General features: G+C 51.9%; 2 protein-coding genes, 1 long non-coding RNA gene and 1 pseudogene across 4 annotated transcripts; 2 read left to right on the forward strand and 2 right to left on the reverse strand.

Moving 5' to 3' along the window:
• Positions 1–290: 290 nt before the first annotated feature.
• On the reverse strand, positions 291–2323 carry LOC133094915 (26S proteasome regulatory subunit 4-like; annotated as a pseudogene).
• A 7198-nt stretch (positions 2324–9521) lies between these two features.
• LOC133095617 (uncharacterized) lies at positions 9522–11977 on the forward strand. 2 transcript variants are annotated; one of them, XR_009701642.1, is made up of 2 exons: positions 9522–9782; positions 11689–11977. XR_009701642.1 is itself a non-coding variant. In XM_061197350.1 (2 exons), the coding sequence occupies exons 1-2, from the start codon at positions 9682–9684 to the stop codon at positions 10499–10501; spliced, it is 642 nt and encodes a 213-aa protein (XP_061053333.1). In that variant the 5' UTR covers positions 9522–9681; the 3' UTR covers positions 10502–10743. The 2 variants fall into 2 exon arrangements, 1 of the variants encoding a protein (XP_061053333.1); XM_061197350.1 differs by lacking the exon at positions 11689–11977 and adding an exon at positions 9961–10743.
• A 907-nt stretch (positions 11978–12884) lies between these two features.
• On the forward strand, positions 12885–30352 carry RPN1 (ribophorin I). Its single transcript, XM_061197342.1, has 10 exons — positions 12885–13219; positions 16129–16193; positions 17626–17932; positions 21321–21530; positions 22548–22740; positions 23807–23906; positions 24694–24832; positions 25073–25192; positions 28400–28645; positions 29777–30352. Exons 1-10 carry the CDS (start codon positions 12956–12958, stop codon positions 29957–29959), a joined length of 1827 nt encoding a protein of 608 aa, XP_061053325.1. The 5' UTR covers positions 12885–12955; the 3' UTR covers positions 29960–30352.
• On the reverse strand, positions 23806–30158 carry LOC133095614 (uncharacterized). Its single transcript, XR_009701640.1, has 2 exons — positions 29288–30158; positions 23806–28904 (listed from the first exon to the last, which is right to left on the reverse strand). It is a non-coding gene; the product is annotated as an uncharacterized LOC133095614 (long non-coding RNA).
• Positions 30353–69643: the final 39291 nt, after the last annotated feature.

Here is a 69643-nt window from a genome sequence, read left to right on the forward strand (position 1 = left end):
TGGCCAGTGGATGAGAGCTTTCTAGATCAGATCCTTAAAATCAGGGTGCACCCCCTTTATCCCTCCCTCCTTCCACCGGCTGGAACCAAATGTGTGGAAACCAGTTTTAGACTATTTAGATGATGGAAACTCCTTAGAGATGACCAAGCAACAAGACAGGTGGAACTTGGGTGCCTGGTGATTTTTGTAAACGGTGCTGTTGAGAAAGCTTGGGCTTCTTTTTTCCTTTTGAGGAAGAGCACACTTTATTGGAAAGAGAGCACTGCATGTGACCAACAGATGAAGGCAGCTCAACAGGCATCCTGACCACCATGCTCGAGAAGACACACAGGGTGCTTTGCTGAAAAAGATCAACGGGAACATGGATTCCTCTGGGCAACCTCCCCAACCTTATCCCTCCCAGGAGGACTCCCAGCCATTTCCTCGAAGGCAACCATGATTCACTAGAGAGACAGCCCTCAGGGGTGCCTTCTTGTTTATGTTATTTTATTTTTTTAAAGTTTTTTTTTAATGTGGACCATTTTTTTAAAAGTGTTTATTGAATTTGTTACAATTTCTGTTTTATGTTTTGGTTTTTTGGCCATGAGGCAGGTGGGATCTTAGCTCCCCAACCAGGGATCGAATCTGTACCCCCTGCACTGGAAAGTGAAGTCTTAACCACTGGTCTGCCAGGGAAGTCCCTGCCTTATCTACCTATCTATGTATCTATGTATCTATCTATCTATTTATGTTCGGCTGCATTGGGTCTTCGTTGCTGTGCACGGGCTTTCACTAGTTGCAGTGAGCGGGGGCTACTCTTCGTTGCGGTGCACAGGCTTCTCATTGTCGTGGCTTCTCTTGTTGCGGAGCACGGGCTCTAGGAGCGCAGGCTTCAGTAGCTGTGGCACGTGGGCTCAGCAGTTGTGGCTCGTGGGCTCTAGAGCGCAGGCTCAGTAGTTGTGGCGCACGGGCTTAGTTGCTCTGCGTCATGTGGAATCTTCCTGGGCCAGGGCTCGAACCCGTGTCCCTTGCACTGGCAGGCAGATTCTTAACCACTGTACCACCAGGGAAGCCCCTGCCTTCTTTTTTGTAAAGAAAATTTTCTTCAGATTTTAAAAAAGTCTTCATTTGTTACTTTCATTCTATGTCCTCTCAAGGTCACCAGACTCGCTTTGGTATAGAGTGCCTTGATGTCGGCACCAGACAGGTCATCTTTCGCAACAGTCAGGTGGTCTGGGACTACATCATCGGCCAGCTTCATCCTGTTGTATGAATAGTGCTCCTCATTTCTTTACTCAGGCAGAGGAGTTCGATCCCCTTGTTCACCTGGCCTGGTCTCGTCAGGGCCGGATCCAAAGTTTCTATTCAGTTTGTGGCCGTGATAACTTTCACATCTCCCCTTGAATCAAATCCATGCAGCTGGTTCAACAGATCCAACTTCATTGTCTGAATTTCTCTCTCACCACCGGCATTTGAGTCACATCTTCTTGTCCCTATGGCATCACTTTCATCCATGAGGAGGATGGATGGTGCATATTCTTCAGCCACTTGAAACAATTCCTGGATGAGTTTGGCCCATCACTAGGTGCTTCTGAGTAAGTTCAGAGCCAACTGCCCTCCAGAAAGTGGCGAGGTTTGATGTACTCTTATTGCTTTGGCTGGTGAGGTCTCACCTGTGTTGGGTTGACCCACAGAACGAGTGACTTCACACTCATCTCCTCTTAATATTCAGGATGAGAGAGAGGAAGCGCTGCAGACTCCTTAACCTCCTGGATTCGGCTGTCCACCCCCCAGTATCAGTGTAGGTCTGCTGGGGGACCTTTCCCACCTTCACCACTGTGACCTGGGGCTGTGTGTCACCCATCAGCACACCTACCATGGCATGCACCTGTGGGTGAGCAGGACCAAGCAGCCCGGTTTCCGCAGCACCTTGTCTACAAGTGAAAGAAAGCGGCCGCGCTGCTCTGAGCTGACAGGTACAGATGCGACGGTGGGATGCCCAACAATCACGTTTCCGCGCTTCCTGCCGACACGGCCGTCCCCTCAGATCACCCACCTTTGATCTCTCCTCCTCTTGCTTTTCCTCTAAAGCCTTCACTTTTCTCTGAATTCTAATGAGTTCTTCCACCAGAGAACATAGTCTTTAATTCTCTCCAACCTGAATAATTTTAACTGGCACTGAGTGTGAGGGGGCACCGGGGACAGTTTGCTGGCAGCATCTGGTCCCTATTTCCTTTTCCTTTTTCCCACTCTATAGGTACAGGAGGGTCATATTTCTTTTTCTTGTCTTTGTAATCCTTTTGCCACCTACAAGACCATGACCACCACTCTGACTTTGACCCATCATGCTTTGGCCACTGGAGCCACCAAGATTGGACTTTCATGTGCAGACACACTTTCACCTTAACAAAGTCACGGTTATTTTGCATCTCCGTCACAGCAGCTGTATCTATTTCTTAACTCTGAGCTTTCTCACCAGTGCGCCTCGGCGAGGAGAAAGGAGTGTCTTGGGGGTAGTGAGGAGTGTCAACCAAAAGAGGCTACAACCGTGACCAAAGACCTCCCTCTCTTACTCATCTCAGTGTATTCCTCATCCTAGAACAGGGAATGGGAAACAAACACTGCTCTTACTGCTGCATATATGCATATAATTTCAACTATTGATAAAAATATATATACCCGGGACTTCCCTGGTGGTGCAGTGGTTAAGAATCTGCCTGCCAATGCAGGGACACAGGTTCGAGCCCTGGTCCCAGAAGATCCCACATGACGCGGAGCAGCTAAGCCCGTGCACCACAACTACTGAGCCTGCGCTCTAGAGCCCGTGAGCCACAACTACTGAGCCCGTGTGCCACAACTACTGAAGCCCGCATGCCTAGAGCCCGTGCTCCACAACAAGAGAAGCCACTGCAGTGAGAAGCCTGTGCACCACAATGAAGAGTAGTCCCTGCTCGCTGCAACTAGAAAAAGTCCGCGCGCAGCAACGAAGGCCCAACACAGCCCAAAAAAACAAAAAAACAAAAAAACCATATACCCATGCACAGAAAAAAGACTAGAAGGAAATACTTCAACACGTTAAGGGTGAGGATTCTGTTGCAAGATTCCAGGGAAGAAACCTAAGTACCATAAAGAGAAAGGAATGCTGAAAATGACCAGAAGCTTTCTAGATTAGGAAACTGAAATGATGCAGTTACCATCAAAGTCATTAAAACCGCCACTCTTACTACATGATAGTAAAAAAGATACATTTAACAAATCCATCCTGAATTCAGATATAACTTTTTTTTTTTTTTGGCCGCACCACACGGCTTGTGGGATTAGTTGCCCGACCAGGGATCAAACCCAGGCCCTTGGCAGTGAAAGCGCGGAGTCCCAACCACTGGACTGCCAGGGAAGTCCCCAACTTTTCTTTTAAAGATTTAAAGAGAGAGTATGGCTCGTTTTGTGTTTCCTGAAACACGTACCATGAAACAATTCCTGAGACATGACCACTGTAAAAAAGGTTCTGTGGACGCACAGTGCTCTCCCTGGAATTTGAGAGGCTCTGAGAAATCCTGCAGTTAGGCAACACGGTTACTGTTGCTTAAGAAAGCTTTTTTTTTAAGATTTTTTAAAAATAAATTTATTTATTTATTTATTTATTTTTGGCTGCGTTGGGTCTTCGTTGCCGCGTGCGGGCTTTCTCTACTTGCGGCGAGCGGGGGCTACTCTTCGTTGTGGTGCGCAGGCTTCTCATTGCGGTGGCTTCTCTTGTTGCGGAGCACAGGCTCTAGGCGTGCAGGCTTCAGTAGTTGTGGCTCGCGGGCTCTAGAGCGGAGGCTCAGTAGCTGTGGCGCACGGGCTTAGCTGCTCCGCGGCATGTGGGATCTTCCCGGACCAGACCTCGAACCCGTATCCCCTGCATTGGCAGGCGGGTTCTTAACCACTGCGCCACCAGGGAGTTCCCAAGGAAGCTTTATTGTGGCAAACACCACTGCTCACATGTCCGGTCTCCCCTTGGTTCCTAGAATGTAAGCCTGATTTGTTCAGGGCAACAATGGGCCCAGCTAAAGAACTCCGTTTCTCGGCAGGCCCTGCAGCTAGAGGTGGCCAGGTGACAGGACTCCAGGCAACGAGGGGGAAGCTGCTTGGAGGGGCTTCCCGAGCAGCTCATAACAAGAAAGCTGACTGAGCAGGCAAGTATACTTTGCCGCCTTCCCTTCCCCTTCATCCTGCCTGGAGTCATCTTGTGACCCTGAGGTGACAAGCATGAGGATGAAAACCACAGGGTAAGGATGAGTGAGCAAAAGGACAAAAGTAGCTTCGGCCTCTGATGGCTTCATGGATCGACTGTACTTCTCAGAACTTCTCGATCCATGAGAAAAGGGAAGTCTACGCTCAGCTAAGGCACTATGGGTTGGGTTTTCTATCAAAAGATAGGAGTCTGGGTCCTTGATGGTCCCATGGGGCAGCCACTCTAGCAGAAATCTAAACTTCTTTTACAAAAGAGAAAAATGAAGCCCTAATTTGTTCATCACCTGTAGCAGAGACAGGTAACATGCATTATTCTTGGGTCCTGGGTAAGAAAGGAGAGAACAGTCACGCTTTGGAGATGCTGAGTGTGAGGTGCCAGTGGGATAGACAAACACAGAGAAGCAGGAGAGAGCAGGGGGTGTGGGTCTGGAGCTTGGGGAAAAGAGCCGGGCTAGAAAAGGACAGGTCAGGGACTTCCCTGGTGGCGCAGTGGTTAAGAATCTGCCTGTCAATGCAGGGGACACGGGTTCGAGCCCTGGTCTGGGAAGATCCCACATGCCGCAGAGCAACTAAGTCCGTGCGTCACAACTACTGACCCCGCGCTCTAGAGCCCGTGCTCCGCAACAAGAGAAGCCACCGCAATGAGAAGCCTGCACACCTCCACGAAGAGTAGCCCCCGCTCGCCATAACTAGAGAAAGCCCGCGCACAGCGACGAAGAGCCAAAACACAGCCAAAAGTAAATAAATAAATAAAAAATAAATTAAAAAAAAAAAAAAGACAGGTCATAAGACTTCAGGGTGGACACTTCAGAGTCCCTCACTGCTGGTCTTAGGTGGGGCACAAACACATTCTGACCATCTGTGAGGAACAGAGCAGGGGTCAGATTTGGACTACAAATGAGGAAGACCTTGTCACAGGCAGAGCTGTCCAAGAAAGGAACAGGCCCCCTCGTCGGGGAGCACTGCACTCCTTGAGCAGTGCAAGCAGAGACTGGGTGCTGGAGAAGCGGGGAGAGGTCCAGAGCAGCGGGAAGTGGGTTCCATGACTGTTAAGGATCTTTCAAACCTTGAGCTGCTGATATTCTAAGCATCTGATTTGGTTCTGAAGTGTGATGTTATCAACCTTGGAAAAAGGACCCACCCAACAGTGAGACCAGGAGTCGCAGGGCCCCCATCCTTGCCCTGATGCTATGGTCTTTCATAGAAGCCAGGGGCCATTTGGATGGTACTCAATTTCATGCAAGGTCTCAGACGTTTCTATTGACAAGTATTAGATAACTACTAGACTCAAGATTTTTATTTAACTACGTACTAATGTTTTTTTCTCCACAGTTATTAAACTGATACATGCACAAAACAACAATAACAGTGACAACAACAAAAAAACTTGGTAAATTCAAGAAAACACCAAGGGAGGGGGAAATAACCACGATTAGCAATTTTAACATAAAAATATCATGTCTTTTTTGTGTGCATAAATTTTTCCTCAAAGCTGTGTTTTACTTTACATGCTATTTTGATGTCTTTGTTTTTTTCAACTTATTTTTATATAAACTTACAAAAAAGTTGCAAGGATAGTAAAAAGAACCCCTGTGAATCCCTGTGTACCCTTCACCCAGATATACTGCTTCCTTTTAATGGCCAGGTGAGCCCTTTATCCACATGACTCTACTGTCCCCAAAACATACCCTGAGATGAATACTCTCATTATCCACACCTCACACATGAATACATTAGGCGTTAGTTAGGGTCTTCCAATATTTCACTTCACAATCCTTTGTTAAAGGTCTTTGATTCCTATCTTTGTGCACCTATTCCTTAGGTTTTCGATGCCATCTCTAAATAAGATTATCCACAAAATGCCCCAAACCCACTGGCAGGGCAGAAGGGAATCCACGATCATCACAGTACCTTAAACCTGTGTCCCATCACCGGGCCACGTCATGGTCCATGATGCACAATGACTAACTACATCTTTTAAATCTTCTAATGACCTTGTAAACAGCTTAATAGTGCATTTTTTATGATTCAGAATTACTTTGTCAAATGCAACTATACGAAACACACTCTACTCTCTATAATCCTATCAGATATTACTTCATGTTAAAATGCGTACGCACCCATGTTCATAGCAGCATTATTCACAACAGCCAAAAGGTAGACACAACCCAGGTGTCCACTGACAGATGAAGAAGCAAGATGTGGTGTCAGGGTGGAAAAATTTTCTTTCCACCCTTCTAGGTTCTTTGGCTGGTCTAATGGTTCAACTGACATAAGACAGATTAACAGGAGAAAAACAGACTTAATTTCATATGTACGGGAGCCCCATAAAAATATGAGACCCAAAGGCAGTCAGGCAATTGAGGCTTATCTGCATCCCTGAACTAGGAAAGGGATAGAAGCTGGGGCTGCAGAGGCGAGGAGGGCCATTCACAGCACCTGAGAAGAGCGGATGTCTGGTGATTAGATGTCTGCCCTGCCACGCAGGTTAAGTCTTTAACATAAAAAAGTCATCTCTGGTAATTGCTTTCTTTAGGGGCTGGCCTCTTATTTAAATTCTTTTAGGCTGATAAAGAAGAGGTAAAAATTTTTCCTGAAACTTCTGGGTCTTGATAGCCTTTGGCTCAAAATAATTCACATGACAAGGTGGCACATTTGGGGTAGCATATTCTGCTCCCCTTCAGTGCTATACACACACAAGAGAATATTAATCTGCCTTTAAAGGGAAGGAAATTCTGACACATGCTACAGTGGGTGAACCTTGAGGACATTATGCTCAGTGAAGTAAGCCAGTCACAAAAATATACTCTGACTCCTCTTATATGAGGTCCCTGGAGCAGTCAACTTCACAGAGACAGAAAGCAGAATGGTGGCTGCCAGGGACTCAGGGGAGGGAAAAATGGAGAGGTATTGTTTAATGGGTACAGAGTTTCATCTTTTTGTAAAATGAAAAGACTTCTGGAGATTGCTTACACAACAGTGTGAATGTACTTAACGCCACTGAAATGTACACTTAAAAATATTAAGATGCTGAGTTCTACATTATGTGTACATACCACTATTAAACTAAGAGAAAAATTTTAAACATACGCAGTACGTGTTTCATATTAAATGAGCAATGAAATATGAGCAATGAGCCGCAGAAATGGAGGCTGATGCCTCTGAAAGGCACTGGAAGACGCTCCGAAGAGGTGCCTGTGAGCTGAACAGTGCAGGTGGCTGTGAGCAAGGAGGCGTCTCCGCAAACGGCCTGCAGACCATATCCGCACTCTCCCACTGGAGACGGGAAGCCGGGGGCCCTGAAGCCAGCAGACCTGCTGGCCCCCACTTCTCCTTGCAGGCTTCCTGTGTTAACTGTCACCCTGTGGCCGCCTGCTCCTTACCCTCCGGAGAAATTCTCCTGCTTCTGAGCGCAGTATTAGTTCCTCAACCCTGAGGTTGAAATACTGCAGAACCAGAGACCACTACTGAGTGCCTGCTGTATGCCCTGCACAAGGTGCTTTACATACATTGTCTCTAATCATTTTCACGGTGACCCTATGAAAGAGGTTTTGTGATTCTCGTCTTACTCATGCGGAGACTGAAGTCTGGAAAGGTTAGGTAACTTACTCAACGATACACAGTAAGGAGCTAAATTCTTTGCATTATATGGCCTCTAAGATGATAAAAATAAAAGTAAGATCCATAGGGCAACTAGCATATTTTTAAAGCCCCTATAAGGTCCCAGAGGCAAAAATGTATCAAGCAACTCAGGGTTGCCCCCAAATAGTAAATGCCCTTTCCTGAGCATTTAGCACAGCTTAGGAACTTGGCTAACTCTGGTTCCATCACCAGAGCTATGGCGTTATGTGTATACCATAGGCCCGAGTGGCACGTGCAAGGGTGTCCACTCGTCCAGCACCAGCGCACTGGGAAAGCCCAAAAATGGTCAGTTGCTTCAGGAAGGAGGACGTTGCTCTCACATTCAAATAGGTGATTCCCAAAGCCAATACCAGTTCTGAAACTGCTACTACTTTATTTTTTAAACATTAAGAAGACATTTCGGGATGATTTTAAGGCAGAACTTGCTTCAGTTTCTAAGTCAATGCTGCCATTGTGTTCCATGGTACTAACCCTAAAAACACAGGAAGATATACCAGCAACAGAACCTACTGAAAATATGTGTGCTTGTAGCAGAAAGGCATTTATTCATTCATTCATTCATTCAACAAATGGGTCTTGAGCGCCTTCTGTTTGCCCGGCTCCTCCTACCCCCCCTCAAAAACAAAAACAAGAACAAAAATCTCGCTTTCAAGACTCAGGTCGTCTCATCGGTTCGAAACCTTTGCAGCAAGTATTGATATTACAGTACTGACCTTTAAAATTTTATCCTCACAAATTCAATCTCATGAATCTATTAACCACCGTGGTTCCAGCTGAAAAAAACCTACTTTTTTTTAACGTTGCCTTCTCGCTTCATGATGTGATAACCTCATAAAAAGACTTTGTGTACTTAGATCACCCACTCAAATATCCCCAGACTTGTTTCCCCCGCCCCTGTCCGCGTCCTCCCATCTCTGCTGCCTTCCTCGCCGCCCGTTTCGGCCCTTCGGCTGGGACTCTGCCTGTGCGGGCTCGTGGGCATCTCTACCCTCGTGGGTCTTTCTAAAAAACACCCAAAACCCGCCAACAATGCACATCCTCACACGTTTTTCCGCTCTTTGCTTTTTTCACTTAGTGTCTCCTGGGGTTGGGTCCACGTTAGTGTGGGAACCGTCCTGCGGTTTCTAGCGACGGCAGGTCACTCCTCTGAAAGGAGAGACTAACTCATGTCACCTGGTTATTCCTGGTGTCGTGGTCAAGACAAGAAGGTCAGCCTTCGTGTCCACGCGAGGCAGCTGAGGGCACCGGCACCCCTCCCTAAACGGCCGAGAGGGAACCCCTAACGTGGCCGCGGGGCACTGTGGGCCCAAAGCCGAGCCCAGGAAGGCCCGAGAGCCCCAAAGACCGCCCCACCGCGGCAGAGCACGAGCGCCCTGCGCCGGCGGCCGGGCCACGGGCCACGCCGCACGCTCGCCTCCACTTCCGGCCACGCAGTGGGGGCCGCCATCTTGTGCTTTCGGCCACCTACCCGACGGCAAAGACGCCGGGAAACTCCGCGGGAGCCGTCTTTCGCGAGGAGCCTGCTACAATCCCCGCGTGTCCCAGAAACAGGCCAGCCTCTCAGCGTGCCGTACCGCCACACAGGAAGCCGCCATCTTGCACATCTTGTACGGCAAAGCCCTCCATTTCCGGGACTGGCCGCTGACTTGACCCCTGAGGCGCGAGCCAACAAAGGTGGCGTGAGCGCCCTCTGGCGGCGGCGCCGGAGTAGCGCCTCCAGCTTTGACCTGCGGGGAATTCTGCTTCCGGGTCTCCTGGGGGTGGGGCGTGGACGTGAGCGCCGAGCAGGGTCGCGGCTGGGGTGGCACCCGAGCGTGCGCAACGGCGATGACGTGGGGCTGCGGGCGGGGATCGCGTGGGTTGAGGATCTGCGTGGTCTGTTACCTCGCCCCCTCCCGGGAGGCCCGTGCTGTTGTTACCATTTACGGGTGAGAACACGCGCCCTCCTTGCCCACTCTGCTAAACCCCGGTGAAGATGGCCTGGAGATCCGTCCCCCCTTTTTGTAAAATGGGTAACATTACTTAATCGGGGGGTTATTGCGAGGATTGAATTTTCGGATGACAGTACCTGGTTCTTAACGTCCGTTTCTTCTCTATCGGTGATAGTGATAACAACAACCCCGTGCAGGATGGCCCCTGGGCTGCCCGGGGTCTGCACAGGTCCCCTGGAGGATCCTCCTGGGCAGGGAGCGCTGAAGTGGTAAAGGACAGTGGGGGCAGCGTGGTGCACGGGGTGGGGACATTAATGACGGGAGCTGAGGAAGCTTCTGCAGAGGGCCAGCCGCGGAGCAGACGAGGCATGAACATACCTGCTCATTTGAACGAGGCCAGCGACACGTTGGAGGGTGTTCAGGGGGTTCGTGAAGCAGACGGCAGTGATTATGGCGACGGCCCAGGGAAGCACCATCCCCAGGCCCACCCAGAAGTTGCCCCTTATCTGTGGCTGGTGATGGGTCGCCACGGGCTGGTGTTCTGGTATGACCTGGCTATCAGCTCTCTCAGCCCTCAGGGACCTGACTGGTTGGGCAGTGCCCCGGAGGCAGCCCTGGCTCTGTTGCAGGAGTCTGGCAGCCTGGCCTCCCTTGTAGGGCTCCTGCTTGTCCTCCTTCATAGATGTCTTTGGGATTCACACGTCCAAGATGCGTAGCACTTAAATTCTACGTCATAAGTGCAAATACAGTGATTTGAGGACTCTTTAGATATCATTATCTGCTCTACCTGCTTCAATCCACCAATCAGACCACCTCCCATTCCATCAGGGTAGCTTCCTGTTTGGATGCATTCCAGGGCTTCAGGAGACCTCTCTTTAAAGTGCAAAAATAACCTTTATATCTGGTATCAGTTCCCACATAGGTGAGGAGTTAGCACCTTAATGGTAGTACGTGTAGTTAAGGGCAAGTCTGAGAGTTTTCATCCTCATCTTCATCACAGTCCTGGGCGAGAGTCCAGGACCCAGGGAAGATGCCGTTTCTGTCCTTGGGAAATAGACGAGATTTGTTAAGCCAGGTATTATTGCCTTGTCGTGGAAGAAATGAAGGAAGGAAACCTCATCCTATTTTTCTGTTGAACACTGAAATTGTCTAATATCGTCCTTAATGTTATGAGTGACATTCATGCTGGACAACACAAACCAAAGCAAACAGGAACATCAGGCCTTTGCACTTGTATCCACATAATGTGTATAATTAATGATTTATGAAGTTTTTTTTTTTTTTTTGGCTGTGCCCCTCGGCTTGTGGGATCCTAGTTCCCTAACCAGGGATCAAACCTGGGCCCCGCAGTGAAAGCGCTGAGTCCTAACCACTGGACCGCCAGGGAATTCTCTATGCAGTTGTCTTTTAAATCAGAATAAAAAAGAAAGAAAGAAAGAAAGAAAGAAAAGAAAGGAAAAAACCTACAAACAGAAAGTTTGTCTTTTATATTTACCCATGTAGTTACCTTGATTGGTACTCTTCCCCCCCGCCCCCGCTGTTTGGAATTGAGTTACTGTCTAGTGTCATATCATTTTAGCCTGAAAGAGTCCCTTTATTATTTCTTGGAATGCAGGTCTGCTAGCAACAAATTCTCTCAATTTTTGTTTACCTGGGAATCTTCATTTCTCTTTCATGTTTATTTTATTATTTTAGTGTATTACATTAATTGACTTTTGGATGTTAAACCAAGCTCCTATTCTTGGGAAAGCCCACTTGATCATGGTATATAATTCTTTTTATATGTTGCTGGATTTGGTTTGCTAATATGTTGTTGAGAAAATTTGCATATATATTCATAAAACACATTGGTCTGGGGACTTCCCTGGTGGCGCAGTGGCTAAGAATCCGCCTGCCAATGCAGGGGACACAGGTTCGAGCCCTGGTCCGGGAAGATCCCACGTGCCGTGGAGCAACTAAGCCCGTGCACCCCAACTACTGAGCCCACATGCCACAACTACTGAGCCCACGTGCCACAACTACTGAAGCCCACGTGCCTACAGCCCCTGCTCAGCAACAAGAGAAGCCACAACAATGAGAAGCCCGCGCACCATAACAAACAGTAGCCCCCGCTCGCCGCAACTAGAGAAAGCCCACGTGCAGCAACGAAGACCCAACGCAGCCAAAAATAAATAAATCAATTTATCAAAATAACAAACAAAAAAACCCACATTGGTCTGTAGTTTCTTTTCACTTGTGATGTCTTTGGTTATTTTTTTGTTTTTTGTTTTTGTTTTTTTTGTAATGTCTTTGGTTTTGAAATCAGGGTAATGATGGCCTCGTGGAATGAGTTCCTTCCTCCTCTATTTTTGAGAAGAGCCTGTGCTCCCAGAGTGGGAGGCATTAAAGAAGCAGACACGGAGAAGCTGGGGATCGGAGCGGAACCCTGGCCAGCTCTGCAGGCCTCCCAGTGCACATGAATCAGTTCTGCAGTTTTCAGGTGTAGTTGCTGCCTTCAGATTCCAGCTTCCGGGAGAGCGAGTCTGGCCTAGATTGGGTCTCGTTCCCCCTCGTGCACCTGCGGTGTTTGGTTCACTTTGACTGTTCCCCCAAACGGAACTAACTAATGCAAGTTCCTCAAAAGGATTGTGGAGTTCTGTGGCCCGGACTGCTCACCGTCTACAAGACATCTTCTCTCTCATTCTTCCACATCAAAAATATGTTCTCTGTTAAAAGGATGTTTTACTGCCTCTCTTTCGGATGGGTATGCAACTTAAGGCTCAATAAATGTTTCTTGAGGGAGTGAAAGGATGAATTAATAAAGAGAATGAAAATGGCTTCATGTTTAACGGAGAATTTGGGGGCAGTGTTTTCTAAGCTAAATAACATACCGTTCACTCATCATCAGCACTTCTTGTGGACAGACGCAGCCTGTGCTCCTCCTCCTTTATCTTGGCCAGTGTTACCTCTGTGGGAGAGCGGTGGGGCGGCCAGGGAGCCTTCCTGGGACCTGAGTCCGGCCAGGGCGTGCAAGCAGGCGCTTGGCGGGCCGCCCGTTGCCACGGAGACGGGGTCCTCGCCCCTGGGCGCCGCCATCTTGGGGCGCCGGCGGGCCCAATGGGCGGCTGCGCCGTGGCGGACGCGGGGTGCGCGCGCGGGCGGGCGAACTGCGGTCCAGCTCAGTCACGGCCATGGAGGCTCCCGCAGCCCGCCTGCTGCCGCTGCTGCTGCTGATCGGGGCCTGGGCCCCGGCGCCGGGCCGCGCTTCCGCGGAGGCGCCGCCGCTGGTCAACGAGGACGTGAAGCGCACCGTGGACCTGAGCAGCCACTTGGCCAAGGTGACGGCCGAGGTGGTCCTGGCGCACGCGGGCGGCAGCTCCTCGCCCCGCGTCGCCTCCTTCCTGCTGGCTCTGGAGCCCGAGCTGGAGGCCCGGCTGGCGTACCTCGGCGTGCAGGTGAGCGGGCCCCGGGGACACGGGCCGGCCGGGAGGACCGGCGCCCGTCCCCGCCCCGGACACGTCAGCCCCGGCTGGCGGCGCGGGCGGCTGGGCCCGGGGCCTGCGGGAGCGCCGCAAGGTGGTGCGGCCGGAGCGCGGATTCGCCAGGGAGCTGGGCTCCGTCCAGTGCGATCGCAAATGGAACAGGTCCCCTGCTTCCAAGTTTGGAATCGTTTGAAACTGCTGTTAATATAACGCATTTCTTACGGTTGCGAACCGACGCTTCAAAAAATTTCCTTTTCCTTAAAGTTAGTTTAAAAACTCGTGCAAGTAATACAGTACAGAAAGGGAAAGTCCAGTTCTCTCCCTCCCCCCGACCGGTTCTCATTCTTACAGTAAAGCAATAAATGCCTCCCAAGTTTGCTTCTGTTCTTCCAGGCATTTCAGTGGTCATTTTTACGCCTCTCAAGGAAACAGTGTTGGCTTTGGGAATAGAGGGAATATACGTATACAGAGGTTTGCCTTCTATTGCTGTTTTCCTTAAACAACATCCGTTAAGTGATTACCCAGTTATTGGTTTGGAGAATAGTCATTCCAGTGTCGTATTTCTTCTTAGCATACCTGACTGCTGAATTTGGAGCTATAAAGTTGCCTTTATAGAGATCATGCTTCTGAAATGACTCCTGTTCCCTTCTCATGCTTTGTCCATAATGAAGCACGCAGTTTTACTTAAAGGTTTGTGGAAGGATGGATTAAAACTTCATTTGAATGTTCTGAATGTTAAATCCCATTCTTTTATAAAAGCTAGTTGTCATTTAGTGAGGTTGCCACAGTATAACAAGATGACAGCAGAAGCTATCTGGCCATCATGCCGGAGAGCGCTTACAAGCTGGGTTACGGTACTGGTGTCTTATTGAGAATTTACCTTGTGTCAGGCATTGTGGTAGGTATTTTAAGTACATTCTCATTTAACTCTCCTAAGAGCCCTTCGAGGTGTACTGTTACTGCTGGTGAGGACTGTAGTTTGGGAGGTTAAGTTGTTTAACCTCCTACATGATGTCTTAGAATAAAGAGTCCGGTTAGTTTGTTTCACGCTTTGTGTGTGTGTGTTCTTCACTGTACGACGTTGCCTCTTCTGGCCTAGATGGTGTGCGGTAGGGTTCTGTTGGGGGTATAAGACCTGTAGTCCCATCACCAGGTTTATTCAGAACCATTTTTTGATTTGTGGTCCAAGAGTGAGATGAGTTAAACGGGTGTATGTGCTCCCTTGTACCCCTATCCCAATGGGAAACGTAACTGGATGATAAACCTAACCAAGAAGATGTGTATTTTCCAACAACTGACTGGGAGGCTTTGGTGAGGTTGCTAGAAATTGTTTCAGTGAATCATCTTCAACACTACATGTAGAAGTTTAGGAACTGGTAGAGGAGGCCGTGATGATTATTGACTAGGAGCCAGTGGTTCTTTGTCTTTTTACTACAAAAGACTCATCTTACTAGTTTTGCTTTCATTTGGATCCTATATTTGAAATATTTTGTTTCTCTAACCTTTTATTAGATTACACAGTGAATCTAGTAAATATTTAGAAGTGATAATAAATATTTGTTAAGACGAATCAACATATAACTGAACAATGCGAGTTCTTGATAAGCACAAGTATACTAGAATGTTCCCACTGTGATAGGATTCTAGTAAAAGTAGTGAAATTTGTTGTTTTTATTAGGCTGTACAGCTTTGTGGAGGATGATTGTTTGATAACTTTGAGGCTTTTTGAAATATTACAAATAGCTTTCTCATTATAGCTTTGTATACTCTATTGGGAATCACTGCTCCAGTCTTAAAAGGTGGTCTTAAATTTTTTTTCTTTTGGTGGAGGTTGGTTTGGCAAAGAGATCAGTGCTGTGTGTGTAAGTTTTTTCCTTAGAATCTGTTCCACAATCTCATTCAAGATGCCTACTCTTTCTCAGAAAGACCCTGCAACCTGCCGGAGTTGGCATCCTTTTCCTGGTTGCACAGCCAGTTGCAATGAAGGATAAGAATAAAAGAGTGTGCCACACAGTGGCCATTGCTTTTGCCACTGTTAACTTCTTTTGCGCAAGTAAAATCAGTTTTGGTTATGCATGAGACTTTTCTTCAGCAATAAATAAACAATAAATAGGGACTTCCCTGGTGGCGCAGTGGTTAAGAATCCACCTGCCAGTGCAGGGGACACGGGTTCAAGCCCTGGTCCAGGAAGATCCCACACGTTGCGGAGCAACTAAGCTCGTGTGCCACAACTACTGAGCCTGCGCTCTACAGCCCTTGAGCCACAACTAGTGAGCCCATGCGCCACAACTACTGAAGCCCGCACCATACACTCTAGGGCCTGCGTGCCACAGCAAGAGAAGCCACTGCAATGAGAAGCCCGCGCACTGCAATGAGAAGCCCGCGCACCGCAACGAAGAGTAGCCCCTGCTCGCCACAACTAGAGAAAGCCCTTGCGCAGCAACGAAGACCCAACGCAGCCAAAATTAAAAATTAAAAGTTAAAAATAATAAATAATAAATAATACTGAGACTTTTTCTATGCATAGGCATATTGCAATGTAAATGAAGAAGAAAACGTCCAGAAAGAAACCTTTCTGGCCTTTCTATTTGTAAGTGTAAACTGTATTTGGAAGCGTAATTTTAATTTGTATCTGTGTATTTGATCATTCAGGAAAATATTATGATTTTCTAGAGCATATTATACAGCTTATTCAGTGCAAAAGTAGGTCTTTTGACAGTGTTCTTGTATTTCACTTGAAAAATTGTTACTGAAACCAGAATTCAATCTTTGCAAAGTTCTGGTGGTTTGAATGTTTTAATGTGGACTTCTGCGGCAGTTAGTTAACTGTTAACTCAAAATTTAGAGACTAAAAGACAAGAATAACTTCCTTTGTCCTACAGGTGAAGGGAGAGGATGAGGAAGAGAACAATCTGGAAGTACGAGAAACCAAAATTAAGGGTAAAAGGTAAGGTAACAGTCAGAATATCTATGTCTGTCTTGCCTTGTCTGGTTGTAGGTTATCATATCAGGGCTGGAATCATAACTAGGAGACTCGCTTAGAATGGGCCCAGCGTGTTAGAGGCTGTCTCAGTTAATAGAGTGTGTGGTAGCAGGCGACAGGCTTCCTGCATTCTGGACCCATTTATGATGTCTTTTCTGACTCCTAGTGCTGAAATTGGACTCCCCTGAGAGTGGCAGTGTGTTTCACAACAGGAAAGTAGTTACTTCCATGCCAGATCAGGTCTCTAATCTATGGGGGTAGGGATCCCCAGCCAATAGATGGGAAACTGGTGGGTGGGACCTGCAGGCTGTTTGCCTCAGCAGACACCCTCCCATCGCCGCTTGGCTACCGTCCTGTTTACAAGGGGTAGACAGCCTTACCACACCTCCTTGCCAGCCTTCAGGGCACTGAAAGTGATGCTTTTTATTTTATTTTATTATTTTTAAAAATTTTTTAAAATTTTTGGCGGCGTTGGGTCTTTGTTGCTGCGCGAGCTTTCTCTAGTTGCGGTGAGCGGGGGCCGCTCTTCGTTGTGGTGCACGGGCTTGTCATTGTGGTGGCTTCTCTTGTTGTGGAGCACAGGCTCTAGGGTGCGCGGGCTTCAGAAGTTGTGGCACGCGGGCTCTAGAGCGCAGGCTCAGTAGTTGTGGCACACAGGCTTAGTTGCTCCGTGGCATGTGGGATCTTCCCGGACCAGGGCTCGAACCCGTGTCTCTTGTATTGGCAGGCGGACTCTTAACCACTGTGCCACCAGGGAAGCCCAAAAGTGATGCTTTTTCGCGGGAGGTAGACTGAGCTCTTTGAACATGAAGCCTGGGTTTGAACTTGCCTTCTTCTCTGCTTTAACCTCAGTACCTAGCAGGGGGCCTGGCACTTGTTATTTATTTTAAAACACTTTACTAAGGATAGTTTTCAAACACACGTTAAAAAGCAGGAAGGGACTTCCCTGGTGGCGCAGTGGTTAAGAATCCGCCTGCCAATGCAGGGGACACGGGTTCAAGCCCTGGTCCGGGAAGATCCCACATGCCGCGGAGCAACTAAGCCCGTGCGCCACAACTACTGAGCCTGTGAGCCACAACTACTGAAGCTCGCGCGCCTAGAGCCCGTGCTCCGCAACAAGAGAAGCCACCGCAATGAGAAGCCCGCGCACCGCAACGAAGAGTAGCCCCCGCTCACTGCAGCTAGAGAAAGCCCGGGCGCAGCAACAAAGACCCAACCGAGCCAAACATAAAATAAATGAATTAAAAAAAAAAAAGGCTTAAATTAATAGGTTGAAGGTAATCTCTTAGAAGTAACTGCTTTTATCTTGGTACAAAATTTTGCTGTGATTTTAAGCTGCTGTTCTCTTTTCAGTTTCTTGATCTCTCTTAATTATTTCTCCTCATTCTTGCTCCAGCGGGAGATTCTTCACCGTCAAGCTCCCAGTCGCTCTTGATCCCGGGGCCAAGATTTCAGTCATTGTGGAAGCCGTTTATACCCATGTGCTTCAGCCATATCCAACCCAGATCACCCAGTCGGAGAAACAGTTTGTGGTGTTTGAGGGGAACCATTATTTCTACTCTCCCTACCCGACCAAGACACAAACCATGCGGGTGAAACTCGCCTCCCGAAACGTGGAGAGCTACACCAAGTTGGGGAACCCCATGCGCTCCGAGGACCTCCTGGATTACGGACCTTTCCGCGATGTCCCTGCCTATAGTCAGGTGGGCCCTTGTGGAGTCCAGGCCACCCCTGTCCGCTGCAGAGCATATCTCCCGCGGGGGTGACTGCACGTTGAGGGGCTTGGGTGGGAATCCAAAGCACTATGTCGGATCATCCCCAGAGTTTTAACCTGCCGAGAAGTGACTCCATGGGGCTCACTGTCCTCATTCTGGGAGTTCAGATAGAGGCTGGGCTTGAGGAGGACTTTGTAAAGGAGGCGGAGTTGGGGGAGCAGGAAACAAGGCATTCTGGGCAGAGGCGATGGGGGGACAAAGGCGCGGGGATGGGAACACGTGAGCTGTGCTGGCCCTGGTGGCTGGGGTTAGCTGCTGGTGGTGTTGCTGAGCCTAGGGCGTGGGCCTTAAAGGCAGAGGGAGTGATGAAGGTTTAAAAAAGGTGTTGTTATTATGGGACGTTTCAAACATACAGAAGTATAGAGTATCGTAAATGGACAGCCATCTGTCGCTGAGATTCAGTGGTTGTCAGGCTATTGCTACAATGCTTCAGCCGTCCTTTCTCTTTTCTTTGCTCTGTACTTTCAGGATAGATTTTCTGAAGTACAAGTTTTCAAATCAAAGCATATGAACATTTAAAAATCTCTTGCTGTATTGCCAAATGTTTTTTCCGAAAATTTAGCCAATTTATTATGGCACCAGCACTATGAAACTACCAGTTTCCCCATACCCGTGCCGGTATTGGCATTAAATGCTATTAAATACAATTATAATAAAATAACAAAATAAAATAACCTTATCTTGTCCACTTCTTGGACTTTTGGGAAAGAAAGGTGTTTTTCTGGTCCTTTTGTCCTCTAACTTTTTTTTTCTTCCACTTTTAATGAGATTAAATTGACATACAGCACTGAATAAGTTCAAGGTGTACAGCATAATGATTTGACTTATATCATGAAATGATTATCACAAGGAGCTTAGGGCACATTCATCATCTCATACAGATACAAAATTAAAGAAACAGATACCTGTTCAGACCTTGGCTCCAGTTTTGGTGCTTCATAAAAAAAAAAAAGTTAAGGAAATAGAAAAAAATTTTTTCCTTGTGATAAGAATTCTTAGGATTTACTCTCTTAGCTTTCATATGTAATGTACAGCAGTGCTAATTATATTTATCACGTTGTACATCACATCCCTAGTACTTATTTATGTTACAGCTGGAAGTTTGGACCTTTTGACCACCTTCCTCCAATTCTCCCTCCGTCCCGCCCCCGCCTCTGGGGGCCACAAATCTGATCTCTTTCTCTATGAGTTTGTTTGTTTGGTTTTTGGTTTTTGAAGTGTAATTGACCTACAACACTGTTAATTCCTGTTATACAATATATTGATTCAGTATTTCTGTACATTTCAAAACGATCACCACAATAAGTGCAGTTACGATATGTCACCATACAAAGATATTACATAGTTATTGACTTCTCCACGCTGTACATTTCATACTTGTCTCATTTATTTTGCAACTGGAAGGTTGTACCTCTTAATGTGCCTCACCTATTTCTCTCCTTCCCTGACCCCCCTCCCCTCTGGCAACCACCTGTTTGTTCTCTATAACTCTGTTTCTGTTTTGTTCATTTGTTTTCTAGATTCCACGTATAAGTGAAATTATACAGTATTTGTCTTTTTCTGATTTATTTCATTTAGCATAGTACCCTCTAGATCCATCCATGTTGTCACAAACGGCAAGATTCCATTCTTTTTTATGACTGAGTAGTGTTCCACTGTGTGTGTGTGTGTGTGTGTGTGTGTGTGTGTGTGTGTGTGTGTGTGTGTGTATCTCACATCTTCTTTATCCATTCATCTGTTGATGGGCACTTAGGTTGCTTCTGTATCTTGGCTGTTGTAAATGATGCTGCTATGAACTTTGAGGTGCATATAACTTTTCTAATGAGTGTTTTTCATTTTGTTTGGATAAATACCCAGGAGTAGAATTGCTGGGTCATATGGTAGTTGTATTTTTAATTTTTTAAGGAATCTCCATACTGTTTTCTGTTGTGGCTGCCCCAGTTTACATTCCCACCAACAGTGCATGAGGTTTCCTTTTTCTCTACATCCTCACTAACACTTGTTATTTATTATCTTTTGATAATAGCCATTCTGACAGGTGTGAAGTGATAGTAGCTCATTGTGGTTTTGATTTGCATTTGCCTGATGATTAGTGATGTTGAGCATCTTCTCATTTGCCTGTTGGCTCTCTGAATATCTTCCTTGGAAAAATGTCTATTCAGATCCTCTGCCCATTTGTAAATTGGGTCCTTTGTTTTTTGATGTCAGGTTGTAGGAGTTCTTTGTACAGTTTGGATGTTAATCCCCTGTTGGCTGTATCATTTGCAAATATCTTCTTCCATTCAGTAGGCAACCTTTTCATTTTGTTGGTAGTTTCCTTAGCTGTACAAAAGCTTTTTAATTTGATGTTTTTCTGGTCTTTCTGTCATTTTACTTTTAAAAAAATTTGTTATTCAGTTTATTTAAATTAAAAAGAAACAAAACAGTTCACCCATTTCTCCCACCCATGCCTCTGGCAACCACCAATCTGTTCTTTGTATCTGTGACCAGAAAGATTTCTTAATACTAACTGCTGGGCCTCTGGGTTTTTTATTTGTAAAATTGGGGATAAGTAGTAATTACTTCATTGTGATGTTTTGAGGATTAAATGAAATTATGTGCTTATTCAGAGCTTATAAAGAGTGCCTGATACATACATACATGTTAACTCCATAAATGTTATCTTAAAAAGTCTCTTCTGTGAACTTTTCCAGATGAATTTTCTTCAGGTTAGAAAAATCCAGTAATGCTATGTGTCTCCCTCAGTTATGAGTTATTTGTTAGCTCACTGGTGAGAGGTTATGTCTTCATTAGATCTTATATTTATTTCCTAGTTACAGTTTTTCTTTATTTACAGCTTAAGATTTTATTTTATTTTAAAACTGTAAAAATTGGTTAAAAAAATCAATTTAAAAAGCTCATTTGCAGAAATTTGGAAAATAAAAACTACAAGGAGAAAGTAGAAATAATCTGTAATTCTGTTTCCTATCTGTGTTGAGATTCTCATGTGTCTCAGTTCAGGTTCTGTTTTCTTTTTCTCACATAGTCGCTATAAAATAATAAGTATAGCAATTTTGTTTGTAAAACAAATGATGTTTATGTTGGAACCTAAAACAGCTTTGTGTATTCTATCTTTCCAATTAATAATATATCGTGAATATTTCCATGTTGTTACATTAGAGACAGCACAATTTAACCGTTCTGTTGCGTACATTAGACGTGTCATGGTTTAACCGTCCTCGTACTGATGCATAGGTTGTTTCCAATCAATTTGCTTTAAGCTAGTGTTGACTCCTCTGTCACCAAACTTTGAGCTGCTTGTTTCCTTCCTCTCCAGGACACTTTTAAAGTACATTCGGAGAACAACAGCCCTTTCCTGACCATCACCAGCATGACCCGAGTCATCGAGGTCTCCCACTGGGGTAACATTGCTGTGGAGGAAAACGTGGACTTGAAGCACACGGGGGCTGTGCTGAAGGGGCCTTTTTCGCGCTATGATTACCAGAGACAGCCAGATAGTGGAGTCTCCTCCATCCGTTCTTTTAAGGTATGGACTGTTGGCCTTGGACATCGGGGAAACTATGACTATCACATCTGTCCTTTCTTTTGCTTTTTGAAAGTAGCTAATTATGGACAGTCATTGGGATTGACTGGTGTTCAGGTAGTTGAGTGACGGTGTTAGAACCAACAGAAAGTTAAAAAAAAAATTGCCCCCAGGAATTCCCTGTCGGTCCAGTGGTTAGGACTTGGCATTTTCACTGCTGTGGCCCAGGTTCAATCCCTGGTTGGGGAACTAGCATCAAGGCCGAAAAAAAAAAAAGCCCCCATTTATATAAGTAAGTCATGTTTTTTAAAGAAAATTTGAATAATGGAAAAAGGAAAAACAAACCCAGGCACTAGTTTTGCTGACACTCTTTTATGTATTTCCTTTTTCTTTTATAATACTGTTTTTAAAAAACATTTGATCATATTGCATATACAGTTTTGTACCTTTTTCTGTCTTATCAGTGAAATCCTAGAAGCATTTTCACGTACTTAAGTATTACAGAAGTGCTCACTGTGCGAACAAAGGCATTACATTTTCCCCTCGATTATCAAAATATGCTTACAGATTTGGAAATAAATAATTAAAAATAAGTGAAGATTTAAAAAAATAAGTTAAAAATATTAGGTGGAGAAACCCCTTTCATAAGTAAACCATAAACCACCTAGTGATTTCATGTGATTTCCTCCATCTTTAGTTTGCTTTCCTGCAAAATAACTTACAGATTATTTTTACCTTTGTATTAAGTTTTTAGCATTTGCAAAGGTATTTATGAGTCTGTTATTTACTGTTTAGAAAAATTCGGCTATTTACCAACCTTGATTGAGAAGCAGATGAGGTATCTAGATATTTTGAAGCCTTTGGGGGAAAGTTAGACTTTCCTCAGGTTGTTCACAGTTTGGAGACTATTAAGTAGTAGTGTGTTGAAGAGCTTGGTGCAGGAAGTCTTTTCGGGACTTAGGATCACTTCCTCTGCGTCAGTTTCTGGAGTCTTCAGAAGGTATACTCACTCTCTTGCAGACCATCCTTCCTGCTGCTGCACAGGATGTTTATTATCGGGATGAGATTGGCAATGTTTCCACCAGCCACCTTCTTATTTTGGATGACTCCGTAGAGATGGAAATCCGGCCTCGCTTTCCTCTTTTTGGCGGGTGGAAGACCCATTACATTGTCGGCTACAACCTCCCAAGCTATGAGTACCTCTATAATTTGGGTCAGTTTTCAATTGTTAGAGAGTTGAAAAGAGAAAGACTGTCTTTTTCTTTAATTTCCTGTGGGTTTGTTTTGTGTTGTGTCGTGTGTGTGTGTGTGTGTGTGTGTGATAATTGCCAGTCCTTTTAGATGGGGAGAGGGTATTGTCATTCTTAGGAAGGCTGGGATATCAGCAACAACTTTTCATGGGTTGGTATAAATTACTGTTGTAAAAGTGATACCTGCATACGGTAATCAATTCACATAGGACAGTAAAAAGCTTCTTCTTACCCCCAGTTCTAGTATAAGAAAGAACTGCTTAAATTCTTTAAATTTGAAATATTTAAAAAATAAAAAATTCAGAGAATAATAAACACTTTTACACAAGCACCCAGAACTACTGATTATAAACATTTTGTCATATTTCCAAGTCTTTCTTTTTAAAACCTTTTTAATGAAAAATAAAATATAGTAAATCACACAAAACAAATGTATAGCTCAGTAAATTATAAGAGGAACACCTTGTAACCATCACTCAGGTCAAGAAATTCAAATTTGCCAGCCACTCAGAAGGCCCTTGTGTACCTCCTCTTTCCCCACAACAGTGATCACCGTCCTGACTTTTGGGAGCCACTCTCTTGAATTTCTTCATTGTTCTATCACCCACTTGTATGTCTCTAGATACTCTAGTTCTGCGTTTTTCAAAAAAGTTGATTTGTCTTGTCAGCCTCTAGTAATCCATAGTTTCCTCCTCCATCTGTTTTCCTCATGGTTTATCTGTTGAAGAACTTGACCCTGTTTGTAGCGTAGCCCATGGTCTGGATTTTGCTGATTGCGGGTCAGAGCGCAGGGCAGCACATTCCTCTGTCTTCCGTATTTCTAGCCCATTGACAGCTGTCTCTGGAGCCTGATCAGACTCAGGTCGATCCTTTCAGCAGGACTCAGCTGATGTGTTCTTTCATTGAAGGCACACAGTCGGTGGTGGCTGGTGTCTCCTTTTGTGACGTTCAGGGCCTAGATTCTAGTACTTTACTTACGGGAAAGACACGCACAAAACCAGTCACAGCTGTGTCTGCTTGACCCTCCAGGAGACCAGTATGCATTGAAGATGAGGCTTGTGGACCACGTGTTTGATGAACAAGTGATAGACTCTCTGACTGTGAAAATCATCCTGCCAGAAGGGGCCAAGTGAGTCTGACCTCCCTTCCTGTCTCCTTTCCTGGTGGTGCCCACTTGGCACCTCAGGGGGACGTTGGGTTCTAGGGCGCAGAGGAGGGGCTTCCGGCGGAGTTTAAACTGAGACATTTGACTCAGTGAGGGCACAAGATTCACTTATGAGCTATCCCAACACAGCCCTTTCTGTGACAGGGGCAGGATTCACAGCAGGCCAGAGTGATGGCCTGAGTCCGATGAGGTGACTGGCAAAAGGAGAGAACGGAGAGTTGAGGCAGCTGGGTGGCCTTGGGCTGTGCTCCTAGGAAGGGGAGGGATAGTGGAGACGGCTTTGTCTTGTCCTGGGCGTGTCACACCAGGTTCAGAAGGTGCGGGGGGAGGGTGGTCTCAGATGGTATATCAGGTTCCATGGTTATAAACAGGGAGCTGTCTTTGGCCAGTTTAAGCAGAAAGGAAGGAATCTTGAAGGGTAAGGGATCTCATCAAATGTTGGCCTAAGTTGAAGAACCAGGCTTGGGAAAGGACAGAGCCACGGCGTCTCTAGGAGTCCAGTTGGCAGAAACCAGTGGACACTCACAGGGCCACCTGCCCTTGGCATGGGCGACAAAACATTCTCATACTCAGGGCTTTCTGACAGTGGGTCCGCGGTCTCAGGGGCTCGGGTGTTCCCTGTGATGGGAGGGGAGCAGAGTGGAGTAGAACTCATGACCCGGGAAGACCCCTTGGGCCTTGGATCCTCACTGTGAACCTAGCTGGTCAGTGCAGTTTGTCTGAGGCTCAGTTTCCCCCCATCGGCATCCAGGAACATCCAAGTGGACAGTCCCTATGAGATCCGCCGAGCCCCTGGCGAGCTGCACTACACCTACCTGGACACGTTTGGCCGCCCCGTGATCGTGGCCCGCAAGGAAAACCTGGTGGAACAGCACATTCAGGACATGGTGGTATGCGCTCCACAGCCCTGCCTCCCAGGCCTCCTCCCTGCAGAGTGGCTGCAGGGTCGGGGACTTGCCATCCTCTCCTCCTTGCCTGGCGTGGTTTGGGCACAGCCGCCTCTGGGGGCGGGGGTGGGGCAGATGGCGGGGGCAGCCCGGACAGCTGTAGGCCTGGTGAGGCCCCTTGGCCCCCAGGCTTCCGCGTCCGGGCGGACCTGTGTGTCAGCGGGTGTTCCTGGCTCCCCCCAGGTGCACTACACCTTCAACAAGGTGCTCATGCTGCAGGAGCCCCTGCTGGTGGTGGCTGCCTTCTACATCCTGTTCTTCACCGTCATCGTCTACGTCAGGCTGGACTTCTCCATCACAAAGGTACCCAACTCGGCCGCCTGCAGAGCGCGCGTGACTCGCTTTCCCAGCGCCTGGCCGCGCGACATACGCCTCTGCCCTGCCTGTGGCCTCAGCTGACCGTTACCCTAGAGACCCCTCCTTTTGTTGCTATGGTCACAGACATGCGCTGTTGAAGGAGACAGGTTGCTGCTGGTGGCCAGTTCTGTGGGGAGAGGCGGTGGGCAGAGCGTGTGCCCAGAAAGGCTCCCGGGGAAGTGACCGGCAGAAGAGGTGGGGCGGGGCCTTTGGCTGGAGGGAGCAGCTTGTGGGACAGCATGGCAGGCTTTCGCTGGGGCCTGTGGGTGGCAGTTGGTACGACCGAGCAAGGACGTTGGTCTGGCTGGTTCCGTAGACCAGTGAGGCTGCCCCGGGGTAGGGGTGCCACCGGGGCAGCTGCTAGCCTTGTCACGCAGAAGGGCTGAGTCTAGGTTTTATTGTGACATATCCCCATTTTCTAAGCTATAAAAATTGCTTTTGTTTTATTAATTTAAAAAATCCCGAGTTTCAAAATGATTCTGCATTTAGACATTTTGCAAGAATAGTAAAACGAACTCTTGTGCACGCTTCACCTGGACAGAGTGGTTGACATTTGGCCTCTCTGTCGTGTGTACTCTTCCTGAGCCGTTTGAGAGTAAGTTGCCCACCTCCCTTGAACACTTAGGCGTGTGCACAGCCTGACCCCGAGGGCCCCGTCTCTCACAGCCAGAGCACGACGATCGAAGTCGGGAACGTGACGTTGCTCTAGTAACAACCAGCACCCGGTCCAGGCTCAAATTTTCCTGATCGCCCCAAGGGTAACTTCTGTAGCCGTTATTTTTCATACTTCAGAATTCAGTTGAGGATGATGCGTTGCATTTAGTTGTCATATTTCCTTAGTCTGCTTTACTCTGGGACATTCCTCAGCCTTTGTATGTAGTTTAGGTTTCTCATGTTTCTCCTTGAAAATTCAGATGATGCATTTTTGGCAAGAACATTATAAAGTGGTGCTGTGTCTGCAGTGCATCACGTCGGGAGGTACCTGATGTCATTTGGTCCGGGGTTGGTGATATTGACTCTCCTTGGTTGAGTTGGTGCCTTTCTTGTTTTATTCACTGTAAAGTTACTATTTTTCTCTTTGCAATTAATATATAATCTGTTTGAATCTATATAAATATCATATATATTCACCCATTAGTTACAGTATTTATTGCTAATTCTTATCTGAATCTGATAGTTGTGGTGGCTGAAAAACTATGGTGCCTTTTACCTTACTAGGTGGTTTTCTACTGTAAGGAAAAGCTTTTCTTGTTGGTTGGTTGGTTCATTATTCGTTTGGATTCATGTGTTATTTTACTGGATTACTGTCCACTGTGCTGTTCCTTTTGATGCTCAAGTGTCCCAGGTTTGACTGTCTTTCTGTCTACATCGTATTTTTGAGCACTTCCTTATTGTAGGGTGCAGCAATACGTTTCCGGCATGTCTTGTACTTTCTCCAAGGAGCTCCGGTTCCTTTCAGTGCAGAATGGTACCTGGAGACCATGATCTGGGAGCTGGTTGTGATCACTGCTTTTGGAGCATCTCTGCTCCTCAGCCCTTTCAGCAGACAGAGCCGGGAGATAAATACATGTGGTATTTGAAATATGAGTTATTCCAGTCTAACACCGCAGGGTTCTTTGCCTGGATCCCAACATCAGTGTGTTTATTTGCTGAAGTCTATAAACAAAACAAAACAGTTCCACAGTTGCTGCACTCATACCACTACAAACACCAAACCCACCAGTAGAGCGCCAGGTTTCTTGGCAGTTCTTTTTGTCTTTATTTTTTTTAATAAATTTATTTATTTTATTTATTTATTTTTGGCTGCATTGGGTCTTTGTTGCTGCGCCCGGGCTTTCTCTAGTTGCGGCGAGCAGGGGCTACTCTTTGTTGCGGTGCGCGGGCTTCTCATTGTGGTGGCTTCTCTTGTTGTGGAGCACGGGCTCTAGGCTCCCGGGCTTCAGTAGTTGTGGCATGCGGGCTCAGTAGTTGTGGTGCACGGGCTTAGTTGCTCCATGGCATGTGGTATCTTCCGGTATCGGGGATCGAACCCATGTCCCCTGCATTGGCAGCAGGCGGATTCTCAACCACTGTGCCACTAGGGAAGCCCTCTTTTTGTCTTTAGATTGAGACTATAGTGTCAAAGTACTGTGATCCCAAGGTAGTTGCTCTGTTCTTCTTTCCCATGTTACTCATTTGAAAGGTAGTTAGGTTCATTTATGCTTGAATTTTATTCTGGTTTCTTCCTCCATCATTGGTAATATTTAATGTTGGTTGTGATACTGTAAAACACTAACAAAGTTCTAAATTGAGAACCTGAAAATGGTGCGGTTTCCTCCACGCTGTCCCACCCTGCCTTGTAGGGAACAATTTCATCAGTCCCCTAGGTAGCCTCTCTGATTTGTTTATTTTGCAAAAATAGGCAGATATTTAATTCTTATTTTCTTCTTTTGTACACAAAAGGTAGCAACAGCATATCTATTTTTCACTTTGTTTTTTTCACTTAATGTATCCTGAAAATCAATCATATCGGTTCAAAGAGAGCTTTCTTCCTTGTTATTTTTTTATAGCTGCAGAGGACTCTCTTGTATGGATAGGTCATAGTTTATCCAACCGATTTCCTGTGTATACATCTCTATTTTAAAGCTTTGATAATTTATTGAGGAAAAAAAAACGAATTATGGGCCAAACCAACCTTCTGCAGGCCAGAGTCAGCCTTTGAGCAGGCCCAGTTAGGGCTTCTGCAGTAGCCCACTGGTGAGGGATTCTGGGGAGTACATGGGGCCACGTCTAAAGTGCCGTGGCTGGCTAAGGAGCTTGGGCTTCATCCTTTAGGCCCTGGAAACACGTCCTGGAAGCCCTCCCCAGCCCGAGATGGGATTTCTCCTCCCTCAGTACCTCATACCCCTCTCACGGTGCACCCTGGCATTAGTATCCCTTTTATACGAGTCTGTCTGTCCTGCTGGACTTGGACGTGAACGTCTGCTTCATCTTCTCGTCCCCTGTCCTGCCCATGGCTGAACCGTTCCAGGGTCAGTGTCGGTGAAAGTGTGATTCTCTGACTTTCCAAGAAGATGGCTTTTCTCGTTTGTGTGCTAGTGGTGGGTGCTCCTTGGGAGGAGGTCGGAGTGGGCTCAGGGCTGGATGTCATCCCACATGGTGTCTCTCCCCCAGGATCCGGCTGCAGAAGCCAGGATGAAGGTGGCCTGCATCACAGAGCAGGTCTTGACCCTGGTCAACAAGAGACTAGGTCTCTACCGTCACTTTGACGAGACAGTCAATAGGTACAAACAGTCGCGGGACGTGTCCACCCTCAACAGTGGCAGGAAGAGCCTGGAGACGGAGCACAAGGCCTTGGCCAGCGAGGTGGCGCTGCTGCAGTCCAGGCTGAAGACGGAGGGCTCTGACTTGTGCGACAGAGTAAGTGCCTGCCGTCGCCGACTCACCCGGCTCGTTCCTGCCTCGCCCGACGTGGCCTTGCTCGCCGCTGGCCTGCGGGGTGAGCGCGCCCAGTTACGGCCGCGTCGCGTGGTGCCGACCCTTGGGGTGGAACGAGGTCTGGGCTCTTGGTTGTGAGCTGGATTTGGAGGAAGCGCTGCTGGCCTCCACAGCGCTGGTGTTGAGAGCAGCTGCTTCCTCTCCTGGAGGCCAGACTGGACGAGGCTCCAGGTTGCTCGGGCTGCAGGGAGAAGCACCCAGACTTAGAATTGTGGGTTTGAATCCAGGCTGTGATTCAGACTTTCTGAACCTGAGCAGGTTGCCTAACTTGTGTGCCTCAGTTTCCTCATCTCTAACATGGGGGCGCTGTTAATCCTTACTGAGCTCACAGCGGTCATGTGAAATGAGTTAGTGCATGTGAAGCGCTGGGAACCCTGCCTAGGACGTGCTGCATGAGTTCTTGGCGCCTGCAAATGAGGCTGAAAGCCCCCGGAGTGCCCCTCTGAGCCCCCGACCACCCCCTCCACGCGCCCCCACCCACTCCTGCTCCCTCTCCGCACCCTGTGCTGTTTTCTTCCGCGCACCCGCCCCTTTGTGAAACCATGTATTCGTGTGCTTAAGTACTTATTGTGCGTCAGCTTCCCGTGTCATCACTGCTGTTTTCCAGAGCGTAGAGTCGTGCCTGGCTTCATGGCTCACAAGTATTTGTTGAGTGTTGAATGAATGTGGCTATAAAAGGCCTCAGCCTGACACCCAGTTGGTGATAACAGGAGTCGCCCACCCGCTGCCGTTGGCCCTCTGCCTGATCAAGTCCCTGGCCAAGTTTGGCCTTGGGAGGGAAGAGAACAAACGTTCACCGAGTGCCTGCATGCGTCTGGCACCGTGCTGGGGGGTGTCGGTATTTCCACACTCGGTCCTTACAGTCTCTCCACATCTGGGGCCGGGGTGGTGAAGGGCCTGGCTCACAGGGGCCAGAGCTTGCAGGAACAGGCCTTTCAGGGGGTGAAGCAGGCCTCTCCCTCCACAGCAGCCCCTCTGCCCCGGGAGGTGGTGGGTCTGTGGGGTGGGGCCACGGAGGACACTCGAGCCCCGCCCTGCTCTTGCCTCGGCCAGGTGAGCGAAATGCAGAAACTGGACGCGCAGGTCAAGGAGCTGGTACTGAAGTCGGCAGTGGAGGCCGAGCGGCTGGTGGCTGGCAAGCTCAAGAAAGACACGTACGTCGAGAACGAGAAGCTCATCTCGGGAAAGCGACAGGAGCTGGTCACCAAGATCGACCACATCCTGGATGCCCTGTAGCCCTGCACTTCCAGAGGGCAGGGTGGGAGTGGTGAACATCAAGGCCAGCAAATGCTGGCTTCTGTATTTTGCAGAAGGCCTTCAAGGAAGAAAGAAGCCAGGCTCTGCCTCAGGCAATACAAGAAGCTTAGTTTTTGTCCTAAAATGTTCCTTTAAAAAAAAACAAAAACAAAAAAACTTAAATGTCATTAAAAACAAAATATTTTTGTGTTTTGAACAAAGAAATTTTTGAGTTGGTTTTATTTGTTCTGAAGCCTAGGATATTCTTTCCACCTGTAAGCCCCTTGTTTTATGCCCTTCTAATTCCTGATGTTTGGGTATTTTACAGGCGTGTGTGTATGTTTTTTAAAGCATGTGTGACCGAATGAAAATAAAGCTGGAACTGTGAACATCTGTTCTGTTCTGTTGAAAGTCTCTCATAACTTATTTCTTAACTTTGGGGATAGTACTTTTATCAAGTGTTTTTTATGCGTTAAATAATGGATTCGCTCCTGACAGCAAGTCTGCATGGCGAGTATTGGTTACATTTTACATATGAGAACACTGACGCCACAAAGGTAAAGTGGCCTAGGTCAGGTCCCAGAACAGAGTGGTGGGGTGTCAGAGTGCTTGTGTCATGGGCTCTTCTGGGCACTAAGGAAACAATGAGCAGAGCAGAGATGGCTCTTGTGGAGAACAGTCACATGATCAACACAGACTCATGGTCACAAACTGACAGAACCCTGTAAGGAAGAGGGACAGGGTCCTCTGATGGTAAATACAGGAGAGCACTGGATGGGGATGGGAGTTGGGGAAAGTTTCCCTGAGAAAGTGGCACAGCATGTGCCAAGGCCCTGGGGCTTGAGGACCTGAAGGGAATCCAGAGAGTGGGGTATAAAGTGTATGACATAGGACTGCAGAGCTGGAAGAGCCCAGACAAGACAGGGCTTTATAGGTCTGCCCAGGCTTTTGGCTTGACCCTAAAGTCAAGGGAAGACCGACCTGTGTATGAGAGACATGCTTAGCTTTGATTTTGGCTGAGAACGAACTGAAGACTATAAGTAGATGTGGGAGAAGGCCTGCGAGCCTGTTGTAACCCAGGCAGAAGATGAAGGCGTGGGCCAGGGTGGTGATGTAGGGACACGGATGGAGTGGAGAGACTTATGTGGGGGAATCGGTTGCCGAGTGATCAACTCCCTCCACTCCACTCTCCGCCTGGGGTGGACGCCTTATCCTCACCTAGTGAAGTCCTGCTCGTCCTTCAGGGAACAGCTTAAGTACTGCCCCCGGGAAGCCTTCCACGACCTCTGGGACCCATCCTGTTGTGCCCTCTTGTGCTACCCTGTACCCGTCCTCCACATCGTCCAGCGCGGTCGGAACGGGAACGTGTGCGATCACTGGACCAGCCCTGACAAGGCAGAGGCCTCGTCTGATACGCTCACCCTTGTGTTACCAGCTACATGTTCAGATCAGCGTGTGACACCCAGTTGGTGGCTTACATCTTGGTGCGGAGGGTGGCGGGATGGCTGTGCCATTCACCTAATGTGGGGCAGTCTGCACGAGGCCAGTGTCGAGGAAGACGGTGATGAGTTCTGTTTCAGACCTGGTGAGGGGGTGTGTGCCTGAGCCGCCCGGTGGGACCGTCCGTGGGAGCTGGTATTTGGCGTGGAGACGGCTGCGGAAACGGCGAGCTGGAGGCTGCGGGTCCGCTGGCGGGGAAGGGTGTGGGGTGGTGGAGACCCAGGACTGAGCATTAGGGCCCCAGGGTGCCGCGGCCGCCTGGAGCGCCACGCTGCGGCGGGTGCGGCAAGAGAGCGCAGGACCGCGTGGACTCGGGCAGTGCGTGTCTCCGGTCGACCAAGAGGAGGCTGTGGGGTTTCGGAGCGGGTCGTTGAGGTGGTGACTGCAGAGCTGCGTGGCTGGGCGGTGGGGACGGGCGCGGGAGAGGCTTCCCGGTGCAACTGACAGGTTGAGGATGGGCGGGTTCAGGTGTGTTAACTGCCGTCGCGGAGTGTCCGGTGGGAGGGGGAGGCTGAAGAGAGGAACTGGTGGAGGACAGTGTGAGGGCTTGAGGCGGGGGGCGGGGAGGGTACGGAAGACGCTCGCTCCAGAGTGGGGCTGCACGACCCCCGGTCCCACCGGCACTGTGGTCTCGGGGAGCCTGGGAGACCGACGGGCGGTGCTCGGTTAGCCCTCGGGAGGGAACAGGTGACGGTACCTCGCGGCCGCTCCCTCGGCCTTAATACTGGCTCCTCCGAAGAGCTTCTGGCCGCGCCGGGTCCTCGGGTCCCGCTCTCGAGGCCGCAGGCGGGGCTGCGCTCGGCCGGGGCCCCGGGGTGCAGGGCGAGCTCCCCTCGGGCGGTGGCCGCCTCGGCCGGCCGTTAGGCAGCTTCTCCTCCAGCCTCCCCGCCCGCTTAGTTCAGGTAAATCCCTCACTTCGGAGCAGGGAAGGGAAGAACCGGGGGCAGACACCGAGGGTCGTGCCGGCGGGCGCCCTCTGCTGGGCCGGCGGGCCGCGCGCAGGCCGGGGAGCAAGCTGCGCGGCGCCCGCGCGACTCCCGGAAACCCGCCGACACAACACGGGCTGCGCCGGGTGCGCAGGCGCAGAAGGCCCGCCGGGGAGACGCGGCTAGGGGAGCCGCGCATGCGCAAGGCCGCGCCCACGGTGAAGCCGAGGGCTCTAGCGGTGGTGCCACCTAGGGGTGGGGGCCGGGAGCCGCCTCCCGGCCTGGACCAGACTTGCGCTGGGCCGAGCCCGGGCCTCGTCCATCACCCCAGCGGGGCCCGGGCTAGGCCTGCGCGCCCGCTGCCCCAGCTCCGCGCATCCCCAGCTCTGGGGCGCGGGCCCCCCTGTTCCTACCTGGTCCTGGATTCCCCAGTGGCCAGCGGGGCCTGGTTCCCCCTCCTAAGCCCAGGGCGAGGGTGGACTGGCCTGGCCCGTGGTGCACGGAGAGGTGCCCCAGACACGGACACCTTCACTGGTCGCGGACCAGCCTCCTCCCTGGGCCCACAGTGGGGAGTGGGCGCTCCTGGGCCATGTGCGGTCTAGACACCCAGGCCAGCCTGACGTCCAGCCCATCACCCGACCCCACCGTCCAGCCCATCATCTGACCCCGCTGTCCAGCCTGTTTTCCAGCCCCGCTGTCCAGCCCCATCGTCCAGCCTGCCTCCTCCACGGACAAGCCTCGAGCTGCCCACGGCCGCGGGTGGTCAGAGGGAGGAAAAGGTGGCTGAAGAAGAGGGCCGGGTGTCAGTCTCCCCCTCCATTTGTCTTGGAGGCTGACACGGAGAAACCCCAGAGGGCCAAGTGCGCCCTCACAGTTTCACCACAAGTATCCTGGCCGGGCATCTGGCGCCGAGCTGATAGTGCAGCCCGGCCGCAGCCCCGCCGGAAGCGCTGCCAGCGGTTGGGGCCGCGGCCCAGACAGGAAAGGCCCCCGCGCCCGGCCCGCGGCCTCACTACGCCGGCTGCTGCCCCGACGGCGGGGCCAGGCTGGAGCCCAGTGGCCGGGGACCGGGACCCGGACCTGGGGACCCACCTGTCACCTGCCTGGAGGTGACACGGAGGGAAGATGGAGCCTGCGGCCTGGGCCTGACCTGAGCCAGAGGAAGGGCAGCCTCTCCCTCCCATGGCCAAGCCCTCGTGGTGCCCCCGACCCAGACGTTTACATTCCCAGCGTCCCTGCCGTCGCTGGTTCCATGGTCACTGTGACAGGCCCAGAACCAACTGCAGGGAAACAGAAGTGAACAGAAGGCCATGGTATTGGCCGTGGGGAAGAGCAGGCCGAATGGGACATAGTTAAGAGGAGTGGTCAAACGGTCTGGAGGATTTGCTGGTGGGGATGATGGGGAGGGAGGAGCCCAGACTCCAGCCCCCTTTTTGCCTTTCCTTCAGGAGGTGGAATCCAGAAAGGTATGTTTTAAGATGAGAAAGACAGGAGCCCCTTTCAATGCTGGAGGGAAGGAAGGAGGTCATGGGGAGGGAAAGGTCACAGATCCAGGAGAGAAGGCGCCGGTCGAGAGAAGGAGTCCCGAACAGCAGGACTGGATGGGATTGTGGGCTGAACGGGGATTTCGAGGGAGATCTCTGAGCAGTTGGCCGTGCCTCCCCCCAGCTCCGTGGAGGAAAGCAGCGGAGACCCCGTCCAGCTTTGCCTCCCAGGTGACCTTCCCGATTCCCCAGGTGGCTGGGAGGCCCCTACCTTACACCAATCGGCACTGATCTCTGAGGTGCAGCAACTGCTTGCCGCCCTAGCCCGGGAGCTCTCTCTCTGCGGGGCTGAAGAGGCAGCATGTCGAGGCTGCGATTGATGCATTTCACAGATATCTTTACTCTGTCTCAGGCACAGTTCTAGACACTGGGGATACAGCAAGTAGGCAAAGTCCTGTGTGACTTTCAGGAGGACAAGAAACTAGAAAATAAATCACTGCGGGCAGTGCTATTGAGGAAATAAAATAGGGTGATGTGATCAGTGGGTTTAGCCTGCAGGCTTGGGGAGGCTCACTGGGAGGAGGAAGCAGGCATGGAGAAGGCGGCGGCAGGGTTGGCGCTAGGGCTCAGCGAGCCCCCCAAGCCCTGCTGCGTCCTTTGGGCGTCTGCTCCGCTCCACCCAGCCAGGCCCTGGTGGCGGCAGAACCTCCTGCCTCCAAGTCTTCCCTCGGGGTGCCCCCCGCTGCCTCTCCTTGGGCAAGTGCCTTCCCCTCCCCAGCCTGACGTCTTCCTGCACAAGCCCATGTCTGAGGGTCCTTCTGCCCTGACTCTGGGATGGATGCTGGCCCAGCCTCTGTTGAGGAGGGAGGAGACATGGGGCTTTGTTTGTTTTGCCAAATTGTGGGCAGCAGCTGGGCCAGTTGGAAGGGGGAGCCTCAGACCTGCCTGGGGTTGAGTCTTGGTTCTGCAAGTCACTTGGGTCCTTTGCACACATTTCCTGACTCAGGCTACAGACCACATAATACCTGTGTTACAAGGGTGAAAAGCGTGCAAGCAGGCGTCTTGACAGGGCAGTTGTGACTTATTTGTGTGTGTGTGTCAGGGGATGGTGTTGGGGGCCTTTCCAGGCTTGTGAATTGCAGGTCCTGGCAGAGCTGGTCTCGAAGGCCCGTCCCAGCGTGGCCGTCCTTTGGTTCTAGGTGCGTAGCCCACCTGTTACTCAGGTCCCAGAGCCACCACCTGTGGACCTGGCACAGACAGCAGCCCTGCCGCAGGGCTCTGATCTGACAGACATGGACACAGGTACCCGGAGACATGGCCTTACCCAGGGCCCACGGTGCAGGTGTGCGTGCACCCTGGTGAAGTATGTGGCGCGTCTCCACGCGTGTGTGTCCACTTGGCTCTAGAGCTCACTCTGTTTCTTGCTGGTCTCACTTGTGTCAGGTTTTTGGGTCAATTCACGTTGCTGTGTGTACATCTGGGACGTCCTATCCCGGAGTGTCTTGCTGTGTGTCCTCTGCCTCTTGACCACCCGGCCTGCAGTGATGTGACCCCACTCTGCAGGCTGGGTCCATCTTCCCTGTGCCCCACAGGAGGCTGCAGGGGGACTGGGAGCTCACAGGCTCTGCCAGCATGGCCACGGTGTGGCCCCTCCTCAGCCGTGTCCCCCCTGCTTTGTGCAGTTCGTATCTGTTGGGTCCCTACAGCAGACCTGGGGAGAGGTAACTCATTTCCATTTCCAGTGAGAACAGGACCCCAGGGAGGAGAGGTGGCTCTTCTGGGGCCACACGACCATCAGGCAGGTCAGGCGCCAGGCTGGCAGCAGGGACTTGCAAAATGACTGGCACGTGCTGCCGCCCGCCCAGCGCTGGGAGCTGCGCCTTGCCTGACCCAAGATAGGGGTGCCGCTGCGAAGTTCCTGGCTGCTCTGAAGTATCGGGGTCCCCAGAGAGCAGCCATGCCCGCTGTTGGGAAAGAGAGTCTGGGGGTGCAGCACCCGAGTGACATGAGAGAAACCCTGGGACGGTGTGAGTCTCACACCTGGCAACACAGTATCTCTTTACAGTTACTTTTTTATTTTTTTAATAGTGATCTTTTATTTATTTATTTATTTATTTTTAATTTTTGGCCGTGTTGGGTCCTCGCATCCGGGCGAGGGCTTCCCCTAGCTGCGGCAAGCGCGAGCCACTCCTCATCGCGGCGCGCGGGCCTCTCACCATCGCGGCCCCTCCTGTTGCGGATACAGTTACTTTTTTTTTTTAATAAGTATGGGTTTTTTGGTTTTTTTTAATAAATTTATTTATTTATTTTTGGCTGTGTTAGGTCTTCGTTGCTGTGCGAGGGCTTTCTCCAGTTGTGGCAAGTGGGGGCCACTCCTCATCGCGGTGCGCGGGCCTCTCACCATCGCGGTCTCTCCCGTTGCGGAGCACAGGCTCCAGACGCGCAGGCTCAGCAATTGTGGCTCACGGGCCCAGCCGCCCCGCGGCATGTGGGATCCTCCCAGACCAGGGCTCAAACCCGTGTCCCCTGCACCGGCAGGCAGATTCTCAACCACTGCGCCACCAGGGAAGCCCCTACTTTTTATTTAGGCAGGTGAAACTGGCTTTCCACTGCGGTAGGGATACAAACTTTCATTTGAAACTAAATTAGGCTAGAGACCCACCGGAGTAGGGAGGGTGCGAGATGGCAGAGAGCTCCAGGCAGGCTGCTGGGGTGGATTGCTGGCTTTGCCACCACTTAGCTGTGTGACCAAGGACAAGGTACTCAACTGCCCTGTGCCTTGATTTCCCCATCCGTAAAATGGGGCAATATTCATTCCTAACTCTGAGAGTCATTGTTGCTATGAGGCTCACAGGAGCTGACAGGCTGGGCGGTGGCCAATAGTAAGTGCTGGGTGGAGTCTGTTGTTTATGGGAACATTTAGACTGGGGGGTGGGAGCATCTGGCACTGCTGTGAAGGGGGAGTCGACTGCTGACCAAACACCCTCTAACTTAGCTGCCATTGCGGAGGGGAACTGAGTCCCTTTTGTCGTGTGCCACACTCCCCTGCACCCCGGGGACACAGGGGCAGCTGAGAGGCGGTTCTCTGGGAGCCTGGCCTCAGAGCCTTGGGTCTCAAACATAGGATGGGATACTCCCAGGATTGCTGTGGGTGCGACAGGGACCCTCTCCTTGACCAGATTCCAGTTGGGGTCCTCTGAACCCTCTTCTCACCTAGGCCCTGACTTTCGGGCTTCTGTGTCCCTCTCTGCACTGTCCCATTTTAGCAAGAATCCTGCTAGGTCAGTTTAGCTGGAATTCCCCCACCCTGGATATCTGATCGGTTCCTCACCCCTCACCTCCCGCAACTGGTGTCTGATCACCTGGCCCGCCTTCAGCGAGAATCCTGTGAGGTTGGTTTAGCCAGAAACCCGGTCCCCCGGTGTTTCCTCTTGGTCATTTTCTATCCACTGCCCCCACCTGCTCCTTGGCAGTAAATTTCCTTTTCCTTGGTGTGTTCAGGGTTAGGCCCCATCACTCCCACTGCAAGACCCCATTGTAGGGGCCTGTTGATAACAGTCTTCCTTACTGTCTTTAACAAGGGCCTTGAATAATTTTTTCCCTGGTAGGGGTCATGGGAGACCATAGTTGTAGAGCATACAGTGGGCGCTCAATAAATGCTGGAGTCTCACTTCACCCCCCAGGCCGGTCGCTGGACACCCATCTGGCTTCCTGTCGTCCTTCCAGGGACGTGTTCTGTGGCTCTGGACAGAGTTACTGCTCGGTGTTCAGGGCCTGGGTTTCCCCTTTGCAAAGTGGGGCGGCTGGACCCCGACCCCTGAGTGGTGAGCGAGGTTCAGGTAAGGGCTGGACTCGCCTCTCTTTGCTCCAAAGACCCTCCGAGGCCGGCGGGGATTGTGACCTCATTGCCTCTAGAGGGCGCCCCCGCCCAGGAAATCCATGCTTGTGCCCACAGGCGGGCCGAGCAGCCCAGAGCACCGGGGCCACACGTTCTGTGCCGCCTGCGGGGGCTGTGCCCCGAGGAACTCTGTTGGGGGGGCCGGATTCTACTTTGGAGGGTGAAGCAGCGTGGTGCCTGCCCGACGGGTGAGGTGGCGACCGCCGGGTCCTCTCCCACGCTCACCAGCTGTGTGCAGCCCTGTCTGCCTTGGTTCCTCACCTGTCACCTAGGATTGTCACGGGAGCTGCCTCACAGGCCTCTGTGCAGACGGAACGAGCTGATGGTGATGGAGCTCTTAGAGGGGTGGGCGCTGGGTACGTGTCAGCAGTTATTGCTGGGCGCCTGTTCCAGGCGAGGTCCTGCGGTGGGAACTCGGATCCTCACACCCCTGGGTCCTCACAGCTGCCCTGGAAACTGGAGGTCAGGGAAAGTCAGCTCAGGGTCCCGCCTGGTGAGTATGGGTCCCATTGGGATTCGGTCCCAGTGACCGGCTCCCAGTTGGGGGCTGGTCATGCCACATTGCTCAGGACTTTGCAACAACCAATGCTGCCGACCCAGGCTCCCCTGAGAGCCCGGGACACACCTGTGGGCAGAGTGCCCGAGGCGGCCTCCTGGACTTTGGGTGGCAGCTCTGGGCCAGGTCCTGTGGGGACCTGGGGACGTCCTCAGGCTGTGGTCCCTGCTCTGGAACTGCCCTGTGGTAGCTTGGAGGCTACGGCTCGGTGCTGGAATAGGTGGCCTGGGAGACGGCCTTCCTGGAGCCCAGCTAGAGCCCACAGCCCCTGACATGTGCCAGGCTCATTCCTCCCTCTGTGTCCATGCTTGGTCTGTGCCCACCACGTTGACTGCTCTCATTCAAATCCTCTGTATCCGCCAAGATCCAGCTGAAGCCCGCCCCTCCATAAACTCCATGAAACCTTATCTGGTGGCTGATAGCCACTGATTTCCTTGGCCTGCAAGGAAGCTTCCCTCCTTGCCTGGAAAAACTCCTATTCATTCTCTAAAACCCAACTGCCAGCATTGCCCCTGGGAAGGCTTAATGCCACTCTCCTCCTCTCTCCTATATTGAGACAGTTACTGCCTCGCAGGGCTTTCTGTACATTTGAGTTACAGTGTCATAACAGTATCGCTGCACCGGTTTGCATTCAGATTCATTAAAAAATGTATACTGTATTTTAAAAATTGTAAAAGTAATACCTGCTCGTGGTAAACATTTAAGCAGATCAGAAATGTTGAAAGGAAAAGTGGAAGCTCCCACCTTCTTACCAGCCCCCAGGGGCCAACCTCCCTTCCAGGGGAAAACTTTGTTAGCAATTCCTTGTAAATTCCCCAGGAAACTCTCCACGTGTGCACAAGAATGTTCATGCTGTTTCACTGCTTTTTAATGATTTGTCTCTGTCCACCATTCCATGCCTACCTCCCGAGGCCTGGGATGGGGGCTGCCTTACGTGGGTGCCCAGGGCTGCTCAGAAGATGCTCAGAAGATGTTGCTAGGGCTGGTTTTGCATCCTCGTGACAGCGATTGGCTGTGTGTAGCCTGGGATCTGGTGAATCACCTTGTTGCTGGACGCAGATGTGCTTTCTTTTCTTGCAGAATGTTATTATCACTATGGAAAGTTGAGTTCATTATCCACATTTAAAAGTCAGGAGATATTCCCTAGAAGTTTGAGGTGGGGCCTGGGGCTCAGAGCTTCCAAAACAAAGCTGGAAATACAACTTAAGAGTGGACTCAGAGATTTAAAGACGGAAACCCAGTTACCCACATAGCAAACTAAATATACCAGTGGGCCTTCGGTTTGCCATGTCTGATGGCTAGCACCATCTTTTCTTCTGAGAAAAGGTTTTATTCTTTTTTTTCCCTAAAGAGAGGGATACTCCTAATCTCAGAGGACAGGGAGGCCCGTTGCATGAATGCGGTTTGCTTTACGGAAAACCCACTGGGTTGCCCTCAGGCTTCTGGTTTCCCAGCGAGGAGAGGAGGTGTCATCGGCCTGAGCCTGTCGACCGCTGTGAGGGGGGCCCCGAACGTGGTGACCCCAGAGCCACCCCGGGCCTGCCCTCCTCCTGTCAAGTCCGGGCCTGGGGTCGCTGCCCAGCTGCTGAGGTAGAGGGGTGTCCTTCAGCACTGGGAGGGGGACCCAGCCAAGCAGAAGCCCCCATCCCCTTCCAGCACATTGGCCAAGGAGCTGGCAGGGCCTGGTGGAGCCCCGGTCGGCCTGAGGCCCCAGTGCTGGGCACGGAGGCTCAGGCGTCAACCCAGCCGTGGGAAGCTTCCAGGCTGAGGGGGTCTCTGCCGGCTCCCACCCCTCCCCACGCGCAGCGAGGGCCAGCTGGGCAGCGAACCGGGGCTGCCGTGATGCTCACCTGGCCTCGCACCTTGGCCTCGTCCCACTCGGGGTGCCAGGGCTGGTGCTGCAGGCCGGGTAGCCAGGCCGAGGCTGAGGCGTGGGGCAGGCTGGGCCGCCCTCCTGCCTGCTCTGGCCGAGGCCCCGTCTGGCTTTCCTCTCCCGGCGTGCCCCCCACCTGCCCCTGCTCCCCTGTGGGGGGCAGCGGGAGGCTGTTGGCAATTTGTGCATTAATCTCTCTGCCTGGGGCCTCCTGGTCAGGTGGTGCTTATCAGGGTTCCGCTCCTGTCAGATGGGCCTTCCGGAGCCCGTGGGCGAAGGGGGGCGGCGGGAGCCCCTACTGCAGGGCCTGGAGGCTGCCTCAGCGTCCTTGGCCTTCACACCCCCTCACCCCCGCCGCGGGCTGCCTTCTTTACCACATCAGGATACAGAACATTGCATGAATTCCGGTCTCAATGGAATTATTTCAGAATTCTGGTCAACCGCAAACTCGGGGTATTTCACAAACTATCTATCACTGCTGTGTGGTGGGCAGAGCCTGGGCCGGGGGCCGTAACGGATGCAGGGTGGCCGGGTCCACTGCCTGCAGGGGCGGCGAGTCCCCGCCCATCTTGCTGCCCGCCCCCCCGCCCAGTGGCACCCGAGGTCCTGCAGGCAGATGTCCCCCGTGTCTGCAGGGGGCTCAGGCCCAGGGTAGGGGCTCAGGAGAGGCAGCCGGGGGCCAGGCCCTGGGATGGGAAGGGTGGACGGGGGAGAGGCGGGGGGGAGGAAGCAGCCAGGTTTGGGGTCCACTCTGGGATCCACCCTCTGCTGCAGTGGGACCCCGGCAAGTGCTCTGTGAGCCTCCGTTGCCGCAGCTGGAAATGGGGTTATGATGCTCACCCCTCAGTTCGATAGATACTCAGAGACAGTAAGACTCCAGCCCTCGTTAACTCTTTAACACTTTTAGGACTGTCACGGGGACGCACCTGTAAAGTGCCTGCCTCGGAGTACTGCTCAACGAGCTCTGGCGAGAGCTCTAGGGAGAGTGATGATAGTAGTAGTAACAATACTCACAATAGTAACAGGAGTCACCGTAGCAATAATTCTGCTAAAGACCTCCCCCCCCCCCGACTTGAGGTCATGCTTACAACTTGGGGAAAAGGAGAGACCCCGCTTTGGGGATGGAAATGCATGGTCTGTACGTTCTCAGGTTCCCATTCCATGCCGTGCAGACGTGGCCCGTAGATCAGCCCTGCGCTCTTTCCTTCAAGCCCGGACAGGGCCTCAGAACCCTCCTCTTCACAGCGCCCCGCCAGCACTGCCAACCCACCAGGCTGTGCCCTTGAGAAGAAGCGTCTTTGTTACTCTGGCCCCAACTGATGGGAGTGAAAAGTGGCGGGGCAAGGGGTCCCCGTTCCACTTCCTGCTCCCCCGAATCCTCTCATAGGTCTTGGCCCCTCTTCCAGCAGGGGGGCCTGAGCAGGGCAGGGATTGGAGGGCCAGTCACATCTCCTCTGCAGGCTTCCCGCCAGCCACGAGTGAAGAGGCCTGGTCTGGGTGGGATGCGATAGAGAGGCCCAGGCTTGGCTGGCACAGGACGTGCTCCCCACAGCGTCCAGGATTCTGGGCCATTTGCTCAGCAAGACGCTCCCAGGCAGCACTGCCCAGGCTGGGCTGGAGCACCGGGGGTTGATGCAAAGGTCCAGAGCCAGGCCCAGGGCCAGCCCTGCCCTCCTGCGTGGGCCCGAGGGGAGGACAGGGCCTGCGGGGGCCGCGTGGCCACATGCCCAAACTATGGCGACGCAGTTGGCAAGGCCCAGCTTGGGGTCCCAGCCGGCCACGTCTAGGGCACTGACAAGAGTGACAGAGGCAGCATTTGAAGTCAGGATGGTCCCAGCAGACCCAGGTCCTGTCCTTGTGGCAAGTCCCAAGGGCTAACTAGGCTAAGGCCCACCCCCTTATCTATTTTCTTGTTGGGGATGACCACCCCACGCCCACTGCTGCCCTCTGAGTGCTTGCCTAGCTGGTCTGCACATCTTGGGCTCGGATCCATGGCTGTGGACCTTTCCACAAATAACAGAGTGTGCGCACCACACAGCCTGCAGCATCTGACTCCTTCCCTCTATTTTGGAGAAAATGTGAATGTCGGTTATATATATGTATTTTTTCCAAAACAAAACAGCTTTTTATTGAAGTATAGTTTTACAGTGTTGTATTAGTTTCAGGTGTACAGCAAAGTGATTCAGTTATATATATATATATATATATATTCTTTTTCAGATTCTTTTCCATTACAGGTTATTATAAGGTACTGAATATAGTTCCCTGTGCTATACAGTAGGTCCTTGTTGCTTATCTATTTTGTATATAGTGGTGTATATCTGTTAATTCCAAACTCCTAACTTATCCCTTCCCTGCTTTCCCCTTTGGTAACCGTAAGTTTGTTTTCTATGTCTGTGAGTCTGTTTCTGTTTTGCAAGTAAGTTCATTCGTATCATATTCTAGATTCCACATATAAGTGGTGTCATATGGTATTTGTCTTTCTCTGTGTGACTTACTTCACTTAGTGTGACCATCTCTAGGTCCATGGACGTTTAGGTTGCTTCCATGTCTTGGTTACTATGAATAGTGCTGCTGTGAACGTAGGTCATGAGGTTGGGGACAGGCTGAGGAAGAGGAGGCTCTGAAAGCGGTGGGGGGGTGGGCTGGTCGAAGGCAGGGCATGGGGAGGTGAGGAGGTGGTGCAGGGAGTGGGGAGAGGGCGAAGGGCCCTGCAGGGGGCGGCAGGGGGTGCAGGGCGGCCCTGCAGCGCCGGGTCTTCCCTCCTGGGCAGTCACCTGGAGCTGGAGGCCAGTGCTTCGGGCGTTTCATGGGAGAGTTGTGTTTGGGCCACCCTGGGGCTGCAGGATGACCAGGCTGGTGCTGGGGAGTGATGGGGTTTGGGCAGAGCCGGTGGGTCGGGGACGATGGCACAACCCACTGTTATCACCGCTAATAGCAACTGAGAAGGACTTATTTAGCGCTGGTGCCTTCACCTTTATTAACGCATTGGATGCTAGCAGCAACCTTACAAGGTAGATACTGTTATTGTGCCCATTTGAAAATAAGGAAACCGAGCCAAAGAGATGTCAGGGACCTTCTGGAGACACTCGGCCCGGGAGTGGAGGAGCCGCCAGGGACATAGGCCGTCCAGCTCCGGAGTCCTGCCCTTGGGGACAGTGGGTAGCCTGGAGTCCTTAAGACACATCAGGTTGTAAGGTTGCATCGATTTAGTCTGAATTATCAAAGTAACATAACATTGCAGAAAGTTTTCAAAGTAACAGGAAGAAAATGAATAAACAAAATCTTTGCCCGCACAACTACATGCCCGTCATGACCATTGGACGTGTTTCTGCCCAATGGACCTTTTCACGAATGTAACTTGCCCTCCCTCTCACTCTCCTCTTTTTCTTTCTTTTTATGTCTTTCTGAGGCTAGATTTCCAGAAATAGGTAAACAAGGCAAGGGGGATAAGTTAAAAAATTTTTCCAAATGGTTCCCGGCAGCTCTCGTGTGAAGCCCAGCCTTAAACAAGGGAATTCCCATTTGTGGAGGCTGCACGTGGGGTGTCACAGATCAGAAGCTGTATCTTAGATCACTTTTCAGAGGCTGATGGGAAGTGCCGAGGTCCCAGGCGTCATTATCGCTATGGTCATCTGCACTGCGTTATCTGAGGCCATTTCAGGAAGCGCGAGGGCCCAGTAGAGACCGACATGGCCAGACTCAGCCTTGCCTTGGGATTTCTCGTGAGACAGATGCACACCACGGAGGGCGAGTGTAGACCACACAGAGAGACAGTCCTAAGCGCACAACCGGGGACAGGGGCTGGGACCTGGGCCTCTGCCGTGTCAGCTGTGCAGGTGGTGGGCTCCAGGAGCTGCCCTCCGGGCAGACTGTACTGGACGGGGCCCTGGAATGAGCAGTGCACAACCTTGGCAACCTGATGAGGCAGCTCTGGCCGAGCTGGTAATGCACGTGGTAAGCAGGCACAGGACGGTGTGTGCAGGTTGACTCCATGTGCATATTCTTCGTGTCCGTAAAGTAACACCCGTGGTACTTTCTATTTTCCAATTTTTGATGGAGATGTGGTACCACGAGCTATGTCTCCACCATAGGAAGAGCAACTGTGTAAAGGCCTTTAGAGATGAAAGCAGTATCTCAGCTTCAGTGTCAGGGTGCAACAGGGAGTGGTTGGGACTGTGGCACTGGTGAGCACGTGAACACGTGGAGGGTGTGTGGGCCAGGAAGTGTTCTTTAGGGTTAGGGACTGCGGCCCCAGTGAGGCCTCTCCTGGAAAGGGGCGTGCTGGTGATGTTCTTAGGTGAACAGTTTTGTCTTTCCAGGTGTTTCCTCCTTAAAGGGAAGGGGCTCTAGGAAACGGTGGGAGGGGCGCCCTCAAAGACTACAGAATCCTGCTCCATCAATTTGATTTTCCAAAAGGACGGAAAATCTGTGAATATTTTCTTTTTTCTTTTTTTTCTTTTTTTTAAACACAGGTTGATGCACCCTGGACGCCCTGTTAACAGCTTTCATTTAATCATGAATCTGTATCACTCTCAACGCCTCTCCATGGAGATCTTTTCCATTCCCTTCCTTTTAAAATCCAAATATGTTTTAAAGGGTAACACATTCATGTGATCTAAGATCCAAAAGGTACAAAAGAGCACACAGTGGAAAGCCCCCTCCCCCCGCTGTCCCCCGGTTACAGTCTGTAGAGACAGCCTGCATCACTGGCCCCTGGTGAGTTCTAGAGACAGCTCTCCTAGGAACAAGCGTATGTGTCTATAGATCCTCTTTTTATTTTATTTTATTTATTTTTTTTTTTATAAATTTGTTTATTTATTTATTTTTGGCTGCATTGGGTCTTCATTGCTGTGCACGGGCTTTCTCTAGTTGCGGTGAGCAGGCACTACTCTTCCTTGCGGTGTACGGGCTTCTCTCGTTGCGGAGCACAGGCTCTAGGCACGTGGGCTTCAGTAGTTGTGGCACACGGGCTCAGTAGTTGTGGCTCATGGGCTCTAGAGCGCGGGCTCAGCAGTTGTGATGCACGGGCTTAGTTGCTCTGCAGCATGTGGAGTCTTCCTGGAGCAGGGCTCGAACCCGTGTCCCCTGCATTGGCAGGTGGCGTCTTAACCACCACAGCACCAGGGAAGTCCCCTAGATCCTCTTTTTAAATTGAGATGTAATTGACATGCAACATTATATTCATTTCAGGTGTGCAACATAATGATTCAATATATGTATATATTACGAAATGATCACTGCAGTAAGTCTAGTTAACACCTATTCCCACACATAGTTACAGATTTTTTTTTCTTGGGATCTTTCTTTAAGTTCTACTCTCTTAGCAGCTTTCAAATATGCAGCCCAGTATTATTAACTGTAGCCACCATGTTCTACATTACATTCCTAGGACTTATTCATCTTATAACTGGGAGTTTGTCCCTTTTGACCCCCTTCACCCATTTTGCCCACCCTCCCATCCCTCACCTCTGGCAACCACCAATCTCTGTTTTCTATGAGTTCAGGTTTTCTGTTTGTTTGTTTGTTTTTAACATTTTATGTATAAGTGAGATCATACAGTCTTTGTCTTTCTCTGGCTTATCTCACTTATCATAACGCCCTCGAGGTCCATCCATGTTGTTGCAAATGGCAGGATTTCCTTCTTTTTTACGGCTGAATGGTATTTCTGTCTCCCTGCTTCTTACACCAGGGTTCTGCACCTTGATTTTTTTCCCTGAACGATGTCTCTTGGAGACCCACCAATAATGAGTTTCTTCCCTCTCTTTTATAGCTGTGTCACGTTCCATTGTGATGTAGGCACCGTCACTTGTTTGAGCCGTCTCTTATTTGTGTCCATCTAGGCGGACTCCTGTGTCTCTGTGTGCGTCCCAGAGGAGGTCAGAGCCTTCAGTGGTGGGATGCTGGGCACAGGACAGGTACCGAGAAAGCACTGGGGGCGGGGCTCCGGGTGCTGCTGGGGGCACACGTCCCCACAGAGGTCAGGTGCCCGGAGGCCCAGAGGTCTCTGCCCAGTTGTCCGGGGGCGGGGGTGCGGGTATCAGCGTGCTTCCTGCCCGTGACATCTGCAGGTTGGTGACTCAGATGCTCTTCAGTGTTTATCTTACTTCCTTTCTGCGCTTCACTTTTTCCAGCTTCTCCTTCTTACATCCTCCCACCCGGTGATCAGGACCAAACCTGAGGTCCTGTGAGGACCTCCAGGGGCTAATGATTCGAAAAAGTTTTCCCGAACCAGGACTGTCAGAATTTAGGTTCCTTATTGGGCTTATTTCTCGGTACCTGGGAGCTGAGGAAATTTGGCTAAGATTTCCGATTTGAGATCTTATGATCAGGGCCCGGTGACTACTTCTGTTCTTCCTGGGGAGGTGGAGATAGAGCCACAGTTCTGCTTTGACAGTTGATGAATTTGTGTGAAATTGGCAACAGCTCAGGCCTGCAGAGACCAGCTGGGCTCCAGCCTGGCGTTACGTTTACCTCTTTGATTATTTTTGGTGATATGGGTTTTGAGAAGGGAAATCAAATGCCAGCAGTTTCATGGACATCCTTAAAGCAGCCTGTTTTGTCAAGTCAGGGAATATTTATGTGAAGGTTCTCCCTGGAGCGCTACCCGCCAACTCGGGCCTCAGGAATGGTTTGAATTTGGATTCTGGTTTATGCCCAGGATGCGTGGCATGGGTGAACATAGCAAAATCTGACCCTTGCATTTGGTTACGGGCCCTTTTAGGGTCTGACCTTTGAAAGTACCAGGGATGGCCTCTCCACTCCGTCTCAGCTGACAAGGGCACCTTGACAAGGTTTCGGAGCAGCTCACTAGGGCCCCCTAGTGACAGCGTAGGACCCCGGCTCCAGGGTCCTCCCGGCCTGGCAGAGGAAAGTCCGTGTGGATGTCTCCAGGACTCCAGCCTCCGGGACAGAAGCCTCAGGTGGACCCTGCTTCCCACCCGGCCTCCCTGCCCATCCCAAGTGTCCCCCATCCCCGCACCCTCTTACTTCCCCTTCTTCACACTTAGCTTTTTCCTCCAGGCCTGACTCTCCCCCACGTCCGTCCCCCACAAGGGAGGAATCTCTGTCCCTCCCTGTGAGGACTAATCTTTCCTCACAGGCCCCTCCCCTCCCGTCAGGGACCACGGGGCATGAGGAGGGCGGGGGTCCCAATGATACTGCATGTGGGTGGGTCTCAAACTCAGACTTTCAACATTTTCCCTGAAAGAGGTCGAATACCAAGAGGGTGAGAAGACAAGCCACGGGCTGAGGAAACCTTTGCAAAAGGTTTACATCTGGTAAAGGGCTGTTGTCCACAATACACAGAGGGCTCAATAAGAGCCCTCTTCTTCTCAATAAGAAGGCAAACAAGCCAATTTAAAAACAGGCAAGAGGCCTGAGCAGGCACCTCACCAAACAAGACCTACAGATGGCAAACAAGCACACGGAAAGATGCTGCACCTGATATGTCATCAGGGAAAGGCAAATTAAAACAACAATGAGGCACCACTGCACACCTGTCAGAATGGTCAAAATCCAGAGCACTGACATCACCAAATGCTGGCCAGGATGTGGAGCAATAGGAACTCGCCTTCATTGCTGGTGGGGATGCAGGATGGTGCAGCCACTCTGGAAAACGGTTTGGCAGATTCTTACAAAACTAAACATACTCTTGCCATACTATCCAGCAATCATGCTCCCTGGTATTTACCCGAAGGAGTTGAAAATTTATGTTCACAAAAACTCTGCATGTGTATGTTTATAGCAGCTTTATTTATAATTATAGAAGCCACCAAGATGTCCTTCAGCAGGTGAATGAATGTATAAACTGTGGTCCATTTCACTAAAACAGAGTGGAGTGTTTGATACAATCAGTGAACCTACACTTCTTTAGTCAAAGAAGCCAATCAGAAAAGACTGCACACTGTGTGATTTCAACTATATTTCATTCTGGAAAATGCAAAACTGTAGAGACAGTGAAAAGGTCAGTAGCCACCAGCGGCTGCAGGGAGGGAAGGATGAACAGGTGGAGCCCAGAGGAGTTTAGGGCAGTGAAACTATTCTGTATGATACTGTCATGGTGAATATGTGTCCTTATACATTTATCAAAACCCACAGGATGTACGTCACCAAGAATGAACCTGCATGTAAGCTATGGACCCTGGGTGCTTATGATGTGTTAATGTGGGTTCATCAATTGTAACAAATGTACCATGTTACAATTCTGTACTTTCCACTCAATTTTGCTATGACTCTAAAACTGCTCAAAAAATAAAGCCGTTTAAAAATTAACAACAAACAAAAACAAAAACGAGGTTGAACACAATTGCAGAAACCCACTGACAGGGCTGAAAGAAGATGCTGTTCCTCACTCAGAGTTTCGACTGATTCGTGTTCCACAGTTGCACTCACTCCTTAGAGCGACTCCAGGTTACTATACACGTACTTCGGGACTTCCCTGGTGGCGCAGTGGTTAAGAATCCGCCTGCCAATGCAGGGGACACAGGTTCGAGCCCTGGTACGGGAAGATCCCACATGCCGCGGAGCAACTAAGCCCGTGCGCCACAACTACTGAGCCTGTGCTCTAGAGCCCACGAGTCACAACTACTGAAGCCCATGCGCCTAGGGCCCGTGCTCCGCAACAAGAGAAGTCACCGCAATGAGAAGCCCGCGCACCGCAACGAAGAGTAGCCCCCACTCGCTGCAACTAGAGAAAGCCCGCGCGCAGCAACGAAGACCCGACACAGCCAAAAATAAATAAATAAAAAATTTAAAAAAATATATATATATACACGTATTTCTGTAAATCTCCTCATTACCTTGTGTGAGCATAATCACGGGGTGGCATATTTTAATTTTTCCCATAACAGCTGTAGTTTGTTAAACTAAAACGCATGAGGTGAAGGGCCCCTGCTCAGTCCCTTTCACAGCCCAGTGTGTCCGGCCCTCGGGCCCTTCTTCCCCTCTCGGAAGAAGCTTCCCCTGCCCCGGAAATGCCTGGCCGCCCGTGTTTGTCCTCTTGGGGGCAGCCACCGCTCAGGGAAGGGACGGCCCAGCCCCGGTGCAGCTGCTGGAGCCCTGGGCCCCATCTTCTACATCCAGGGCCGGCCTGGTGGCCTTTGAAGGAACAGTGGCTTGGGGATGAGCCTCCCCCCAAAAGGAGAATTTGGTATGACCACACTTGGGCTCGGGTCTCTCCCGGCTCTCTGGGGGGTTGGCTGGTGGCTCCAGGCCTGGCCTCAGGGGCACAGCATTAAGTCCCGAGGGTCCCCTGTGTACAAGCAGCAAGTGTCCTCTGGGAACGCTGGGAGCTGTGTCCCAAGGCCGCTCCCTCCAGGAGCGAGGGGCCTTCTAGAATACTAACAATGAAGACAAGACAGAACAGCGTGTGACGAATTATTTAAATAACAAAGATTAACGCCCCAGCAAAAAGGCTTCTGTAGTGGAACCTAATTTGGAGGTAACATAGAAGAAGTCTAAACTCGAGGTCCTTTGTGAAAGCAAGGCTTCGATAAAAAGGACCCCTGACCTCACGGCCCTGCCCGCTGGGTTCCCACAAGAGCTCTTGTCAGGGGCTCGTGCTGGACGCTGGACACTGGACATCCTGCAGGCTTCCTCCCAGGTCCTTCCCCGTACCTGGGATCCCGCAGGGCTGGAGTGGGAGGGAGGAAACCAAGGAAGAAGGATGGCTTCTTGGAGCCTCCTGAGGACGAGGGTCTTGGCCTCCCGGCCTCCCCGCCAGGCATCACGGCTGGAGGACGGTGGATGCAAAGCCACCATCTTCAGACCCCTCTTTCTTCCGCCAGCAAAGAATGCCTTGGAACCCAGCTTGGGAAAGGGTTTAGCTCTTGCTAAAACCACAGGGATTGAGAATATACACTTTTAGTTACAAAAGTAATACACACTCAGTGTAAAAAATCCAAATATACCCAAGTGCCTATGATAAAAAGTGCAAGTCCCTCAGCCTCCTTCTCCCACGAAATCCTGACTCGGCAGAGGTAGCCCCAGGCCATGGTTCGGGGAGAAGCCCCCCACATGCCTTCCATCCACGTGGACACACACAGGTCCGCCTCAGTCTTGAGGGGCCCCAGAGGGGTCCCCTGTTGGGCTCTAGTTCCTCTATGAATGGACACTGAGAGGGTCAGTTTTTCACTCCAGTATTATTATTTGTAGCCTCATTGCCGCATTCTCCCAAGAAAAAAGAAACCACCGTCATTGTCCCCATCGGTTGACATTTAGTGGTGGCCACTGCGTACAGGACCCTGTGCTTTGACGGGGGACATGGGGTAGAATGCAGCAGGGCCCTTGCTGTGAGGGCTCGGCCGGGTGGACGACGGGGTCACACCTGAGCCCCACGTGATGGTGTCGGGGGAGGAGGGAGCGAGGGGGCGGGGTGGTCGACCGGGGTGGTCCTTGTGAAGCAGGAGGGGAGGGGTCACGGGGCTGGTCTGCAAGTTTGGGCCGGGGGTGGGGAGGGCGCCGGGGTGGGCGGGCCTAACCCCAACCGCGAGAGTCCCAGCAAGGGCAGAACGGAGGTGCCGCGCTTGTTATCTGGCCTTTCTCAGGGCTGCAGGCTCATCCATGCATCGTGGTGGTATTTTTCATTCTTTCTCTCTGGCACTCATTTTTTTTTTTTTTTTTTTAATAAAAATAACTATGAAGGGTTCAAGACGCCTTTCTTTCACGACATCCCAGCACTTAGGTCCCAGCAGCGCATCGGTGGGAAAGAATGTCCCCTGTCACCGCGGCTGCTTGCCTTTATTTGAAGTGTCTGGCTGAGCTATCTCCCCGTGACATGCTTCTTTCAGAGCGAATTATTCATGCGCCCCGGCCCCCCTCCCCGCCCCCAGCCGGCTCGATCCTCCCGCAGGTGTGAAGACAGGCCTGGCCTTTGTGCTGAGGGGTGCGCCCCCCTCGCGCTCCCTCCTGGATCCCCTCCAGGCCTGTCAAGGCTCCCTCGCTCTGGGCTGCGTGGCATGTAGGGCTGACGGCCCCTGTCATCCGGGAGGGCTGCGCGGCCCCCTCACCCGCGCCTAATCTCCCCCTCCACAAAGGGCAGCCCGTCACTCAGGGGAGCGGGCGGGCCTGGGTCCGGGCACGCGGTGATGCACCCACCCTGCCTCGGGCTGGGGGAGGCCGGGCCACGGGCAGTGGCCCCGGGCAGAGAGCAGGAGCCTGGGGCCATCTCGGGCCACTGGAGTCGGGGAGCCGAGCTTCTGTTGGGCCAGTCCTGGTGGTACCGGCCGGCGGTTAGTGTGGGCTCTGGGTGCCGGTCTCAGGGCCAGTCCCAGGAACAGGAAAATGACCTACGGAAACAGGTCGACGTCCCCATCCTCCGCCGGACCCCTAAACTCTTCCCCTGTTTCTAGATGGACATGATGTCAATATGATCAGGCAGGGATGCAGCGAGCAAGCCGGGACTTGCCGGGTGCCCGCGGTCAGCTGGTTTGCCTCTTGGGCCTCAGTCTCCTTGTCTGTCCGATAGGGAACCAGCTGCAGGGGGGCATGGAGAGGCCGAGGGACCACTGTGCATACAGTAGGTGCACGCTGCTGTCACTGGTACGGCGCACAGGCTTACTCTGACCTACCCAGTGTTTAGTGCCAGTTACTAACGTGGGAACATGTGGAGATTTCACATAGAAATCTGGCCACACAGGCCTACCTTGCTTCAGGGTCACAGCAGGCTCTCCTCACCCACTGCCCCGTGCTTGCCCGCGGCCAGCACCTCCCCATGGGGTGCTTTGCCTGGGACCTGGAGGCATCTGAGTTTGCAAGAGAACCCAGGGCCCCGGACAGACTTGCGCTCGAACCCCAGCACTTCCCTTTACGACCTGGGTAGTGGCCTCTCTGAGCCTCAGTTTCTTCGTCTGTGAAATGGGACCCACAATCCCCATCAAGTGAAAAGGGGAGGAGCGTGTGTGCGTCACCTAGCCGCTCCAGGCACGGGAGTGGGTCCTCAACAGAAGGGAGGACATGGTCTGTGAGGTTTGGTGGTCCTTGTTCATTACTGGGCCAGTGTGGCATGTACCCCGGGGGGCTGAACTGTCCCCCATGGGTGGGGGGCTCGACGGCAGCCTCAGCCGCAGCCCAGTAGGTCCGGTGGCCCACAGGCCAGCGTGGCAGAGAGGGCAGCCGGGGGGGTCTGGGGAGGCTGTATCTGTGCAGAGGGGGACCCCTCCTGAAGGCCCCCGAGTCCGGAAGCGGGCCTCTCGGTGGGAAAGCAGGTGCTGGCACGCTGACCCTGAGCTCCCACTGTAAATTATCCACCCGAGCAATCGGGAACAGAAAGTGCTTCCCGTCCCAGCCAGGACAGTGGACAATAAAGGCAGCCAGCCCGCTGGGCCCTGGCCCCTGACCTCAGAGGCTTCAGGAAGGAGTTTCCAGCACACACACACCTGCACAGTGTTGAGCACACGGCATTGTTCTAAGCCCGACGCTGAGCTGGGCCCCTTTCTCTCAGGAGCCTCCAGCTTGATCTGGAATGGAGCCCAAGGAGCCTTCGTCCGCCCGACATGCCATTTCCCAGGGAAGGAGACCCTGGGTGACACGCGTTGAGTAAGCTCCCTTCGGCTCGGGTTCGTCTGATGCGCGCTCAGAAAGCCCCTACTGTGCACAGGACCTGGACCCGTGCCAGCAGATCACCCAAGCGTTTCTCCTACGAGCTGTTGTCGACGCAGAGAGCTCGGCTTGCGTGCGCCCCTCCCCGGGCACCTAGGTGTGGGCAGGCCCCCGGGTGATATGGCCACGGGCAGGTTCCAACACTCTCGCCTCACTGGGAAGCTTAAAGGTGGGTACAGTCTAACATCACCAGCAAGGAAGGGAAAGTCATTCACTACAGTAATTTCTGACCCCAGAGAGAATTATTTCGTAAGCAAGACTCTGGCCTGCATCGTTTCCTTGGGCCAAGCAAGCCCCGGAGGAGGCCGGCTCCTTGAAGCGAAGTGAAGGCTGAGGCTCCCGTAGGCTCGAGCCACCCCAGGCACCCCTGTAACTTCCCAGGCTGACACCCAGGCCTGTAGTTTGACTTTAATAGGCAGTTAACTTTAGGAGCACAGGTCTGAGTGCCCGCAGCAGCCACGAAGCTAACCGCCATTCTGCCCTGCTGGGCAGGTACACACTTGGTCTTTTCCGGAAAAATGGCCCAGTGCCATCTTAGAGAAGGGGGAGAAGACAGCCCGCGTCCAGCCAGAGGGGGCTGGGAGGTCGGTTCCGAAAGGTTTGGGCAGGAATCGGGCCTGAGGAACTGTCCCGTTTTTCCTGCAGAAAATCTGAGCTGCGGGTGAGGCCCCGGGGGCTGCCCCGAGCCCCAGGACAAGGCATTGGCGGACTGGCCTCCTCGCCCCGGGTCAGCCCTGCGGCCGTCCAGCTCCAGGGTGAGCGGTGCTCTGAGACGAGCATGTCCTGGAAGTTCCTCCTTAAACAAGGCCCCCGTAGCTGCTGTGGAGCGCAGGTGGGGGCCCGTGAAGCTGGGGGCTCCGTTCCTCTCTCCAGGCGGCGTCCTCACAGCTGGGCTCCTCCCACTCTCGGCCCTCGGGGGTCCCACGTGAAAGACCGGCCTTCCTGTCCTCCCCGTGACCACTGATGAGCCACTCTCTCTCTCTCTTTCCTTTCACCGATTGGCCGTTGGAATCAAAGAGCCCTCTGGTGACTCAGGCGTTTCCCATTGCCCTATTCGAGCATCCTCTACTCTTAGCACTGAGAGTTTTTCACGTCCTATTTGGAACTGATAGGAAACCCTTTCATTGTTTCACTACATGGATATTAGCGCTGATGAAGGAAGCGTTCCATCAGATAATCGGCCACTGCACGGAGCTGGTTTCCAGCGTGAGTCCCCCTGCATCAATGCGTCCCCGCCACCCGGTGACCCCGACTCACAGCCCCCAGGGCACCCTCGGCCAGCTGAGAGACACAGCGCTCCGGGGCTGAGTCTGCCCTGGCACCCAGCACCCCTGCCGCCACTACCATCTGAAGTGCGGCCCTCTTCTCCCCTAGAGAGAGAGGGATGACAACACTGATCCCCGAGTGCCACCCAGGCCAGGATCGCTCGGCCACCTGCAGACATTTCCTCCCCTCCCCCCGCCCCCAGCACAGTTTCCAGCCGTGCTCCTCGAAGGCCTAGGGTCCTGGACATACCCGCCCCGGAGCCCTCCCAGCTGCTTTCCTCTGATCTATTTTCCACGCTCACTTTCTGTGTAAGACTTTATTTGAACAAAGGGTTCTGCTGCTAAAAAGTTGTTGGAAGAACCTGTGCCTGACCACAACTTTCTCAGCTAGATATTTGGTTTTGCAATTAGACATTTGCAGATGGTTTGACTAAAGCCTGGCTCTCCCACTGGACGGTCCACCGTAAGGGTGAGGCTGCCTCGACCGTGTTCACTGTGGTTTCACCCCCTGCCACCAGCGCCGCCTCCGCCGCCCCCTGGTAGATGCTCAGTAAAAATCTCCTGAACGAATGAATGGTTGTCACCGTCCTTCCCGTAGTATGAGATGAGGATCTCAGACTCAGAGAGGGTGAGTGAGTTGCTCAAAACACACAGCAGGCTCTGAACCCCGGGTGAGCGTCCTTGTCTTCCTGGGAGAGGCTGCATCAGGGGTGAGCTTCAGGCAGAGCCAGGTGGCGGAGGGAGAAAGAGGAGAGGGTTTCCCCAGCTCTAGTCTCATCTTTGGTAAGAAGGGATTTCCCCTTGACAACCTCCATCCCATTTTTCAGAGCTAAAGTGACAAGCCATGTCCAGGTCCCTGGTGAAAGGTGCGCCCCCTCCAGGAAGCACCTGTGCGCTTCGGGTGGAGCCGTCTGGGAAGGAGCTGCCCTGGGAAAACCGCTGCCCTCTCAGCCATTCTCGGCTGTCCCTCCGTTTCATGCCGGCCGGGGCGGCCTCTCCCAGCTCCCGACTCCCAACCCCAAGTACCAGTTACTGAGCGTGTGTGTGCCCGGCCCCGTGCCGGCACCTTACAGGCATTATTGCCAATCCTCAGGATTAGCCCTACACACACAAGCATGTCTGTGCCCAGCGCAGAGATGGGAAACTGAGGCCCAGGGAGGCTGGGTGACCCGCTGGAGTCACGCAGACCTGCGGACCGCAAACCTGGGTTCTCCCAGCCGCCCAGCCGCCAGACACCCCGGCAGGCCGGGCGTCAGAGGGGCTTGGGGAGCGGGTGAAAACTGCCCCCAGGAAGGTGTGTGGTGACCCCACTTTCCACGCAGGACCCTCGAGATGGCAGGAAGTTTGCTCAGGGCCACACGTGCAGGAGGTGGCAAAGCCAGGCCGGCCGACTCTTCTGGGACCCCACACCATGCCCACCACCAGGGGCCAGCCTTTGGGTCCAGTTCCCAGCATGGCTGTCCGGGTCTCTCGGTGGTGGAGAGCTGGCTCTGGGGCTGGTTCCCGGTGTGGAAAGTCGGCCGTGCTCTTCCAGGCCGGCGCTTCGTCAAGCAGCCGCGTTGAAGACGAACAAACGTCTTTTCCCCCGACGTCCATTTTCCCTGCGTTGTTTAATGGCTGCGACTGTAACCCGGCCGAGTCTGTTGTGTCACCGCAGATGCCTGGTGGCCCATCGGGCGTGGTGGGTTAGCCAGGCTTCGGGGGCCTCCTTGGGCGCCCGCAGCCATTTAGAACTTGTTTATGTGGGAAAGCGGTTCCGCCGGCCAAACAACAGCCGTAGGAAAGAATTTTAGGAACACAATTAGTTCATAAATTGGGAACTTCCTGTCTTTGTTGGGGTGGGGGGTTGGGCACAATAGCTGGTTTTCAGCACTAAAGTGAGATAATACATTCAAAGGCCTGGAGCACGGCGATTAGCGCACCAGACCGACTCAAAAAATTGTCGCCATTATATTATTAGTATTACTGTTACTGTTGTTTCGCATGGAGGCAAAGGCTGTGTGGCTCAGGATGGCAGAGCCGGGATCAGGGAGCTGTAGGTGGTACATTTCTCCTGACGAAAACGCTTCCTAATCCATCAAGGCTTCAAAAATGGAACGCCCGACAGTGAGCTCCCCGTCACTGAAGGTGTTCAAGCAGAGGCTGTTGAAGGAGCGAACGCACAGCAGCCACTGAGAGAAATACCTGGCCCGGGGTAGGCCCTTGACCCGTGCTGATTCCGGGTTTGACCAAATCCTTCCCACGCGGCGTTACACCTCCCTCGACTTTCCTTTTCTGCCAGCAAAGCTACCATGCACTGAGCACTCACTGTGAGCCAGGCATGGCTTCAAGTGATTGACACACAATAACCCGTGGATGGGTGTTGTTACCATGTCCACGGCACAGAGTGGGAAGGAAGGATCGGAGGGGTGAAGCCACCCACCCAGAGTCACACAGCGAGTTAAAGGCGGAACCAGGCTGTTGTTTGCCTGGAAAGGTCTTGCTCAGGAGGGAATCAGTCCGTAGACTCGCATGTTGCTTGGCTGCCGGGTCCCTGAAGTCCAGCTGCGTCCCCTCTGTGGCGCTGGCGGGTGGCACGGGAGGCCAGGCTGAGGGCTGGCGGGAGCGTAAGGCCCTCACCGGTTCCGGTGGGGGGGGTCTGACCCTCTCCTTTGCTCTCACCACACCGTCTTCTGTCTCGGCAGACCCTACTGAAATAGCCCTGGGAAGTCAGTTCCCCAGCCCGGCGCCCACCGGCCCGGTCCCCGAGCCTTGGGCTGGTAGGAAGTGTTGTGACTGAGGCCACATGGACAGCGACGGATGGCCAGGCAGCAGCTCCCCTGGCCCTGCCTCAGTGGCTGCGCCTTTGGGCAGGTCGGTCAGGCTCTCTGAATTTCCCCTTCCTCCTTTCTTAACATGAAGGGTCACTAGAGATTTCCCAGTAGCAGTTCCAACACCAAGTTTCTCTGGTTGTTAGGACGAGAACTAGAAGTGGTATTTTTATCAGTGGGAAAGTGGGTTAGGACGGTGCCGTCATGAAGAGAGATCTTGAATGAGGCTGAATGTAAGGAAGTGGCTAAAATATCCACCAAGATTTCTCCTGAGATCCTAGAGCTTCAAGTGCCAATACGTCCCTCCCTCTGGTGAGAGCTAAGGGGTGAGGACTGTGGGCAGATGGGCTGAGCTGGGTGCGGGGGAGGGGAGGTGCTGGCCCGGGGCTGTGCTGAGCCTCTCTTCTCCAGGATCTGTCTTCTACATCATCCCTTCCCTGTCATATTTTGAGGCAGGGGCTTGGCTGTCAAACCTCCTGTAGTGATGTTGTCCTAACCTGTGATTTGATTTTGGACCTTTGGTTCCCATTTAGGTATATTTCCTATAGTTAGGACATGCTGTCACCAAGTGGCTGTGCTATTTCCATCTTGCCTAATTGCTCCGGGGTTTAATGGTAGCTGAGGTTTGCAGGAATTGAAGAAATTAGCTTAACAGTTTGTGTGTGGAAACAGAATTCTGCATTTAGCATTTTGGCTGGTAGTAGCCCGTTGTGCTCTTAATACTGTCTGCCTTTAAGAGTCCTTACTAGCAAACCTCTTCCCTCAAATTTTCATCAGTGGAGATACTCATCATGGAAGAGAACTCTTTGGGAATGAAAATAAGGTACTCCTTCTTCTGGGGGACAGGAAGCCATGACTCTTTCCTTCGAAAAATGAGGCAAGAGTTTTGCTTTTTATGTAAAGATGACTGAGTGATTGGTACCAGCCTTTCCACTGAAGACAATTAGAAAAACCAGACAAAAGAAAACAAAACAAAACAAAGCAAAATGCCTGCTTGAAGGCACTGGAGAGCTAACAACATCGTGAGGAATTACTGGGCCAAGAACCTAGTATAAAGTAAATATTCCAAAAATGTGAGTTCAACATTTGGGATCACCTTCTCCTTGAGGCTGTTTGCCGATTTCGGCAGAGGGTGCAGGAGCTGAGCAGTGCTTTGGGCAGCTGGGGGGATGAGGAAGGGAAGAGCTGGTGAAGCTGGTTCAGAGCCTTGAAGCAGCACCTCCGGGACCGAGGGTGACCTGCAGGCAGACCTCCACCAGCCCTGCAGGAGCTGCTGCTCAGTCTCACATAATCTCAAACCCCAAGACTAGATTTAGAGTTTAGGGTCTAAGGCACTAGAAAAACCTTTCTGGAGGTATTTAAGACCTTTAAATACCTCTCTGAAGGAAGATAACAGCATTCGAGGCCTCAAATAATTTCTACCAACAACGTTTAAAATTTTAATATCAAGCACACGACGAAAGTAACCAGGCCAGACAGAGAAAAGACCACACGAACAGAAACTAGGAGGAACAACAGACAACAGAAAACAGACAAGGAGAAATGGCTAAATCCAGAGCTATAGTGGGAGGTATTAATAGACCTCTTACCTCTCTCAGTAACGTGTTGAACAAGCAGAAAAAACTCTGTAAGGATATAAAAGATTCAAATAACAGGATCAGTGAACTTGACCTGTTGGACCTGTGTAGTACATTGGACACACAACTACTTTAGAAAACACTCTTTTCAAGCACACATTGGAAGTTTACCAAAAATGTAAAGTTTCAAAGAATTGGAATATTACAGTATGTGTTCTCTGAGCACAATAAAATTAAGTTAGAAATAATGATTTAAAAGAAAACTAAAAAAATCCTTTTTTTTAAAAAAATGAAATGTTACCCATTACGTAGACAGTCATTTAATTGAAATGTTATTAATGCTTACAGTAGAAAAGTTCAAAGTTTTTGCAGTAATAAAACAGTACGTCCTAAAACAATCTAAAGATTATGGAGAAGTATTTGAGTGTGTCTCTTTATTTTTCATTATTTTAATAAATTTATTTATTTATCTGTTTTTGGCTGCATTGGGTCTTTGTTGCTGTGCATAGGCTTTCTCTAGTTGCGGAGACTGGGGGCTACTCTTCGTTACGGTGCACGGGCTTCTCATTGCGGTGGCTTCTCTGGTTGCGGAGCACGGGCTCTAGGCGTGCGGGCTTCAGTAGTTGTGGCTCACGGGCTCAGTAGTTGTGGCTCACGGGCTTCAGTAGTTGTGGCTCACAGGCTCTAGAGCGCAGGTTCAGTAGTTGTGGCACATGGGCTGAGTTGCTTTGTGGCATGTGGGATCTTCCCAGACCAGGGATTGAACCCATGTCCCCTGCATTGGCAGGCGGATTCTTAACCACTGCGCCACCAGGGAAGTCCCGAGTGTGTCACTTTAAATCTGACTAAAATTTCCAGATGTTAACTAAGCACAAGATATTGAGGAGTAATTCCAACAAAAAGAAAGAAACTGAAGAAAAAAGTGGACCCAGGTAAAAATGAATCAGCCTGGGGTCAAACCATTGTTTCTTTGAATACTTCCTCTTCCTGTCTCTGAATTTAAGAATATTAAGTGATTTTTGCTTAAAAAATTAAGCAAAACAACAACAAAAACCAAACCCCAAACCATAAGAGCCAAAGAAAAAACACTATGGCAATAAAAAATATATTTTGAGAGAATGATATATAAAATACCAAACATAAAAATGTGTGGAACGCAGTTAAAGCCATGCTTAGAGGGAAAATTATAGCCTTAATACATATATTAGAAAAAAGGAGAAAGGTTGAAAATAAATGAGCTAAGCGGTTATTTCTCTTCCTTTCTCTGGTTTTTAAGTCACATTGGGAGAACTTGACTTTACAAACAGGGTATGAGGTCATGCTATTTTTGCATCTTGCCTGAATGAAGTTTAACATTTTTGTATGACAAAATGTTATATACATCACTGCAGAAGTCCTCATCTAATTTGACATGTCAACAGCATTTAATATGAGGATCACTCTTCCGTTCTTCTAATTCTTTCTTGTGACTCTTTCTTCACTTGGTTTCCAGGCAGTGCTGAGCAGGAGCCAGCTCATATCAGCTTGCAAGTGTTGACTGTGTGCCAACAACCTGTTCAGTGACACCACAATGGTAGCTTGAAATGAACCATGGTGGGAGTGCTTCACCATAGAAATTGGAAAACACTACAAGTCAGTACATCTGTCTATGGATCTATCTATGGATCTATCTATCATCCATCCATCTATCTCTCTATCATCTATCCATCTATTATCTATCTATCTATCATCTATCCATTATCTATTATCTATCACTTATCCATCTATTATCTATCATGTATCTATCTATCATCTATCTATCTACTATCTATCATCTATCCATCTATCATCTATCATCTATCCATCTATTATCTATGTATATATCTATCATCTATCTATTTATCATGTATCTATCTATCATCTATCATCCATCTATCTATCATCTATCTATCTATCTATCATCTATCTATCATCTATCTATTATCTATCTATCATCTGTCTATCATCTATCATCTATCTATCAATCATCTATCATCTATCTGTTATCTATCATCTATCTATCACCTATCTATTATCTATCATCTGTCTATCGTCTATCATCTATTTGTCTATTACCTACGTTCAGTGGGCAGGCTCACCAGCTCTGGAAGCGCACTCTCTCCTGCCTCTCCTGGCCTTTGCTGGCTGCTCTGAGTCAGGCCCCGAAGCTGGCTCCTCCTCGTTCTGGAATGCTAAACTTCAGCCCCAGGACTCAGTCCTTAGGCCTCTCCTCCATCTTACTCACTCTCTTGGGAACTCAGTCCCAGGTCTTTAAACACCTGTACACGCTGGTGACTTCCAGATGAATCATCTCCAGCCCTGATCTCTCCCCTGACTCCAGACTCATATATCCCACTGCGGACTCCACACTTTGGGGCAGGCGAGATTTGCGGGGCCCATCAGACATCCAGGTGGGTGTGGGTGACTCCCCTGAGCAATGGGGAAGATGGAGTTGCTGTCAGCCAGGATGGGAGTTCCGAGGGAGGAGCAGCTCGGAAGGTAGGAGAGAAGCAGCTGCCACATGGAGCTGTTGCGATACACGGAGGAGAACTGAGGTTCAAGTCACATGATTTAACATTGAAGGTGTGAGACAGGTACCTCAGGGTGAGGGAGAGGGTTTCGGTGGTGTGCTAAAGGACATGGATGTTTGTTTAAATGTGTCTTGGTGTAAGATTTAAAAAGTGATAGTGACATAAAGGCTTTCTTTTAAAATACTTTCATTTTTAAAAGCAAGCCAGTGGAAAGGATAAATAGTAAGTTATGATAGTACAGGTAGGTGCTGGACGGATGCAGCAACAGTGTGAAGGTGGTGTGACAGTGACCGAGGTTTGGGAGCCCCGGGATGCAGGCACCAGAATAAGGACATTAGGGAAAAACTAGGGAAATCTGAAAAAGTATGGATTTGAGTTAATAATTAACAATAATATAATTAGTTAACGATAATAATAACGTCAATGTTGGGTGGCAAATTGTAACACAGGTGCTGTAGTAAGATATTACTAACGGGGGACAGGGTGAGGGGTACATGAGAGCTCTCTGTGTTGGCTTTGTGATCTCACTGGAAGATAAAGAGTTTTTGGGAGGAAGACGACAGAGGTCAGGGGCCTTCTCACCATGTCACATCAAGGGTGCCTGCTGTCACCATGTCGTATCACCGTCGGTGTTGACCTTGACCACCTGGCAAGGCCGTGTTGTCAGGTGTCTCCATGTGAGTTACTCTTCCCCCTTTCCACGCCCAGCGCTTGGGAAGGATGTCACAGCCCATGCACTCCCTCCTTTGGTGTGGGACAGCTTGAGACCTTATTTGAAATTCTTCTGCTCTTAGTAATGTACTCAATCATTTACGGATACCAGTGTGGGTATTTACTTTATGTTTGGGCTACTTGACCTTTTTTTATTGTGGTAAAATACATGTAACGTAAAATTTCCCATCTTAGCCATTGTTAAGTGCCCACTTCAGAGCATTAAGAACAGTCATGCTGTTGTGCAACCATCCCCAGCATCACGTACAGAACTCATCTTCCCACACTGAAGCTCTGTCCCCGTTAAACACCAAGTGCCCCGCCCCCTCCCCCCGCTCCTGCAACCCCCGGTCCATTTTCTGGGTACTTGGCTTTTTAATTATGTGAATACATTAGTGGACATCTTCTTGTTGTGCTTGGTCTTCCCAGAAAACAGGATCTGGGAGGACATTTGTGCGCAGGACGTGTCTGGGAGTGTTCTTAGGGGTGTGAGAGGGGCAGGGCGTGGACGGCGGAATGGCCAGCCCAGGAAGCAGGTGGGATGGCTGAGCAGGGTGGCCGGTCAGAGCAGCAGGCTGTTGGCCAGGATGGGCACTCAAGGCAGGAGGCCACACCGGGAGAAGGCTGGTGGGAGCTGGTGGGTCTCTTAGACACAGGGCTGGACTTCTTTGGGTGTCAGAGACCAAGGCAGATGGACTGTCAAGGGGCCTGATACCCCAGAGACCATGGCGAAGGGACTGTCAAGGGGCCTGATACCCCAGAGACCAAGGCAGATGGACTGTCTAGGGGCCTGATACCCCAGAGACCAAGGCAGATGGACTGTCTAGGGGCCTGATACCCCAGAGACCATGGCAAAGGGACTGTCAAGGGGCCTGATACCCCAGAGACCAAGGCAGATGGACTGTGTAGGGGCCTGATACCCCAGAGACCAAGGCAGATGGACTGTCTAGGGGCCTGATACCCCAGAGACCAAGGCAGATGGACTGTCTAGGGGCCTGATACCCCAGAGACCATGGCAAAGGGACTGTCAAGGGGCCTGATACCCCAGAGACCATGGCAGATGGCCTGTCAAGGGGCCTGATACACCACCGACTGGCTCCACACTGGGACAGACAAGGAGTTGCCTTGTGACTCTCACCAGAAGTTTGGAGGCAATTTTCTTGCCTTGAGCTGGAAGAAATCTCCTGGTATCGTTGCGGGCTGAGTTCTCTCCGGTTCCAGGACGGGGCACACAGTTTGTAGGTGGCTAGAGGCTCACCACCATGGAGCCAGGTGGGCGGGGCCCAGGCTGCCCAGTACCCATCCCCAACCTTCTGCTTCCTTGGAGCCTTCCACTTTGGAGGCGAGAAAGCAAGACTTCCACAGACTCCACTGTAGCCAGAGGTGGTAGTTTTGGCCCATGATATATTAGCAGCTATCTGCTGGCGGTGGCTTTGAGGAAAGTCTTTCTTTCCTGATAAAAAGAGATGAACTCAGCTGGTCCAGCCCTTCCTCTTTCCTCCTTCTCCTTGCCTTGAACATGGATCTATTGGCTGGAGCTACAGCAGTCATCTTGTGACCCTGAGGAAAGAGAATCACAGAGATTTCAGTCCAAGCATGCTTCAGCCATTGAACATTTTGGATTTCTCATTATGTGAGAAAAATCAATCCCTATTTGTTTAAGTTGCTGAGATATTTTTTGTGCCTGAACACAATCCAGGCTGTACCCCAGTCTGTCATCGGCTTAGCCCCCATCATGGTCTTCCTAAAACAGGCATGACTGTGCCCCTCTTCTGCTGGAAATCTGCCCCTTGGGAGATGCCATTTTCCTCTATCAGATGAACAAGGATGAAGAAGGCAGAGAAGGCTCCACGTCTGTGGAAGGTGTAGGGAGACCGGTCTGAGCATTCACAGCTGGCGGGACCGTTCATCGGTGCAGTGCCTGGGAGAATAATTGACAATAGCTTTCCCAAGTAAAGATGCTCATAGACCCCTTGCCAGCAATCCCACGGGGTCAACAGAGCCCTGTTCCCCAGCCCTGGCCAGGGACGCGCTCGTGCTGGCTGGTGAGGCCGGGCACGCAGGCTGCGGGGTCCGGCCCAGCTGAGGCCTGCGCTGTCGTGACCGCTGCCTGCGGCTTCCACCCAGCTGGACGGGGCTGCAGCTGGGCCCGCCTGACGGTAATGAGGATCATGGCCACCTCGCTCGCCTGCCACAAGCCGGCGGCAGGAAACATTCCAAGAGCACCTGTTTCCTGAGGACCCTGTCAGGGGCTCCCGGGCACCATCTGGGCGCTGCCCCACATGTTGTTTGCATTAGGAGTTTAGAAAAACAATTCAGTTTTGACTAATCGCTCTTTAATTTTTCCAGGCGCATCCCAAACTCTCACCCCCCCCCGTTTCTTTGCCAGCTCTTCTCAGGAGTCTCTAGGCTGCCACACACGCACACACACCCCCAACCTCCTGTCCACACTCACACCCACCCACACGTCCTCTCAAACACACACACACGAACACACAATGCACTCACAGTACACACTCACTTTCACATTTACGCACGGTTACAACTCACACTCAACGCACACTCGTGTGCACATTCACATACACTCAGACAATACACACACACCTACACATCCTCACACACACACTCACAGGCATACACACACGCACACACGCCTCCCCCTTACACAGTTCTGGAGAACGGCTTCTTCTTGAAGTGGGGACCTTAGCCCTCGAGGCGGGCAGGGCAGGTCAGCTTAGGGTGTTTGCCGTCCTCAGGACCCGGCATGCGGAGCGGTGTTTATGAGCCAGACCCTGGAGCCGGATGCCAGGGCTGAACCCCAGTTCTGCAGCCTCCACCTCTGGGCAGCCTGTCTGCCTGTCCAAGCTTTGGTCTCCTCCTCTGTGAAACGGTGAGGTGGGGCCGCTGCTGGCGCCCCCGTACAGGCAAAGTGTGGACAGTGGTGCCCAGAGCAAAGTGCCGTGTGTGTTTGTTTAAAAACATTCCGGCAAATCCGAGTAACATCAGAACTCGGTGCTGAAATCTGGATTTTCCTCCAGACTTTTCTGATTGCGTAATTGTGAAGCAGTTCCCTGAGGTTGAACGTTTGTCCCCTCGTGGAGCCTGGGGCCTCCCATAAAGCAGAGGAAGCTGGAGCACAGAGAGGTTAAGTTGCTTTCCCGATGTTGCACAGTGCGCTGGAGACCAGGGCGGGTCTGCTGAGTTTCCACTGTGAGCCACCCAGGGCAGGTCTCCAGCACAGCGCCCAGGAGGTTACCATGGCAGGGCGGGGGCGGGGGGAGGAAGGGGGTGGTAGTTATGGCCGGGGTGGGGGACCTAGCGAGGACAGGGGAAGCAGGACACGTGGTCTCCGTTTTAGGCAGTGGGCATGGCTGCAGGAAACAGGGGTGGCCTCAGCGGATCCCACCAGCTGGAATTACACAGCCTGTCCAGCTAGACGGGGCCCAGTTTCCAGGCGGCTCCAGGGAGGTGGTCCCGGGAGGGGGTCCCAGGAGGGGCAGTGGCGCCGGTGGGGTGGAGGGTGCCCGATGGTGGCTGGGCAGGCATCGTGGGGCAGTGCCCAGCCCGTGGCCGGCTGAGGGCTTCCCGGGCCTTGCTCTGGCTGGCCACCCGGACACGGCACAGGCCTCACGGCCCTAGCAGGGCTGCCGTCTGAGAACAAAGCGTCCTGCAGGAATTCCGGCCCCCGCCCCACTCCCACCCCAGCGGGCCTGTTCCCAGTTTGGGGGCTTGGAAGTCACCATCAGCATGTAAGATGGCAAGGACCCCCTTCCTCGGCCGACCGGCCCCCGGATTCCACAGCTGCTTTGATGCTCACCTCACCTCTTCCCTTCCTGGCCTCAAAACTGTTTGCCTCTGACCCGAAGGCGGGGGAGGGGCGCTTCCTGGCTGGGCCGGACTGCTGGGCCGAGCCGAGACTCCCAGACTGTTACAGCGGCGAAGATTTCCTTCCTGAAAAACACACTAGCCTCTGCTTTCTGTCCCTCATGTTTCTCTCCAGAGAGAAACACCCCCCGCTCACCCCCGGCTGTGGGCCCAGCCCCGCCCTGGACTCCTGGCCACGGGTGAGAGGGCAGTTCGCAGTAGCCTGTGGGCCAGCGGGCCGTCCTCGGTGGGCCAGGCAGTGGGACCTGGCCTCTTGCAGACAGGCACGCCACCACCTGCAAATTAGAGCCAGGAAGCCCCTTCTGTGGGTGCCGCCACGCCAGGCAGGTGCCGTGACTGCACACAGCCCGCCGTGCTGACTCAGCCCACAGCAAGTTTCTTACGAGCTCGTGCCCCGCTTTTCTCAGCTGCATGTGATGATCTCTTTCCCTCCCCCTCATCCAGTCCGTCTGTAAATCCTGACGGCTCACCTTCCCCAGATGCAGCCCCCTCGCCGGACCCCTGCCGCCACCCAGTCTTGGCCCTCCCTGGGCCCCCACCTCCCTCCTCGGCCCCCTTTGTCCCAACCACAACCTCTTCTCCAAACGGCAAGCAAGCTCAGGTGGCAGGATCCTGTTCAAACCAATGTCTCCTCTTTGCTCCAAACCCTCCGAGGCTCCTGTGTTGTTCAGGGGGAGGGCCTTCCCTCCCCGGCCCTTCCCTCCCCGGCCCTTCCCTCTGACCTTAGCCCCCGCCCCAGCCACAGTGGCCCTTCCTGCTCCTCACACCCACAGCAAGGGGCTCAGAGATGGGCATGACCCAAAGTCGACCAGAGACATTCCCGTTTCCTGAAGTAAGGGCTGGAGCTGCTGCAGCCATCTCCACTGGGAGGAGAGTAAAGTCATCGGAGGAGGTGAGCTAAGCTGAAAGGTGGGAAGAAGCCAAGCGGGGCAACAGTGATGGTGTCTGGAACCCTCTTCACCTGGGCCGAACCCACCTCTGGGTTTTCCAGGTACTTACGTCAGTGGTGCCCATTTTAATTAAGCCAGTTCAGGTTGGGTCGCTGTCACTTGCCACAGAAAAGTCCTGCTTCATCTAGATAGAATCTGACCTGGAACCCTCTGGAAGTTTTCTCCCTCACTCCCCTCCGTGCCCTCCCCTCCCTATTGTCTGAGAGGCCCTGTTTTGGCCCCTTGGTCTGGCGTTTGGCAACCGGTGGTTCCTGTCTTTGAGTCTGGTCTCCTCCCCGGCTATTTGTCTGGCCCCTGGTGCCAGGTGTGTTTGGTTCCTGCCCTCGTGGGGAACCAGAACTTAGAAGGTCTGAATTTTAACACATTATTCGCTCATTTGTCAAATTAATGGCAAGAGCCTTGTTAGCGAACGTGGCAGGTGGAGGCTGCGTCTGGTTAATCACACGTTCTGGGTGCGAGAGTTTCCACGCCCCCTCCAGCCCTCCTCTGGGACCCGTCGCCTCCCCCATTCCCGTGCTTGCTCTGTCCCGGCCGTCCCCCCTCTGTGCGCTCCCTGGACTGTCCTTCCATCACACCCTCCCGTGGCTGTGTCCTCATCCTTCAGTTCTCAGCTCGGTTGTCAGTTACAAGAGCCATGGCCCCCACCGGCCTGCTTCACCCCCCATGGCCCCGGTGACTCTGGCAGGTGAATCTCGGTCTGGAGGTGGCGTTACGAGGGCGGGATTAGAGCCGGCAGCCCGCCCACCACGGCTTTGCCCTCCCACCGTCCTCTCACCCATCAGGCCTGGGCGTCCTCGGTGCCCTATCTGGACAGCCGCCCGCTTGGATCGCAGGCAGCAGAAAACCAGCTTCCGCGAACATTCCCGCCAGGGCAGCCCTTGCTCCCTGGGGCTCAGACACCAGAGGAGCCAGGCCTTCTGCGACTCGTGGGCCCCTTTCCTTCTCTGTCGGGTCCTCTCGGTGCAGTTTTCCGCAGTGTAACGAATGGCCCACCCTGCCATCCCCCACCCTGGGCCCTCGTTCTCCCAGGTTCGCATCCTTGGCCTGTGCTGCCTGCCTGAGTCCTGGAGCCGCCCGAGTGGCCCGGCTCTACCCTGAACCGGTTGCTGTGTGCGCGGGGGACCAGCCTGGAGCACAGGGTCCGGAGGGGCAGGACCCCGACCGCAGGCTGGGGCTCGGAGGTTTTCACTGACTGTTGGCCCAGTGGGTGAGCGGACTCAGGGCTGAACCTCAGGTGCCCAGAGGAGACGGATGGCGGAGGCCGAAGTCAGGTCCTCGAGCTCAGGCTGGGGTGCGGGGACCCGGGCCGGGGGACAAGAGGCCACAGGCCATACTGGGGCTGCAGGGGAGCTGGACCGTTTGCCTTCCTGTCATGACGACCCCTGAGCTGGCTTCCCCTCAGTGTTCGGCGGGGGTCTTGTTTGGAGGGAGAAGTTGGCTTGTGTGTGGGGTCGTGTGTTGGGGGGGCGTGGCGGGCGCTGCCAGCTGCCCCACAGCTGCTCTGCTATTTCTGGGTGGTAAGAGCTGCAGCGAAGCAGGGGACCACCCTCTGAGGGATGCTACAGCCTATATCCCTTCAGGTGGGCGTGGCCGCGGGCAGCTTCCGGGCTGTCTCCCGGCCCCCTTCTGAACGGGGGATGGGCAGCGACCCCGCGGGGTCGGCCGGGAAGCCGCAGGCAGAGAGAACCAGGTCTCTGACACATGGTGCCACCCTGTCAGCCCCGGAAGGCTTCTGCCCAGGCTAGTTCTCAGAGAGAAACGACCTCTATATTGTTCGCACCTCCCTCACTCTGGATTTCTGTCCTATATCTTACGTAACTAACGTAGGCAGGAGGCACCGCCGGGGCTAGGTGTCATGGGGCACAGAGTGGAGACGGGGGCCTCGGGGAGCAGCTCCTGCCCACCCGTCAGTGGATTCTCTGCCCAAGGATCTTTCCAACCTGACCCCTGCCCCTGACCAAGCAAAGCCCCCGTGGCCCCCTCTCCATCCCTTCCTATGTCAGGTCCCTCCTGGCTGGAAGTGCGGCTCCTAGGACAGGATAACTGGCGGGGGGCTGGGGGGGGAGGCTCAAAGAGAGGGCCAGGTGCCCCCAGTCACTGCCCCGTGAGCCCGCCCACCTTCTCCTCTCCGTCCACGGCCACACCTCCTGGAGGCCTGCTGAGGAGCGGCCCACCACCACCCCCCCCCCTTCCTCTCCTCAGGGCCCAGAACCTCCTTCCCTCCCTCCCTCCCTCCCTCCCTCATCCCTGGCATGTGCCAGGAAGTGCCAAGGATTCCCCATCTCTGAAAGAAGCCAGCTGCAGTGTGTGGTGAGGCCCAGGGCTGCCCGGCCTGGCCTCTCCAGACTGCCCTTCCAGAAACTCCCAGCCCCTTCCTGCCTGGCTTCCTGCCCAAGCCCTTCCTGGAAACTGGACCCACCCTGCCCCCCAGCCCAGGGCGCCAACATTTCCATGGGGTGAATCAGCCAACCTCCCCTGGCAGGGCCCCTCCTTTTACTCACAATATTGGAAAGCAACTTGCGGGCAGCGGGAAGGAGAGTCCAGGCCGTGGCCCCATCCCCACCTGCATCCCATCCCACCCATACCCTCGCCTGAGGTCTCCAAAGCAGACGTAAAAGACAAGGGAAGAGAATCAGAGAATTTCTATTTAAGCCTTCATCTAAAAAAAGGAATTAGTGAAGCCTTATTGATACGTGAAATGCAGATAGTGTTGCTAAGTATATAAGTCGTAAATAAATATATGGATGTCGAGCTGCTTGCTCAAAAGCTTTTACTGATAGGTGCGCAATCCAAGTTTGGTGACGGTCCATATCAGCCCCACACCTGAGCCTGTGTCCCTCTGTGGAAGGACCTGGGCCTCCATGGAGGGGGATAGACGGTGGGGGGGAGGCAGATATGAAATTATATAAAGTAATAACTGTAGTAACATGATGTTGGGTTAAGGAGGAAAAGGGAGTATGATGTAGGACTAATGTTCCTATATCTCACTGGAATTAAGTTAGTATAAATCTGAAGCTGTTGGAAATACCTCAAAAAGATACAGTGAAAGTATCATTAAAGAAATTTAAATGCCACCTTCACTTAATGCAGACGAAAGCAG

Source organism: Eubalaena glacialis, chromosome 7 (assembly GCF_028564815.1).
Source record: "Eubalaena glacialis isolate mEubGla1 chromosome 7, mEubGla1.1.hap2.+ XY, whole genome shotgun sequence".
Taxonomy (NCBI): Eukaryota; Metazoa; Chordata; class Mammalia; order Artiodactyla; family Balaenidae; genus Eubalaena; species Eubalaena glacialis.

Bases quoted from the DNA above. Each gene is read 5' to 3' on its own strand.
- LOC133095617 (XM_061197350.1), top strand. From the start codon at position 9,682: ATGACGTGGGGCTGCGGGCGGGGATCGCGTGGGTTGAGGATCTGCGTG. The intron at 9,783-9,960 runs GTGAGAACACGC...TATCGGTGATAG, and splicing joins GCTGTTGTTACCATTTACGG to TGATAACAACAACCCCGTGC.
- RPN1 (XM_061197342.1), top strand. From the start codon at position 12,956: ATGGAGGCTCCCGCAGCCCGCCTGCTGCCGCTGCTGCTGCTGATCGGG. The intron at 17,933-21,320 runs GTGGGCCCTTGT...CTTCCTCTCCAG, and splicing joins ATGTCCCTGCCTATAGTCAG to GACACTTTTAAAGTACATTC. The intron at 23,907-24,693 runs GTGAGTCTGACC...ATCGGCATCCAG, and splicing joins ATCCTGCCAGAAGGGGCCAA to GAACATCCAAGTGGACAGTC.